This window comes from Neovison vison, chromosome 9 (assembly GCF_020171115.1).
Source record: "Neovison vison isolate M4711 chromosome 9, ASM_NN_V1, whole genome shotgun sequence".
NCBI lineage: Eukaryota > Metazoa > Chordata > Mammalia > Carnivora > Mustelidae > Neogale > Neogale vison.
Genome location: NC_058099.1, coordinates 24,318,362 through 24,390,450, shown reverse-complemented (window position 1 = coordinate 24,390,450; position 72,089 = coordinate 24,318,362). Strand labels below are relative to the sequence as shown.

The 72,089-nt window shown below is 46.1% G+C and overlaps 1 long non-coding RNA gene across 3 annotated transcripts; it reads left to right on the top strand.

Moving 5' to 3' along the window:
- The first annotated feature begins 24,568 nt into the window (after positions 1-24,568).
- Positions 24,569-56,047, top strand: LOC122916873. Of its 3 annotated transcripts, none has more exons than XR_006386317.1 (4): positions 24,569-24,801; positions 40,344-40,464; positions 47,843-48,032; positions 55,682-56,047. It is a non-coding gene; the product is annotated as an uncharacterized LOC122916873 (long non-coding RNA). The 3 variants fall into 3 exon arrangements; XR_006386318.1 differs by lacking the exon at positions 40,344-40,464 and adding an exon at positions 28,801-28,913; XR_006386319.1 differs by lacking the exons at positions 24,569-24,801; positions 40,344-40,464 and adding exons at positions 24,960-25,029; positions 28,801-28,913.
- The last annotated feature ends 16,042 nt before the right edge of the window (positions 56,048-72,089 follow it).

The following is a 72,089-nucleotide window of genomic DNA, read 5'->3' as shown; positions in this document are numbered from 1 at the left end:
TCCAAGCAGGTTCCAGCTCTTCCGTGTTCTTTTAGCGTTTTCCCACTTCAGGGTCTTTGGCCATGTTATTCTCTTTACCTGGAGCATTCATCCTCTGTTCTTTGCAAGTCAGTTTCCTCCATAAATGTCCCCATCTCAGGAAGTCCTTCCTTGGCCACTAAAATGGGTTGAATAGTGACACCCCACCCCCGCCTTCAAAACAATATGTCCATGTGCCAACATCTGGAAACCGTGGAGGGGAAAAAGGGTCTTTGCAGGTGTAGTTAAGTTCAGGGTGTTGAGATGATATCATCATGTATTTAGGGTGGGCCCTAAATCCTATGACAGGTGTCTTTAGTCCTTATGAGAAGAAGAGAGAATATGGAGACACTACAGAGAGGAGAAAGCAGTGTGAGGATGAAGGCAGAGATAAACTGTGCAGGTCCACAGGTCACATGCTGAGAACTACCAGAAGCCGGATGAGGCCAGGAAAGTGTCCCCTCCTCCCCACCCCCGGAGCCTTCAGACCATGAGGCCTGCTGACACCTGCCCGTCAGAAGTCTGGCCTCAGAGCTCGGAGAACACCTTTCTGTTTTTTTTTGAAGCCACCAAGTATGTGGTCATTTGCTCCAGCAGCCCTAACTGAGGGATAAGTAAGTTCTGAGTTTTCTGGCTTCATGTCTCTCCAGACATCCCTTCACACTTAGCCGCTGTCACGTTCCTCTCCCCACTGCCCCCTCCTTCCCCAGTTCCCTTACACACACAGCTCCCCCCAACCCCCAGATGCTGCCAGCCCCTTCTCTACCTGGCAAACCCTAACTAGTTCTTCAAGACCAATGGCGGAGCCTTCCAGGGGAAGCACAGCCGAGTTTCCGTCCAATGGCCCGTCGCTCCCATCTCTGCCGTAGTGTGTAAGGGAGTGCGCGCAGTGTCTCAGTTATGGGGCTAACTTCCCAGCAGGCTCCAGGCTCTTCCGGAGGCCAGGACCAGGTCTCATTCCTGTCATGTCTAGCACCCGGCACAAGGCCTTGCACTGACGGGGTACTCTGCACAAGTGTGTTAAAAACTGACTCTTTGCAGAAAATAGCTATTATAATTCACTTTTTAAAATAGACTTTAATTTTTTAGAACAGTTTAGATTTACAGAACAATTAAGAAGATTGTATAGAGTTTCCATATACTCTGCACCCAGGCTTTCCCATTATTCACGTCTTAACGCTGGTATGGTACGTAGGCTACAATTAATGAGCCAATAATGGCATACTATTATTAACTACAGTCCATGTTTTACTTGATGCCCTTAGTTTTTACCTCGTTTGTGGTTTTCATTGTTCCCAGTTCCTGTCCAGGATACCGCATTACATTTAGTGGTCGTGTCTCCTTAGGCTCCTCCTGGCTGTGACAGTTTCAGACTTTCTTTGTTTTTGATGACCTTGACAGAGTGGAGGGGAACTGGCCAGGTATTTTACAGAACATCCCCCTCTCATAATGTAAAGTCTTTCTCATGAGTAGACTGGGGTGATGCGTTTGTAAGAGTAAGCTCTCACAGATGTAAAATGTCACATCATATCATCACGTCGTTTCAAGCGCGCATCTTTCGCCATGATTTAGAACCGCTGATGCTGGCCTTGATCACCTCACTGAAGTAGTATCTGTCAGCTTTCCCCACTGCAAAGCTATTTCTCCCCCCTTTCCATACTCTGTAGCCTGGAAGGAAATCACTATCAGCGGCTACAATTCGTTCTTAAGCCGTAACTATGCTTTGATTTACTAAGTGGTACACTAGATAATATCCACCATTGATTAATGGTCCTAACACTCTAAATGGGGAACTGAGGGTTGGAGGGGTCACAGAGATAGTAGGAATAGAGACAAATTCAGTTAGATTGGACTCCAAATGTCCTTTCTGTACTTCTTCCCTAGAGTACTAATCAACTAAATCCTTAACATGGCCTTCCAAGTGTCCCAGGTCTTTCTTTGCTGAAAGTGAAATGGAAACCTGGATTGGGAGCTATAATTTACCATCCATACTGTCTTTGGAAGCAGCTTAACATGCAGATTTATTCCAGGTACCAACCTAAATCTCTTATGCGCCCTCAGTACCATGAGCAGGAGCCATCAACTCATGTCAGCTCTGCCTGGAACACTGCAGGCGTGTGGGACAGCGGCTCCGACGATCTGGCTCAGGTACGGCACACTCAGAGCTGAGAGGAGGGGGAGAGCTTTAGGACTTTAGGACTGTTGTCAAGGCTATAGGGAAGATATGCAGGATAACATCCCAGAATATCAGGGTTTACGGGACCTGGAGGTCTAGAGGGTGGTAGTGACCACCACAGGCTCTCTATTCAGGGAGATACTGGCAGAGCTGGAACCAGAAACAATGCTTGTGGTTTGGCTCAGGACTCTTTTTTTGAGACAAGTGGTCTCTAAGATGCGAAGTCATGGTTGATCATTGTTCACACTCAGCAGGTTCCACTGGTAAGAAGAGTGTCTAAGCAATGGGTTTTCCATGACTGGTAAACTAATGTCTTCATAGCACTCATAATGTCTTCATGGCACCATTTGGGGGGGCCATGCTGGGACTTATAACTAATCCCTTATGAACCTCATGTATGTTTCATAAGTAAATCCTTAGCCTCTAGGTTAACCATGATTAAAAGGCGAAGGGCCCATAATAGGGCATATAAAAGGATTGGAAACACTAAAGAAAGAGGGGGAGACTCAATGATCCAAGATCTGTTATATTATCCCTTCCAACCAGGAAAACATCTTTCATTTCCCTGAGGCCATTTCCAGATCTGGGATAAGGACCAGTGACAGGATTGCAGGTCCACTGGTCTGTGTGACTATGAACAGAAAAACCAGGTGACACAGGTTGGATCCTTTTACTTTTATAGGGTTTGTGGGATTACAACATCAAGGGATACTATGATAAATCAGAAACATCTAAAACTATTCAGAATAAATTCCTTTTAAGATAGTTGTATCAAATATCTTTGATATCAGATTTCCTAAGTATCAAATATGTGTAGAGAAATCTCTCTCTTATATCATCTCCTGTGTGTCTTCCAGTGAATTTGACACTACTGACTTCATTTTACAGAGGAATAAATAAAAGCTTTAAGAAGTTAAGTCTCTTATTTAAGGCTATGGAGTTAAAACTGGATTTAAGATGTCAATCCTGATCTTTTGACAATTTGATGGTAATCATCTCGGTCTCTTGTTTCTGCTTGTAGCACACACTTATTGATTCTAAATATCCCAGGATGCATTCTAAATGCAGATTTTCTAATCAGTAACAACCGAAGAGGCAGTTTTAGGAGATGGATAACATATTCTATTTCCACAAATTGAAAAATAAAAGGGGAGTGGGGAGTGGAGGGATTTGGGGGTGGATCTTATGGGATCCTGTTGCCCCAGGGAATGCTAAAGATGCCAAATACACTAGGAAACAGGGTGAGGAGGAAGCACAGAAGAGTATGGGATCAGTCAAACTACCAAAGGAGCTGAAGTGAGTTTTAAGATGGGGGGCAAATTGGGGAGGGGGTTTGATTTATTTATACTGAGCCCTACTAGCCCCGACTAGTGCTGGTTGAAAGAAAGAAAAAAAGAGAGAAAGGAAGAAAATGAAAGAAAGAAAGAAAATAAAAGAAAGAAAGAAAGAAAGAAAAAGGGAAAGAAAGAGAAAGAAAAGAAAGGAAAGGAAAGAAGGAAGGAAGAAAACAAAGGAAAAGACAAAGACAATTGAAGAGAGAGGTTGAAGCAATCATTGGTTTCCCTTCTTGGGACTTTCCTTTCTGGGACATATTTCAAACAAAGTTTTTTTTTTTCAAGTGTAAATACAGGGGCCAATTACGCAGAAGGAATCTCTGGCAGTAACAATGACAGAGAGACACAGAGCGTGGTGGGGCTGAGGATGGGTGGGGAACTTGTTTTGATAATGGATCAGATGGATACAATAGAAAGACAATGACACTGCGACACTCAAGTTTTGGAGACAATGACTGAGCAAGTGGTGTCTTGAAAAGAAAACTCATGAGACTATAGAGATAGATAGAGGTAATACCAAAAAAATTCAAAAAATTGTTTAAAAGTCTGAATTCCAAGCAATGATCTAACTTCAAAGTGAGAAACCAAAGAACTGGGAGGAATGGATAAGGGGTTTGCAGGAAGAGGCCTTCTCCTCACCCTCCTGGGAGGTTGCAGGACAGGCACTGAGTCCAAGAGGGCTACCCTCGGAAAATGCTCCGTGCTCGCACAAAGGAAGTTGTTGAACCTGAGGGAAATGAGGGTGGTTTCAGAGATGACAAGCAAATTCCATCAGCCAGTAAATGAAGCCATTCCCACTCCCTTTTTCAAGATTTGTTTTTGTTTAAAAACAAATAAATGAGCCCTCCTAATATGCTGGTTCTGGTTGTGGACATGACAGCAGAGGCTGCTCACCTGCCCCACTCTGACCCTCCTTCTCTAGGGTCCGGGAGTCAGGGATGAGGGAGTGTGGAGGGGAGGCGCAGGGTTCCTCGGAGAACACTGATGGAGAAACACTGGTGAGGAAAACTGACTTTATGATGTGTTGGACACTGCGTGCCATATTTTCACATGGATCAGTTCATTTCCTCCTGACCACTGCCCTGTGGCATGGGCCACATATATTTTTCCTGTTTTAGTATTGAAGAGACCAATTAAGTAATTCATCCAAGATCATCATACCCTAGTAATGGGGCAAGTGTTCGACTCCAGGCTCTGTGTTCATACCCACTGTGACTGCAACCCTCTAGCCTTCCCTGAGCATCAGCACCATACTGACTGAGGTCAGTGAAGCATGCAACACTTTGGAAATAAAAATCACTCAAACAAAGATACCTGAAAAAAAAAACTGCAGAATAAAATGCCTAGCACATTGCTCTGTGCTCATGGTAGGTTCAAATCAATGCTCCCCTGGGGAGTCTGGGTGGTGCAGTAGGTTGAGCATCTGACTCTTGGTTTCCGCTCAGGTCATGAGCTCAGGGTCATGAGATGGGGCTCCGTGCTCACTGCAGAGTCTGCTCAAAACTCTCTCTCCCTCTGCCCTTCCTCCCATGCCCCCCTCTACGCACACAATCTCTCTCTCTCTCAAAATAAATAAATAAATCTTTAAATCAATGCTTCCCTTTGCTTTGTCTCCATCCCGTACACACGGCCCGAATATTACCACTCCCTTTGACAAATGGAGGGGTGAACTCGATGGATGCTGTTTTGTAAGGTTCCCTTAGTGTGGATAGAGGCCAGCATTCCAGTGTCCATTACACAGACAAACAAGGAGAACTGTTGAAGGCAGGGGTCCTGGCCTGACGGATGTGACCACAGGTCCATGGTGGGATACGAGCACAAGCTACCTGCATGTTTCCATTTTGTTCTGTCAGTTGGTCTTTGTTACCCAAAGAAACTTCCACAGATGTGTGATTTAATAAGTGGACTGGTAATTTTACGTCCCAGATGAATTGAGCTAATAGTCGTACAGAAAGAAGATTGAAAGGGGCTATTACAAGATTATCAGTTTTTCCTTTTCTTTTTTCTCTGTACTTTGCCTCTTCCACGTCTTCTCCAATGAGCAGGTTTAATAGACAGAAACTTTAATTAAAAATGAGCTCACACCTGCTGGACCTCCACTTTGTCCACTCCTCGATTTCCACTCCCCTCCTGCCAATAAACACTCACTCCTGTGTCTAGTTCTCAACCCCTGACCTACACAGAGAGCTTCAGATTGTCAACTACAAGGTCAAGTCAGATGATTCAACCCCCAGACTGATTTTGGTAGGGCTGCCGTATGTCCCAATTTTTACCTGCTGTATAGGTGTAGTTATTAAGAGACGATTAAACAGTGGCACTTCCATCAGTCAGCAGTTCCCTAGCCCTGTGGGCTGTCTGCTAGGGGGTTCTGATATGCTCATGATGTCTGTCTGACACTGTCCTTTTAGGAAAGGCCCAGGGAAAAATCAGAGGGGTCACTGAGAAGCCCCGTGTAAAGCATGCCCCATTGCAAGCCTGTGAGGAGCAGAGAAAAGAGCCCGTGTTGACTCATCCTGGGTCCAGCCTTTGGACCTGAAACCCTGGCATTCATTTCCCTAGGGAAGAATTAAAAAAATTTCTAGCAATAATGCAAAGAGAAGAATAGTATTGTACGCAGCTTCTGACATCTTCCCCGCAGTTGTAGTAAGTCAAGAGTCTTAGAAGCCAGATTTTGTTGAGAAAAGAATCAAAAAGACTTCAAGATCCACGAAGGTCCCTTATTTATCAAGGGCACATCTAGTGTGTTACCCTGAGCAACTTGGAAGATGAGGTGGGATGGGTAACTGGAAACAAAGAGAAAGAAGAAACGATTCCATTGGAGGCTTCATGGAGTTTCGAAGTAAGAGCAAGATCTCCAAGTCAGTGTTCCTACCACCAGCACCAGGGGGGATAGACTATTTCAGTATAAGTGAAGAATCAGAACATTGCCTTGCTTCCTTGTTAATAACAGAAACAGCACTGATAGTAGCATTAACAGCAATGGGCACATCACTATGTGCACATTATCCTTCTGCGTAATTGGCTCCTGTATTTACACTTGGAAAAAACTTTGTTTGAAATATGTCCCACCACGGGCACAACAGTATGGGCACATCGCTAGGCCAGGTGGCAGTCTACATCCTTTCCATACATGATCCACTGACCTCTCACAGCGACCTTCTGGGGCAGGTACGAGGACTAGCCCCGTTTTAGAAATGAGGAAATGAAAACAGAATTTGAGATACATTTTCCAAGGCCATTGGCTAGAAAGTGACTATGCTTGGTTTCAAGCATGGAAAGAAAGATCCAGAGTTCATGTTCTAGACCTCAAGCCAGCACTGCTTCTTGGTCTTGAGATTTTACTCCTTTGAGGTTTATTATGAGCCCAATTCTGGTTTAAGTGTATTACAAATGTCATCCCATTTGATATTCAAAAGCTCTATGACACAGGTGCCGTTGTCATCCCACGTTATGCACGGAGCAGAGGCAGAGGGAAGTTTTAAAACTTTCACAAAATCGTGTAGCCAGCAAGAGCCACAGAAGGATTTGGACCCAGCCTGCCTGGATCTGAATCCCTGCTGAAGTGGCAGAACCACTTACCCACATGTCCCTGCTCCTCTCTATCACCATCAAGGCTCCCTGGACTAACAAAGGATAGAGCTAAGCTTCTGCCATGTCCCCCCACCCCCTCCATCATCATCAAAACTCGGCTGGAGTAACAGAAGGAGAGTTTTCCTGCCCCGTCACCTTCTCTTTTCTAGCCTCATCAAGGTTCAGCAAAAAAGCCGCCCAAATGACCCGTCTGTGGTCTCTCATGTGTCACTTGAAACACGAATCTGACCTGTGTTTCTCAGGTGACAAATCTTCAATGGTCCACATTGTTTATAGCAGCACCATCCAATGGAACTTTCTGTGATGACAGAGATGGGGCTATAGCTGCCCTGCCCAATATAATAGCCACTAGACCGATGTGACCATTGGGCCCTTGGACTATTCCCTGTGCCACCAAGGAACTAAATTTTTAATTTTAATTAATATAAATTTATTTAAAGAGCCTCCTGTGGTTAGTAACAACCATACTAGACAATGCAGGTGAGGGGAGGAAAGCCCATGTCCTTAGACTGACCCTTTCTGACCTGGACACTACCTGCTCACTTAGCCTCTAGGGTTCTGACCCCCCTCGTTTTTCACCTGCTGCTGCGTGCAGTATCTCGATGCCGCGGACCTAATTCGTGCGTTTGCGCTGTTGCCTAGCTCCGGGCCCAGCACAAGATGAGCAAGACACTCACTCCCAGTGCCATGCGGTGCAGAGTCTGGAAGGCCCATCAGTGCTTTCTCTCTGTGTCAGTCCCCACCTGGGCTTTAAGTCCCACCTCAAACGTCTCTGCCACCAGAAAGCCGTTCCCAGCATCCCCCGTCAGAGCTGGGTCTCTTCCCATCCTGTGTCCTCAAAGCTTACACAAGGCTTTGCCCTCTTCCTCCCGACACTGAGCCCCCCTGCCTGTTTCCCTATCGGCCTCTCCCCCGGCTGCTGGTCCTGGAGCACCCGGGACCACGAGTCATTCGCCTCCACGTCAGTGTATCCTAGCCAGAGAAGGGGCTCATGCCGTGAACGTTCATTAAATTATCAAAATGAGTTTTTGGGTCAGTGGAGGTCTTCCATTGCTCAGACCCGATTCACAGGGACAGCGGCCCCTAAAATTCTCAGATGTGTTAGAACTGGGGCTCAAGCCAGGGCATGATGTCAGCAAACAGGAGGGAGGGGACGAGAGGTTATCTCCTTGCGTGCTCTTCTAAATCAAGCTAGACTTCTCCCCTGAAAAGCACCCATCCCCCCGGGTCCCTGGCCTCTCCACCACACATCTGGCCACCTTCTCTCCCCTCCCTGCCACGACATGTCCGTGCTCTGCTGGTTTCTGCCAGACTTTGGACTCTGTCCCACCCCCTTGTACCTCCAGTGGAATTGGATGCCGTTGATCTTGGCAACAACCTGGAGGCTATACTTGTTCCTCTACCAGCACTAATTAGTTACTGAACAAACAGCAAGAGAGCCTCAGGATAGGCCCGCATGCAGGACTTTCAGACTGGGTGGAAAATGTCAAGATGTAATGAAACTTCTGCGCTGAATCACGTCTGGAGAATGAAATGTTAGACGGAGCCAAGTCCTGAAACACATGAGAAAAATAGGAGAATGGGGCACAGTTCTCAGAGTTTCAGCACCTCCGGAACGTGGCTGGGAGGGGGAAGACATCCATGTGGCCGGGCAGGGCCAGGACGCTGCTTTGCGAAGCCTCACTTTGCTCTGGGTTCTGCGGCACGAACCCGGGGTGTTGACTGAAGCTTTGTGTCTGGGGCTGGTTCAAAAAGAGGTAAGAGGGTTGCAGATTCCTTTAAAATGTGGAACACCTAATATGGGGTGAGAAGTTATAGCCATAGGAGCCGCTTGGTGTCAGGGCTCATGTCGGACATGCTCACTTATCATCAGAGCAAGCGCAGCCCAGAGAGGGAAGGTGACTTTTCTCAGTGCACAGAGCATGTCAGCAGCAAGGGGTTCTGGGCCTTGAACCCGGGTTCCTTGGCTCCCAGGCAAGTGCTCTCTCTGCTGGAGCTCAACAGAGGGATGTGGGCTCGGGAAACCCAAGCTGACTTTCTTTTGAAACTGACTCCCCTTCCATCCTCAGAAGGGTCCGCAGCAGAGGAGAGCTGAACCCTTTGCGGGGTTGGATGTTGCCACACCTTCCTGGGGAGGGGGAGGACTGGGACAAGCTCAGAAGCTAGGGGCGAATGACCTTGGGTCAAGTCCAGGTTCTTCCACTTGTTTGCTCCTGCTTGGGTATGTGATTTCCCTTTCGGGACTTGAGCTTTTCATCCGTGAAGTGGGTGGCAAAACCTCATCTCATGGATGGTTCTTGGGGAATAAATGAGATAAGGGACATGAAGGTACCTAGTTGAACAGCTCTGTTTATCCAACACAGCAGCTGCCTGGGTCTCCTCTGGGCATTCAGGGCTGGGGGCTGGATGCCCAGGAGGCGGCAGGCATCCATCCGGCCAGCTGGCAGAGGCAGGGTGGGGGTGGGAATGCCTGTGGAGGTGGCCGCACTGGCCACAGACTCTCAACACCCCCTGCCGCTCCGTGCACTGGGCTGCAGCCCCACTTTCCTGCTGGCTCTCAGCACCCCCTCCCCATCTCCCCAAGCATCTGGAGCAGCTGACTCAAGCACCAATGAGATAATGTTTTTATTTGCTCTGTTTGTTTTTTGTTTATAAAGCTGGGCTCCTGGGAGAAGCCAGATCCAAAGACAGGTCTGAGAAGTGAAGGTCAGCCCTGAGGCCGACCACAGGACCACAGGGCCCCGGCCCAGCTGGGGAAAACACCAGGCCACCACACCTAATGGGCCTGTCCCAACGGCCCTGCCCTTGCTCTGTGACATCACTTCTCCTCTGTGCCCAGCCCCGGCCAGGGGGCTGTGGAGGGGGAAGCAGAGCCAGGAGGACCCCGTCCTGGAGACCCTCAGGGGCTCACGACAGAGGCTGGGAGACTAGTACATAACACGGTACGCTCAAGCTGCGATGACAATAAGAACTCATCGGCTGGCTCACGGGAGGGTTAGATTAGTCGTAGCGAGTCCCTGAAAAAAGTTAACAATTGTTCTTACAACAACTTCAGAGCTTTAGAAGCAAAAGGAGGCCCCAAGTTCCGTCCTGGGGGGTGGGACAGTATGGTGGGACCGGCGATGTCTGATGGAAATCAGGGGCCCTTCTTCTAGGCCAGTGTGGACCCTCATCACATAAACAAATACTTTCCTGTACCTGTTGTGTGCTGGGATTCCCGCTAGGCTCTGCTTTTAGGCAATCCCAGAGACGCATAAGACTCAATCCCCGCCCCCAAAAGCGCTTCAGTCTGGTGCGAAAGAGGACACATGAATAATCACATGGCTATGTGAACCCTGCGGGAACACTCTCCAGCGTCACAAGCTCCTGAACCTCCCAGAGCCTCAGTTTCCCCAGCTGGACCTACATCCTTGATAATCATAACTGCCCTTATCCTACAAGGCTTTTGTGAGGATGAATCGCAAAGTGGTTAGTAGAGCTCCTGGCCCACTGTGGGAGCTCAGGAGATGCGTGGGCATGTGACACAGATGAGGCGGCACTTGGAGGCATCACAGGGAAGGTGACATTGGCTTGGGGCATGAGAGACGAGTAAGAGTCCAGAAGGCCGAGGGATCCGCAGGGAAAGACAACTGGCAAGGAGGCGTGAGGTGGCACGGATTCATGGAAAGCAGTGGCTGCTCAGTATGACGGCCCCATTCCTTCTAGAGCATCTAGATACGGCTGGGAAGTTAATGGGGTTCAAAGACATTGAATGCCACTGTAACAAGTATAGATTTTGTCTTGTAGGCCAGTGGCTTTCAATTCCGGCTCCCTCCTCTCTCACTTCTCTCCCTCCCTCCTTCCTTCCCTCTTTCCTTCCTTCCTTCCTTCCTTCCTTCCTTCCTTCTGGCCTGGCCTGCTGTCTCCTTTCCATCTTTCTCTCCTCTTTCCTTTTGGCAGTGGGGTCTTCCATTTAAAAGCAATCTTAAACAGAAGCCTAGTATAAAGAACAGCCAGAGGTGGAAATGCCTGGGTGGCTCAGTTGGTTGGGCAGCTGCCTTTGGCTCAGGTCATGATCCCAGCGTCTTGGGATCGAGTCCCACGTCGGGCTCCTTGCTTGGCAGGGGGCCTGCTTCTCTCTCTGCCTCAGCCTGCCACTCTGTCTGCCTGTGCTCATTCACTCTCCCTCTCTCTCTCTGACAAATAAATAAATAAAATATTAAAAACAAACAAACAAACAGCCAGAGAGCCATCAGAACCTGGGTCACGCCCTGAGTAAAGCAGAGCTGCACATGTGGGTTTGCGAGCAGGTGGTTGTTTTTAGACATAATCTCAGGGAACACTAGTAGGGGAGCTGGGAAGCAGGGGCATGAGGAGGGAGGCAGGCCGGTACAAGGGTGCTCTATCTAGCCGATCATCACTAGGGGCTGTGGGGGCTGGTATCTGCTGGGGCTCTCCTAGGAGCATAAGGAAGTGCTTCATAATTGTCTGAGAATGAAGATGGGGTCACTAATCCACCCCCTTCCCTCCCACATTGTTAAGGATGCTCCATGGGATGTTAAGTCCCTTGCATTTCCAGATTTGCCCGAGCATAAGCGCTGAGCAGGTCCCCACATATGCTCTACCTCATGACCTTCGAGAAACCCTAGGGCGGCAAGCGAGCGAGGAGGTGGTCCAGCTGGGGGACAGTGGCTCAGACCCCACCAGCAACGGCTGCAGTGCAAGCTGGGTGGCAATGATATGGGGTGGGACGTAAACAGGAGGGTGGAGGAAGACAGCAGGTAATGGGTCTGCACACGATTTTAAGCCCATGTTCCAACTGAGGGAAGAGACAGAAAGAAACCTGGTTTCGGGCTTAGGTCTCTCCTCTGGCATTGCGACTTCAGGCAAACTGCTCTACTCCCATGGACCAGTTTCATCTTGGATGAAGCAAGGAGAGAATTGGGCCTTAAGAGAGGATATTGGATATTCTAAACACAGGCAAAGCTTTTTGTTTGTTGGCTTGTTTCAGTAAGGGATGCTGGCCTGAAGCCTCCAAGCGGCCCTGGGCTCATTCGGGGATGAGAAAGCGGGTGGTAAAACTCTCGTGGTAAAGACAGGAGGTGAATGAGAGCAGAGCACGCAGGAGCTGCTGGATGGAGAGGGACCATTATTCCCACGGGTTTTGCGTGGGTGGCCACGTGGCCTGTGCAGGTGCCATCATCATGGCTGCTTGGATGGCAGGGGTGGAAGAGAACCCTGCAGACTCCCTGTGTTCATTGTTTTGGAAGGAACCGTGTTGTAGTTTCCGGAGCCAGGTAGGCACACAAGCGCGTTCAGAACGTACTCCGATCAATGGGGCAGATTCGAGCCAGAGGGCAGTGCGCGGCTCTCACTTAGTGTGTCTCCCGGACCCGATTCTCTCAACCATAAATGGAGACCATATAAAATAGCAACTGCCTCCCAGAGTGGCAGTGTTAGGGTGACACAGTGTGGACGACGCATGGCTGGAAGGCCCCCGCCTGGTGTCGCACACCCCCCACCCCCTCCCCCACCCCACCCCCGGCCCCGGCAAACACTGAGTGAGCCGCAGCGGTGGTGGTGGGAGAGGATCATGATATTGACCGGGCGGGTGATCGCTCGCTCTCCGAACCCACTGCCCCACCTGGCTTGGAGATCAAGCTGAGCAACGTTTGTTGCAGAACAAATAAAGCCAGCTCCTCCAGGAGAACTGAACTGGGCAAGAGGGATAAACATGTGGAGTGAGTTACTAGGGAAAGCAATGGCAGCCAAGACTCTAAATGAGTTCATGAGAAATCAGGTTTGTTTCTTTCTAAGAGATGGATGAAAAATAAGTTGGGGAAAAAAAAAAAACAAACCAACAACAGGAAACTGGGATCCTGATGAACCAGAAAGAAGGGCAGTAATTGACAAAAGCCAGATGATTTCTTCTTTTTTGTTAGCATTGGGTCCATCCCACAAAAAATAGATAACGGCTTCCTATGAATGATATTGTGGTCATTTTGCAGGGCTGGGCTGCAAGGCATGCTGGGATCTCAGGGATCTTTGGGGATCCTTTGAGATCTGCTGGCTGATCTGGTAACTAAGAGGTAAGAGAAGGTCAGTCCTTGCGGAAGTATGGCAGAGATGAATGCAGGGGATTCTAAGTGCCCATCAGACTACCTTGGGCCTTGGGTATAACTTGTCATAGCACTATGACCATCCTAAACCAGGGACCACTGGTTAGACCAAGATTCACTCTCTGGCTAGAATCTTGATGTCAGGTAATGAGCAGCGGCCTCGAGAACCTGGTTTGACCATCTACCCTCCAGGAATAATCCACATCAAATGCTGATAAAAGGACATGATCAGATTCTCTCTAGGGAAGTTGTGAGTATGGCATATGGAGAAAAATCAGTGAAAAAGGGTAGAAATAGCAGAGTAACGTGAGGACAAAGGCAGAAGCAACTGGACATAGATACCCAGAAAAGAAGCATTGGAAGGTAGAGTACCAGAATGGGAAGCCCAGTGACTGCGTCTAAAGACAGAAGTTCCAGGCTACTTGCTACTGTCTCTAGTGCCACACGCCATCATGGGAGTCCTTCTCCTTCTCCTCCTCCTCCTTCTTCTAGATTTTCTTTATTTATTTGAGAGAGAATGAGTGAGAGAGAGCATGAGGGAAGAGAAGGTCGGAGGGAGAAGCCGACTCCCCAAGAAGCTGGGAGCCCGATGCGGGACTCGATCCTGGAAGTCCAGGATCATGACCTGAGCCCAAGGCAGTCACTCAACCAACTGAGCCACCCAGGTGCCCGGGAGTCATTCTCCTTGAAGCCTGGCAGAGCAGCTGCCTATTTCTGGGAATTCCTTATATCCCCAAGTATCACAAAACCTCTGTATCCAAGGCGACCTGACTTCTTGTGATTTGCAACCTGAAAGAGACACCTGTCTACGTGTTCTGTTTCAGGCTTGCGGGCATCTACACTGAGAATCTACAGGGAGCCCTGGGACACCCGTCCTCATTCCTCCAGTCTGCACGCACCATGGTTCACTCTGGGTCAGCCTGGTTTAGGAAACAGCCCCATCCATTTACAGAAGGCCTGGGGTGATGGGGAGATCCCAAGACTCAGAAAGAAGTCGATCTGAAAGAGATAGGTCCTCAGGACCCCAGCTGATAGGCCTAAGATGTCAGACCAGAAATTTGTCCAAGCAGGAGATGGGATTCATGTCAGGAGAGAGAGGGAGGACTGGGATGTCGGTGGGCATCTCTTTTCTTAGATGGGGGTATGCTCCAAGTGGCCTGTGGGCACAGAGCTACCCAAGGGCTCCAGCCAGGCTCACCAGACACTGGACACTGTTGGCAGGGACCGGTGGCAAGTCGTTGCTCTTGGAGAGGGGTGACAGAACCCCTTTTAGAGTCATCTTGTTGTAGTAACATGCTCCTCAGTTAAGAACGACACTGCTAAGGAGACTCAGGCAGGGTAGGGATGGGCTTGTAAGCTGAAGGCTCCGTGGGTTGTTGGAGAGTTGGTCTGGGAAGGCAGGAGCTGACATGGGCACTTGGGTTTACCCATTTGGTACAGACCCCGGTGAGATAGATTCCCTGCTTGTTCCTAAACTGTGGCGGTGGTAAAGACCATGTCCCAGGCTCCTCTGTATTTCCAGCATCCAGCACGGTGCAAGGCTTGTGGGAGGTCCTCAGTAAGTCACTGCTGAATAAATGAATGAATCATTTAGAGCTGGAGAAACAATACTGTCTTAAGAAAAGCACAAGTCTGAGATTCCCAATGCTATACTCTTCATCGTGAGACCTTCTCGAGTAATCACAGGCAGGATTCATTATTACACCTCAGGCTGGAAGCAGAGGCAGTCGCGACATGGAAAAAACAATTTCTTCTCTGGAGATGCTGGTTCAGATCCTGCTTTTAGCAGTTCCTAGCTGGGGGCCTAACAGAGCTCTACCCGGCATCTGCCTCTTCATCTGTAAAATGAGGAGATAATGCCCATCTATGGGGCATTTGGTGGGACGACATATGGGAAAATAGTCCACAGCACAGCTTAACAAATGTTTGTTGAATGGCAAATGCCATTGTGATGACCAAAGTGCACCACGGCTCAGTTCTGCTCTTTTGCTTTGACTCATCCCCTGTTGTCTGCCAGGGATCATGCTGTGCTCAGCCTGGTTCTTTCTTACACTGAGAGGGACATTCACAAGGCTGGCTGGCATCGGGGAGGAAAGCCACCTTTGATCGTCTACTGCCCATGCTTGGGAGATGGGCATAAGAGACAGACAGACTCCCAAAGCGGGGAGCCCTGGACACTGAACGTGTGAATTTGTCACTGAAGTGAATTTGTCACTTTTTGGGGAAAGTATGGGTCCATGCACATGGAAGGATTCAGCAGAGTCAGTGGACCGGCATCCCATGGACACAGGAGATTCTTCCTTTAGCCATGCCTCTGAGCTTATGCAGGCATCCTTTGGGTTAGAGGAGTTATGGGTTTCGTTGGCTAAACACACGATTAAATAAGGCAAGAGACTGGCAGAGATGAAGTCTAGGTATTCATAAAGTGAGAACAGTGGGAAAAGGCCACGACAACTAACCTTATTATCTTTCCTGAGAAAACTGTGGACAAAGCCACAGATTTGAACTGCTGAGGGCAGGAGGACCACAGAGAGGGCTGCATGAAGGTGGCAGAACCGGGCTCTACCGCGGCGGGCGGCGACCGCACAGTCTGAGCCAGGCTCTTCCCGTACCGTGTCTCTCGTCCACGCACTAGTCTCACATCGTACAGGTTATTATCCCCACTTCAGTGAGCAGAAACTGATGCTCACATTTGCTAAGCGGTTCGCTTAACTGCTGAAGGTCAGAGCTGGGACTCGTGCGTCCAAAGGGTGTTATTCTACCGAATCACACTGCCCAGGGACCATTCTGGTTTATAAATTACATGTCAGTGTAAATGTTATATACTTACTCCGTCAAAAGTTGGAGGAGCAGGACCCTCTTATTTAAAGTATTTATTTAAATACTCTAACCATTAATTTTCTCTTGTACCTCACCGCTCTATGTAGTGGGCATGTCACCACAACAACACGGTTGCCCAATTCATGGTTCTATTGAGTGGGTCTACTATCTTTGATCTCGCGGAAGCATGACATCCCTATTCATTCATGGATATTACAGTGGAAGCCCTGCTAGGCACCAGGCACTATGCAAAGGAGAACCACTGGCCCAAATAGCAGGAAACCAGAGCTGAGTTTCTCTGCATAGACATGTTAATGTTTACAGTCCCTTTTTGTGTTTGTAATTAGCTAACATTTGGAGTGAACCTGATCATCCAAACAGCATCTCCACACTCATGCTCTCATTCAGTCTCCAGCACAATCTGGTAAAGACACACAGGTCAGAGACTGTTACATTTAAGTCAAGGTTTAGAGAGATTTGGCTGACTTGTTTCAGACCATTAAACGTGGTAAGGAAGGAATTGGCTTTCTGTCTCTTAAGTCTCTTAAATTCACATTGTTTATGTTTTCAAATCTCAGTTTCTACAAAGCTTGAGTGTATGTTTTTCTCTTCCTTTTTTTTTTTTTTTTTTTAGATTTTATTTATTTGACAGAGAGAGATCACAAGCAGGCAGAGAGTCAGGCAGAGAGAGAGAGAGAGAGAAGCAGGCTCCCGCCAAGCAAAGAGCCCGATGCGGGACTCGATCCCAGGACTGAGATCATGACCTGAGCCGAAGGCAGCGGCTTAATCCACTGAGCCACCCAGGCGCCCCTTCTCTTCCTTTTTTAAAAATCCATTTTAATTCTTCAACCACAAAATGTATGAGTATGATTTTTTTTTTTAAAAAAAGCAAATACTACTAAAGGTCTTGTAATAAAGATAGGTCATCTCTTCTCTCTCTGTTGCTATTTACCAGTTCTGATGCCATATTCAGATATTTCAACTAGTGTCACTGTTTTTTAATATATATTTCTGGGTAAAATTTGTGGGCCATTTTTTTACTAAATCAGTGTGAGATGTCTGCTGAGCTAACCATGATTCGCTGCCACTATCCCGCTATGGGGACTGAGTAATCCGTTCTCGTACACGATCATCCTGATGGGTATAAAGTGGGATTTCATCCTGGTTTTGGTCTGCATGTTCTGTAAAAGCTAATGATGTCGGGCATCTTTTCATGTGCTTATTGGCTACTTCAGAGAAATGTCTATTCAGGTCATTTGATCATTTTTAAACTGGGCTGTCATTTTGTTATTGAGTTGTAAGAGTTCTTCATATATTCTGGATACAAGTCCCTTGTCAGACCCATGAATTATAAATATGTTCTCCTTAGCTGTGGGGTACTTTTTCACTTTCTTTATAGTGTTCTTTGAAGTACAAAAGTTTTAAATTTTGAGCAAGTCCAATTTATCTGTATTTTCTCTGTTACTTGTGCTTTTGGCATCATAGATAAGACTTTGCGTAACCCATGATAATTGAAATTTATTATCATAATTTCTCCCAAGAGTTACATAGTTATAGTTCTTATGTTTAGGTGTATGCAAATACTGAGGGTTTTTTTTTGTATATGGTGTTATTAACTTTATCTTTAGACTGTTTACATCATTTGATTTATAAAATGATTTTCTTCTATTAACATTTTAATTTCTTTTTTCCTTTTAATATTTCAATGACCTACAGCAGTTATTTAGAGAAGCTGTTGATTCTTATATATTTATTTGCAACCAGTAAGCATTCTAAACTCTATTAATTGTTTATTTTTTTCTTTTGGGGTTAAGAAACAGAAAATTATAACTCATTTTCAAGTATCTTTGTTAATATCTATTTCTCTAACTTTATTTCACAGACCTGAACTTCCAGAACAGTGTTAAATAATAACATATGATAGTGATGTTTGTGCTTTGTTCTTGAATTTAATGATAATGCACCTGGTGTTTAACTACTAATTTCTAAATTGACTTCTCACATCCTTCTTTTAAAAAAATTTTTTTTTCTCACCCAGCATGAACTCAGGGGCTTGAACTCATGCCACTGAAGTCAAGATCCAAGCTGACATCAAGAGTCTGGGACTGAGCCCCAATTTCTCACATTCTTTACTATTCCTTCTGTACTATTTCTAGTTTAATCAGGACAGTTTGGTAAATTTCCTCAAGATGATCATCATTTTTTTCTCCTTTAATCTGATGGAATGATGTAATGCAGTTATCAACATTTTTTTTAAAGATTTTATTTATTTATTTGACAGAGAGAGATCCCAAGTAGGCAGAGAGGCAGGCAGAGAAAGAGGAAGGGAAGCAGGCTCCCTGCTGAGCAGAGAGCCCGATACAGGCCTCAATCCCAGGACCCTGGGATCATGACCTGAGCCGAAGGCAGCGGCTTAACCCACTGAACCACCCAGGTGCCCTCAACATGTTTAGTATTAAACCATCCTTGCATTTCTGGATTGAATCCTCCTTGGCCACATGTCTTATTCTTCGAAGATACTGCTGGTTTGGATCTGCTCAAATGTTAGTTATTACATTTGCACAGATGATATGGCCCAACATTAATCCACGCCAAATTCCCTTTCCTGAGCCAAGCCAAACAACATGAGGAAAGTAAGGGGGGCAGTTAGCAAGAGAAGGCCTAGATAGGATTTCAAGATTTCATTTCTGTTCATTTTGGATGACCTGGTCACTGCCCATTTGACAAAGTGCTTGTTCTATATCACAGTTTTCTCACTCCAAGATCCTGCTCCTATTTCCACAGAGCAGGGAAAGAAAGTGCTGAAGCATCCAGGACAGTCTCAGTAACGTAAAGCTGCAATAGCACAAGAGTTAGACCACCATTTATTGTTCTCAACATGTCATACTGTACTTGACACTGCATTTACCATTTCTTCCTTTCCTCTTCCTCCTCCGTCTCTGCTTCTTCTTCTCCTTCCCCCTCTGCTCCTTTTCCTCCTTCTCCACTTCCTCCGCCTCTTCCTATTCTTATTCTTAGCAGGAAAACAGACTGTCACATTAACTTGCATTTTCTATTTGGCAGGAGACTGGGCAACTGTCTAGAGCACATGTTCCCTCACCTCGGCGAGTTTATCAAAAGCTTTTGTGCTGCAGCCCTACAGAGACCTAAAAGACACCCTCATGGGTACCTGGGTGGCTCAGTCAGTTAAGAGTCTGCTTTCAGCTCGGGTCATGGTCTCAGGGCCCTGGGATCGAGCCCCGCATCAGCCTCCTGCTCGGCAGGGAGCCTGCTTCTCTCTCCCTCTCTGCTTGCCTGCCTGCTGCTGCCCCTGCTTGTGCTCTCTCTCTCTCATTATCCCTCTCTCTGTGTCAACTAAATAAAATCTTTAAAAATACATAAATAAATAAATGAAAAGACACCCTCATACCTATTCCCACCCTCAGGCCTTTGTTTGAGATACTTATTGAGGGAAGTCAGTATTTGGGGTGGAGAAGAAGGCAGAACTGGCCCTACAAGGTAAATAGAGGTTATCATCCCAGAGCATGCTGCGGCAGGTCCCGTAAGTGACAGGGACTCATGCAGCATCCCAAGGAGTGCCAGGATCTCAGACAGAGTGGTGCAGGGACTGCACAGAATTGACCACAGAGACTCAGCAGCTTGAGACTGGGCTCGATCCCAGGACCCTGAGACCATGACCTGAGCCGAAGGCAGAAACTTAACCCACTGAGCCACCCAGGTGCCCCTCATAGTATTATTTTTTAAAAAGAGAGAGAGAGAGAGAGAGAGAGACTACGTGTATGCACAGGATGGGGGAGAGGCAGAAGGAGAAGGAGAGAGAAACAGGGGGCTCCATCCCACAACCCTGAGATCATGACCTGAACTGAAACCAAGAGTTCAATGCTCAACCAGTCGTACTCCCCAAGGTGCCCCAGTCATGATATCATTTTAAGTTGTCCTGAGTTCAGAAACCATGGCTCAGTAATTACACTATGTTGCCTTACATAAAGAGAGAGAGAGAGCAAGAGAGCTATTTCTTACTGGAGGGACTACTTTGTACCAGGCAAAAGGCTAAATGCCACGTATATACATGTACCTACATATATAGATATAAATGGATATATAAACATATGCATTTATTAATTAGATTATATAACCTCCATTCCCTATAAGAAACCTCCAAGGAAGGTCTTCTGATTATACTAATCATGCCATCTTATCACGAAGCAAAAGACGGAGAAACAGGCAGGTAGGGTCCAGCCCCAGCTCTGCCGCTAACTCTGCACTTCATTTCCCTTCATTTGTGACATGAGAATAGCAGAACTTGCCTTTCCATATTAATTATGGGTATCGAGTGAGGTATTGGAAATAGCAGATCTTGCTAACTGTAAAAAGATGTGCACACGTGGACCCCGCCTTCTGTTGAGATGTGCAGGCTGTGTCTGTCATCTCGACTGAGGGCCTCTCTCAGCAGTTACCAGGATACTGAGACATACATTACAATGCAGAGGGGACCAAGACACCAGGAGTTGGACGCCGGCCTTGGAAACTGATTGTTTACATTTGTTTGTAGTCTCCTTGAAGCAGAGGTTAGGTCATAGTTCCTTGGACCTGGCAAAGGCAGCTGGAAACTGCTGGTGGCCACGCACCCCATCTGATTGCTTCTTTCCAGTCCTTCCCTGTGTTCAGGGAAGACAGATAAGATGCGCTCTCATCCTCACACCAAGGACTCTCCCACTGGCGGCTCTTCAAGGCAGCAGAAATGTTGAAGATTTATTTGTGTGTGTGTGGTCTGTCCACAGTGCCCAGAAGGTTCTCTTCTGGGAGAAATGAAGGCATCATGAGGAAGGTCCAAAGAGACTTGCTGGGCAGGTGTCTGCACTCAGGATGCCTTTAAGGCACATGCCTGGGGTCTGGGGTTTGCTGGTTGGTGTTGGTGATGGAGAGTCGCTCAGGACAAATGCTTAATCCGGGCTAGTGAGGAAGAGGGTCTAAAATATTTGTGGAAGAGTTACTACAGTCCGCCTCATTGGGGTCACAGCTCTAAGGCACCCCAAAAAGACAGCCATACGATGCCGCAGGCAATGGGAGGTCCCAGGGGAAAAGCAGGAGGAAACTGCTAAGATTTACAGATAGACTTCTTTTAATCAATACCCGGAAACTGGGCCTGGGAAAGAAGGTGTTCCGGAGACAACCAGAATCGCCATGAGGATAGAGACCCGGCTTTCACTCTGCTCCCGCCGCTTTCCCACGCACCTGCCAATGCCCGGGGCATACCTGATATGCTGTAAGTATCGGCTGGTACTTGCGTGAACGAGTCTTTTGACAGCGAGTGGAGGTGGTCCTACCTGCTGTCAGTCTTTGTGTAACTTAGCAATTTCTTCTCGTGGAGGAATAAAGACTGCGCTAACCCATGGTTTTTTCTCATCAAGAACTACGATGCGAGGAACGAAAGGAGAAACAGTGTGAGGCACAGAATCTGAAGTCCTGGGTCTGAATCTTGACTCCTTCCTCCGACCAGTGGGGCAGCCACAGAGAAGGCACAGAAAGAATCTGGACTTCAATTTCCTTATCTAAGAACTGAGAGTCATCATTCCTAGCTCAGGAGGCTTCGTGTTTTTTGTTTTGTTTTGTTTTGTTTTGAGAATTCAGTGAAAAACAATGTGTGTGATCTGCCAGTCGAGTTTCTGGGAGGCGGCGGTTCAGGATAAGAGCTACGCTCTGACACCAGCATTGTTTCTGTGTTCTGGTTCCCCCGCTTACCAGCCGGGCAGCCTTGGGCTGCCTGCTCCATTCTTCAGTCTCCTCTTCTTCATCTTGGTGGGGGTGGGGGGTAGGATAGTACATCTGTTGCATAGGGGAGATCATTGATGTAAAGTAGTCAATCTGTTGCCTCGAATAGCACAAGCGCTTTATTATGATTATTATTACTATTAGAGAAGCATTTTCTATTTGCATATCAGTTTTTGATAAGATAAAGATTCTTCCTGTTTCTTCAGGATTTTTTTTTTTTTACTATCCTTTGAAGAAACATAGTCACCCCATGCCATCAGTATTCACTACAGAATTTCAATGCAGCATGGCATTTCTCTTTTTTTCTTTTCTCTTTCCTTCTTTTTTCTTCCTTCCTTCCTTTCTTTCTGTCTTTCTTTTTTCCCCCCACTTTTCCTCTTTTGGAATAGAACCATGGAGACTCGGAAGGACTTTATGAAGTGGACATCATCCTTTCCTCTTCCCCAGGTCTTCAGGATATAATCCAAATTCATGATGTGTTTAAGAAAGAAGTGTAAACCAGAGGACGCCTATCACACGGAGATACCACGGGCCATCTTTCCAGTGCGAGCTCACAGAGAATTCCTGGGTCATACAAGGCTGTTATGTTTGAGTGTCCCATCTCTCAACAGGGGATTCCTGATTCTTAGTGTTAGGGGAGGCTCAAGATACATTGTCTGAGGGCGCCTGGGTGGCTCAGTGGGTTAAGGTCTCTGCCTTCGGCTCAGGACAGGAGCCCAGGGTCCTGGGATGGAGCCCCCCATCGGGTTCTCTGCTCAGCGGGGAGCCTGCTTCCTCCTCTCTCTCTCTCTCTGCCTGCCTCTCTGCCTACTTGTGATCTCTGTCTGTCAAATAAATAAATAAAATCTTTAAAAAAAAGATACATGGCCTGTATGCTTTTATTATTATTTTTTTAAGATTTTATTTATGTATTAGAGAGAGAGAGAGAGCACAAGCAGGGAGAGTGGCAAGCAGAGGGAGAGGGAGAAGCAGACTTCCTGCTGAGCAGGGATCCTGATGTGGGGCTTGATCCCAAGCTTGGGATCAAGATCTGAGCCAAAGGCAGATGTTTACTGGACTGAGCCACCCACATGCCCTGGAGAAGCTTTGAAACTGGAAGAAGACTGGTATCAATACTGTGATGTGGTTTTCAGGGCAAATCCCTCATGCTCCCTCCTTCTGGGTCCCTGGTGGTTGAAAATACCCTCTTTCCTGCTCCCCGAATCTTCCACCGCCCTCAGAAAACAGGATTTCTCTCTCTACCTTGGTCTCTGCCCATAGGAAACTGCAGCATTTTCATGATCTGTTGCCTGTTAGCGGACATCTCCCTTCTTATTCTAATGCAAAGAGCTGCTCACAGAAATCCTGAAGGTCAGAATTCTCAATCACATACTGTTGCTGCTTTGCAACCTTAAGGACTTACAAACAGCATTCCCGTAGGAAAGACCGTTCACCAGAGCGGGCTCAAATCCCAGGGCCACCTCCCTTCCCTACCTTTCTCTCCTTTTCCTCTTGCTTCCTGTGAGGCCCAGGGTGTTTGAATCAATCCCTCAGATTAGGGGGATGGGGAGAGGAGCACAACCTAGAGGACCCAGAACTGGAGCAAGTTCCTGTCTCGGCCCCACAGGGCTCAAGACCCAGACAGAGACTTAGACCCAAGCTTGGAGCCAAATACCTGACTATCTGCATTAAAACCTATTGTTTTACCCGAATGCTATTCTCTGGCTCACTTTATTCTCACAACACTGTAAGGCAGGAATAATTCACCAGTTTTCCAGATTAGAGAATGGCGGGACAGAGAGGTTAAGCGACTTGTCTGAAGTCACACAGCTGGTCAGTGACAGAGCTAGAATTCAAATGTGAATCTGCCAGACACTCAACCTTCAGTTCTTCGCTCCATCACAAACGACCTCCGGAAAGTAAGATGAGATAAGTTTGTGAGCCGAATCCCAGAAATACTTTGCCTTGGTAGTGAAGACGTTTTCCACATGAGAGTAGAGTATTGATGATTAATTTCCCAAGGAGATTTGAATGCTGGGAATGCCAGTGAGAGCACTAAATGAAAATTAGCCGCTGCATCAGCTGGGCAAGTCTTCCTCCCAAATCTTCTGGTCTCCAAGACCCAGAGGTTATTTCTGATTACATCAGCAGCTGCAGAGATCCAGCTCAGGAATCCTGAAACCACATACGTGACTCACATGTCGTTGTTATAACAGTAGGAAACACATTAACTTGGCTTTAAAGAGCGTTCATTGAAAAGCTGGGCTTCCAGAAACCAGTTTCTCGGTTTGCGAAGCACACAATCTAAGCCTTTCTCCCGATGACAGTGTCATAGTGGGAGGCTGTACATTATGGGACCTGACAGCTTAACAAGACTCTCTTTGCGTTTGCAGACTCTGTGTTCTAGCACATTCCACTGAACTTATAGCAGGTGACTAATGAGTATTTCGCCACCGTGACATTTTGAGTTGCAAGCCATAGGGATGGTCATTTGATTGAATAACACACTAAAAATGTTTTTTAAAGACTTGTATTACAAAATCATCCTGTGGAAATAATAAACAAAAGTTCTTTCAGTCCGGTTGGGGACCAACGATACTGTTGGTCTGTTACAGACATTTCTGAATGAAGGAAGGTGTCACTTCTCTTTTCCAAGTACATGCTGTTGATTCTTTTTATAGATTTTATGTGCTTTAAATCAGGGTTTTTCCACAGTTGCCTCACCGAGGTGGGTGGGGTCTCAGAAATATTCTGCGGTCTTCACATGGGAGTTGAAGACCCAGAGCATATTGGAGGGGACAGGAACTAGGGCAGGGCAGAAATGATTAGATACAACGAAACATGAGTTCATTTTCAAGTCCTACTCCTGTCCTGACTGTTTGCTCTTTGAAGAGTCACTGAGCTTCCTGGTACCTCAGTTTCCTTGTATCTAAAAGGGGGAGAACAAATTTTCTTCACAGGGAGCCCTGTGAAGATTAAAATAAGATGATGGATGGAAGGTGCCTGGTACATGGTAAGTGCTCAGATACGTGGATGTATTCACTTCTTTGTCTCTGTGGGAATAGAGGACAACAGGAACAAGTTCTCCCATCAAGACTCAGGGACTGCCCCCGAGCCTGGAGGAAGAAATCTGGTGGGGCCAGAGCTCCTGGAGGGGAGGGAGGGAGGAACCAGCAGCGCTCCCTTGCTGAATGCTTGCCACCATGTGCCAGGGATTAGAGTGGGTGTCAGACGAAACAGGGTAAGTTCTGTTAAAAGACATGACAGTCTAACTTGCGTGGACTGGTTTGACTTAAGAGCTTTGCTCTCTGGGGCTTTTGTTCTCCTGCTTTTTTAGGTGATATTGGGAGAAGGAGAAAGAACACATGCTTTTATTTACTTGAGGGAGGAGAAAAAGAAAGCGAGAGAAAACGGAAACTAACGTCGGGCTCTTAAAACTCTGGTAAAAACTGAAATGGCGGCGCCTTGAGATTTTCTTGTCATGTTTACCAGGTTCTTGGGTATAAAATGATGATGCACCAGGGGTCTAGTAGTTATTATCGGAAAATTAACTAAGAATATACCCACAAAGATAAAGACCTGATTTGATAGTTCTCTAGATTTGGGTTTGTTTACTGTAAGGAAAGTAAAAGCAGCTTGATCTGGGTTTGTATTTGGCTTTGTGAGGAGCTTTATGTGAGTGATTTTTTTTGCACACACACACGCACTGCCTTCCGGGAAGTGTCAGCATCTGCACACCTGGGAGACATGCTCTGCTTTGCTCATAAAAGTTCTTTATTGTCTTTTAGAAAGCGATTCAACTGGTCTTGATGGACAGTTGGATAGAAAACTCTAGTGAAAGAGGGGACATGACCAAGTTCATATGCACACAGAGGGTCAGCAAACATGGCTTCACAACAGCCTCTCTAAAGTAGCTTCAAAAGATTCGCTTAAACAGTGTCCATCACAGTGTGGATGCGTGCCAAAGAGCCTGTGTGGACCTACACAGCGTTCTCTCCACTCAGAGGCCCACCCGATCCTGAGAAATCCATGAAAAGCGTGTTGACCATTTCTCACTGTGGAGATAGTACCTTAGAGGTCCAGAAAGCCTAGGGGCCAGTCAGACTCCCTGGGAGGGGCAGGGGTGAATGAGTGGACATGTTGATTCTCTGTGGAGACTCCCTCAGATCCCTTCTACATTTCTAGGCACTCCTTCTCTGGCTTCCAGCGCCTTCATTTCTAACCATTGTCTTCCTTGGGATACTGGAGCCATTATGCTCAACAGCTGTTTACCCATATAGGTTTTTTTTAAATGTTCTTTGTGGCCCTTGGACCATAATGAACTGTAGCAAAGAATCTGAGCCCTCAGCTCCCTTGCCTTGAACCTGCATGAACTCAGGTGTCATTTCTACTTCAGAGCCTCTTGTGCGATCAAGCCGAGGCTGGACTTTCCCTGGAACTGTACCCTTGAGCGCCTTCCTTCCCTTCCTCCTCTCCTTTCTCTTTAGCTTCTTCTGGGGACATTTGCCTAATAAATCACTTGCATTTGAATTATCATCTTAAGGTCTGCTTCTGGGGAAACTGCCTTAAGGCAGTGCATTAATCCGAATGCTTCGTATCGGAATGGTGTATGTACATGTGTCTGTGTGTACAATTTAAACTATTCTAAGCCTCTTCTCCTGGCATAAAAGGGGCCTGTTTGGTAGGGGGATCTTTTAACTCTCCTAGGAAGGAAAAAGTTGATTCTTGCCATCCCTATGTTGGGAGTGAGGCAAGGATCCCTGAACGGGACGACAGACTGTGGGTGGTAAGAGCGATGGCTACGAGGAGATACGAAGAAGGTGGTGCTTTGACTCCTAGTGAATCAGGAGAGAGAAGGGGAGAGAGAGGGAAGAGAGAGAGAGAGAGAGGGAGAGGTAGAGAGAGCAAGAACACTGGCAGCCTGGACTAGCACGGGTGACGTAAAGTGTCCTGAGACCCCCTGAGCAGCTACCGTGTCAAGCATTGGCAGATGGAAGACGTCACAAGTGTCTACCTTTACAGATGGGTGCAGCCTACAAATTTCCTTCAGAATTCCAAGGAAGTAATGGGGACCATGAGATCCTGATATTTTTCAAGAGATAGCTACTAATTTAGGAGGCATTCAGACCATATCGTGACAGGTTTCTAATAATACCATCAGTCCAAAGCAATAGTATGTTTACAGATGGAGCTGCCTCTGGGAGTCAGGGGCTCACCATCCACGGAAACACCCAGAGAGGGGAGGAGCAGCTGCCTGGCACCCGGTAGCTGGGATTCCAGCGTCAACCGGGTGACAGAGGGAATCAGCGACGTGGTCCAGTGCCCTCCCCTTCTTTAACTTCCAGATTTATGACCGAGCCTTTGAAAGAATAAAGCTGATTTGGGCCCAGATCTTATTCATGAGAATTAAACTTCAAATACAGGACACGTTTTCTTTTCAGTGTGAATGCTCCCTCTGGGCTCTGAGCTGAGGTATCCAGGGCCTCCTTATGGCACAGTGACTGGAGCCCATTCTTTCTCTTGGAAATTGTCAAAGGAGCTAAGAACTCTGGGAGATGTGGGAGGTAGGGAAGAGATCTCTCTTTACTTGGCTAGTATTATCGAAGTTGAGAAAAGGAGAACTATGGATGGAGGTTGCCAAAGAGTCCAGAAGAGAAGAAGCAAATAGTTTCATGGAAAATGCCTAGCTCTAAGGGCCTCGGTAACTTTTCACAAAAGAGGGTGGCAGTGGGTCGATATCCTTGACCTTCCCTCATAGACACTGCGGTCTGGATAAGAGAGGGTTACACGGTGCGCGGAGGACTCAATCCTTTCCCTCTCCTTTCACCCAAAATCCCACCGGGATATTCTAATCTCCTTGGAACATGCTGCATTATCTGTACTTCTAGCACAGCTCACGTTTCAAATGGCAGGGAGCGGAGCCGTCTCATTGTTTTATAGGCACAGCCAGGAGAGGAGCTCCGGTTCCTTTCTCTTGGCCAGGTGCCCTCCTTGAGGGAGAAGACCTGTGGTGTATCGAGACCAGCCAAGGGCTTAAAGATTTCAGAGACTTCAAAGGCAGGGGAGGGGCCAGAAACAATAAAATGGAAAATGATAAACATTCAGCTTAAAGACAAGCCGAGTTAAAATCCCTGAGAAATGACTCCGAGCAGAGTGAGGGGCTGATTCTCAGAGGCCCGTGGCAGCATTCCACGGCATTACACAACGTTCCAAGAAGCAATTATTAGCTTTGTTTTAGTTGTGATTAGCACAGTTAATGACCCGTAGAGGCGGAAAGACAATGCAAGTGAGAAGGTGAGCCCACAGAAAGGGGTTTCTGCTCCAGCCCCAAACTCACCAAGGTAGGGGGGAGTGTACCTCACCTTTCAGGGGCCTCCACCCATTTAGAAATTTCAGTTTTGGAACTATGGTATAAGGAGAGACCAGATTATTTTTAAAAGGTAAAGCCATTTCTATGGAATGATGAGATCTGTATTATCAGAGAACTCATCACTTCCCGTGGGTAAAGCTATGCATTGGGACTCTATGTCATTAAGGTGACGTTTGCACAAAGACCAGGAAAGAATCAAAGTCATCAGTTGGAACGTTTAAGTGCAAAATACTGGAAGAGTTCAGCCTGACTGTCCTGAGGGACTTAAATAGCTCAAGCAGCAGGAAAAAAAAGAAAAAAAGTAGACAGATTTAATTCAATTCAACAGCTGTACGTGAGCAGTTACTCTGTGCCTGACACTTTCCGAGGGATGTGGGGGTATACCAGTGACCAGAACATAGAGCCCGTCCCTCACGCAGCTTCTAGTCTAGAGAAGGAGACTGACAAGAAATGAAACTCACAGCCATAGACAGAATGCTCTAAGTTGAGAGCACTGTGGGACAGAAGAGACAGTGAGCATGGGAAGGAGTGTCAGGGGGCTTTGGAAGTGGGCTGGAGAATTAAGCAGGCGGTCCGTCTGGAGTCATTAAGATGGTGAGATCGGCGCAAAGACATGAAGGAAATGATGATGTTGGCCTACAGGTTTCGGCAGGAGCGGCAATGCAGAAAGTGAGAAGAGTTCCTCAATGGGCAAGGAAGCCCGTGGGGGCTACGGTGGAATGAGTGATGTGGAGAGAGGATGGAGACTCAGAGAGGTAAGGGGTAGGGGACGTCCCGTCGGGTCTCTGAGGCCATTGTGAAGATACTGTTAGGGTATAATGTCGCAAACACTAAATCTCAATGCCTATGGGTTTTGAATAGCTCAGACAGGAAAACAACAACAACAACAACACACACACACACACTGAGAGAAAGAAAAAATATCATACAGTCCCTACCTTCAAGAGGTCAAGTAGGAGAGATAGATAAGTGAGCATATAATAATAATAATAATAATATAAGAGGTAAGTACGTAGTATAGTCAACAAAGTCTATGATGTAGGGATAGAGAGCAAGGACCATGGTCCTTTCTGGAAGAGGCAGGGCAGATTTCTTAGAAGAAAAGACAGACTCACTAACTGATTAAAGTCAAGGGTAAGTCTGTCAGGCCTTACTTGACAGAGGTGTCTGTGGGGGTCACTGAGACCCTGAGGGCATAGGTAGCTTGCCCTGAGGTGCTCAGCTAAACTTGGCCTCTGGTCCAGGAAACCTTCTACTGAAGCAGGTGCTTTGCCCATCCATGGAGCCAGTGGGAGTTCTGTTTGAAGTGACTCTCCCCCAGCTTCCTGCTGAGGTCGTGGGACGGAGAGCTTCTGCTCAGTTTGCTGTGGGTGACGTTTCCAGCTGCGCTCTGGAAGACTATCTCTCTCTTCCCTTTCAGTAAACTCTAGATTGGGGACATTGTTAAGATGACCCTGTGCAAATGGATTTTCCCTGCTGGTAAATCCTCGAGCAGAACAAGGAAGAGCTCATCAAACAGAATATATGTGGGTAATTTAATTAAAGATTCACTGGAAACTTAAAGTCTTCAAGGTTGGCAACCAGATTACCTAAATGTATTCTTCTTGGGGGAGTAGAAAGTTAGCAAAAGTAGAGATTAAGAGGACCTGGGGTCACATGCAGGTTCACTCACTTGCTACCTATGTGGCCATGGGACCATTTTCCTTCTCTGTTACATGAAATCGTAATCCTGGCCTTCCCGACCTCCCTGGCCTCCCAGGACTCTTCTGAGGGTCGGGGATGAGAAAGATCCAGTAAACTCAGAAGTGCTGTACTTACGTTGCATGCGTTCATTTCTAGAGAGGATACTTTAAAAAATTTTATTGACTTATTTGCACAATATGACACACTTCTGCAATCTTTTGAAATCATGGTATTTTGTATTAGAAATTTAAAACCGTACAAAGATTCTCTTCCAAAGCCTACATGCCACAGATGAGCAAACAGGGGGCCCATTTAAACTGTATAGCAAATTAGAGGCAAAGGCAGGCCTGGGTCCCCTGACTCATCTTTCAGATAGGTTACAGAATGTAGCTAGTAGAGCATGAGAATGAACATTCTTCCTGCTTCTGGCTGAGTCAGAGAGACAGGAAGTACCATTTCTGCCTGGGGCTCTTCCACTGGAAGCACCTTGCATTTCCTTCCATAACAAGCACTTTCACTGTTTTCAAAACATTTTTTTTTAAAATACAAGACTATTTATCAACCATCTACCGAGTATTAAACCAATGTAGATGCTTGTATGAAAATGGTTCTCTTTAAGCCTCCCAGGAGCCCAGGGAATTATTTGGAACCAACCCCATTTTGCAGATGAGAAAACTGAGTCTCTGAGCTGGAGTGACTTCCCCAAGGCCACATGGTTGACTGACAACAAAGCTGGGGTTGGAGACCACCTCTGAAGGCACCATGTCCCATATCTTTCCACTTTATCAAAACTGCAGATGCCCCTTTCTCTTTGAGCTTCTGGCAGAAGCTAGAAATCTGGAGTAGAAAGAACTTACTTAAAGGAAGCATCTGAAAAAATGGAATCCGACTTCATGAACAGACCTGATGAGTAGAGTTAACCTCACAAATTAGACTTCGGGGATGACCTGAATTTTTTTTTTTCTTTATGAGATTGCAAAAAACAGAGCTAACAATATTTTCCACATACACAGTGACTTTTATCCAAAGTAGTTTCACAAATATGATGTCGATGAATCATAGGTAGGATTTACGAGTGAGTCTAACATGTAGCAATGTGGGAGGGCCTATTAGAGACAGTGTCTATGTAATAACAGAAGCACGGAAATCACAACTGCTTAAATCACAAGACACTTGGCTGAGAGGACAGATTCACTGCTATTGTAAGTATAGCAGAGGATAAAGGAAAGAGTGAAAATTACCCAAATTTAGTTAACTAGAAGCAATCACTTGTGGCACTGTAGTGTATTTTTTCCCTTTCTGTCCCTGAGCGTTGCTTTTTGCAAACATTAGCTGGAATTAGACTGTACGTGAATTTCTGTATTTTGCTTTTTTCACTGGGTGTTATTAGTATTATTTACTATGCCATAAAACATGCTTCAAAGAAGAATATTTCGTGGATAAATCATTTTGTATTACTGGAATGAAAGAAAAAAAAATATTGAAGAAACACCCTAGAGGGGTGAATGAGAATAAAAACCAAATGTGGAAAAAGGAAAGGTGAGATGTGTTCCAGGTTTTTGAAGCAAAAGATAAGGTCTCTACGAGAGGAGACAGAACGGGCTCCCTCATTTCAGTGATAGCCTGGGCTCCCTAATTCCAGTTAATATTCTTATGGCCCCATTTTGGCTGGCTGCGTTAAACTGGCTGGGTATCCTAGTACAGGAGTTGGCAAACGTTTTCTGTAAAGGGCCAGATAGTGAGTAGTTTAGGATTTGAGGGTCATATATTCTGTCTTGCAACTACTCAGTTCTGCCTGTGTAGGAGGAAAGCAGCCATAGATTATACATTAAAAAAAAAAATGAGCATGGCTGCATATCAATAAAACTTTATTTACAAAAACAGTGGACAGGATTTGGCCCTCCCTAGGGACTTTTTTTTTTTTAAAGATCCGTTTTTGGGCTGGACTTTGTGCTAGACTCGATGTAGATACAGAGAAGAATAAACATTTTGTCTTTGCCTTCAAGGAATGGGGAGAGATAAGAAAAGGGATTGTTACAATGCGGTATACTAAGGGAAAAAAACAAGGTACCTAGGAAATGCTATGAGATCAAAGAGGGGCAGCAAAGTGGCCTTTTCTGAGCAGTAAGGAGGGCTTACAAGCAGTATGATAGGTAGCCTAGATTCCAAAAACAGACTGGGAGCTCACCTATGTGTGCCCGTTCAGTTGGTTGGGTTTTAGGTTTCTTCTCCTATAGGGTTTGGGGGTGTCTCTGTGAAAACACCCAAATCCTGGCGTTGGCCCAGATCAGTAAAGTTTCCCAAGAAACTGGTGGGCACTTTCCAGAGAAAACTTTTTTAATACCATGGCCCTGGCTTATTTTCCACCCTTGTTTGATCAACCTACGAAAAAGCAAACACCAGCGCTTCTTTGAAATCCTTCTGTGTTGTGTTTATTTGGTGTGTATACATGTTGTACAAGGTACTAAAGATTAAATCATGGGGAGTTGTTTTAAGATATAAATTCCACCTCCAGGTATGGGGCAACTACGGCCTCCATTCAGTTCCATAATGAGTGCCTACTACGTGCAAAAGGTGGTTTTCCTGGGCTCCTGTCCAAGATAATTATCAGCCCTCCGTTTCCAGCACCCCGTCCATGAGCAGCTGCAGGACAATTGCCAAGGAGACGAAGGGTCCTGCCATGTTTGAAGAGGGAGCCCAAGGAATGAGGAAGTGGAAGGGATGGGTAGCTGTGTTGTGGGGGCGGTGACTGTTTCTTTTTTAGCAGAAATCCAGCTGAGGTGAGTGTTAACGATTCCATTTCTAGTCTTGTTAAGAGTAGTCAGTCTCTTCAGAGATTCTTGAAACAACAGTGCTGTCTAAATACCCAGTGTTTTTCACACACTTGCACATTAATTCTCCCCAGCTCTGCCTAAACCAGCTGCTAAAAAATAAAAAAAAATAAGATAAAATAAAATAAAAATAGAATGATCCTAACAGATTTCTGTGAGAGCACTCATGAGGGGGAAGACATGAAGTTGGAGAACTGTGTTGGAGTGCTGGAAACCTTTCTCCACAGGGGTCAGGAAGATTTGGAAATTTTACATATCACTAAAATGTGAGTAAAATACAAAAAAAGATTTGATGCTCAAGTCTTCTGTTTTGAAAATTATGAATAGGGAGCATAGTGTTAAAAAAAAAGGGTGAATACGAACTATGTAATGAGAAGTTAAGAGAGGGATGCAGAGAGGGAGAGAAGAAGACAATGATACTGAACAGAGGTGAAGGAAAGCAGGGAAGGGAACCCATAATCAAAATGGTACATTTCCTGAAGATGGAGAGAGGAAGAGAGTAAAGGTTGAATGACAGAATCAACTCTTAGCAAAAAAAGAAAAAGGAGGCAGAAGAAAGAGGAAGCAATAGAAAAAGAGTTACGGTCATAAAACTTCACAGGAAATGATCGTCGAGAATCTCCACAGGTAGAATGAAGGCCCGCCATTTTCAGCTCTTTACGCTCTCATCCTTAATATTCCAGGGGCTCTCATCTTGATGGAACTGCCCCAGCAGCCCAACTGGGGTGCGGGTTTATGCTGGGTTGCTGTGGCATTTCTCAGAACGATATTGCTTCAGATGTTGACACGGAGGCAGCTCTCCCAAGTGGACTGGTGATGGGCCCATACCCCTAGGTTATTGGCTATCCCTTAACATTCTTCATATGCCTTGTATAAAACAGGAGTGAGACGCTAAAACCCAGAAGTTAGGTTGAGCTGAAGAGTGGGCATTTTAAAGCATTTTTCAACAAAGATAAAAGTCTCCCTTTGTATGGAGAAAAACTACATTGGAGCGAGGAAGATAACTGCCTCTGAGTCAGCACATCCTTATTGAGCAGCTGTAGCATGCCAAGCACTGCATTTGTCTCTTTGCATACACGTCATCTCATCTGATCTCCAAAACAATGCTGGGAAGTAGGTAGTATTACCTTCATTTTCTTGGCAAGGAGACTGAAACTCGGGGAGCTTGTATGTGATTTGTCCAGGGATCTACAGCTACTAAGCAGCAGGGGTGGGGTGCTGCCCGACACGGAAGTCCAAGTGTTGTCAACCATCTTAGCATCACTAACCTCTTGTGTCTGCCACCAGTTCACCCAGAGAGAACTTGGCTCAGGGGCCCACGGGATGAGGGATTCTCAGGGGACATTTAGTAATACCTGAAGATATTTTTGGCGTCACAACTGGCCAGGGGGCGCTGCTGGCATCTAGGGGATAGAGGACAGGGAGGCTACTGGACATCAGTGCCCAGGACAGCCTCCACAGCAAAGGACTATCTGTCGCCCAGTGTCAGTAGTGCCAAGTCTGAGAACCCTGAACAAGATAGGGGGTGTGGCCAGAGACGAGGTCCTAAAAGATGGTCTGTTTCAAGAACACTCAGACCGCATGAAATGCAGTAACCTTGAAGTAACCTGGAGGCCTTTCAGAGGAGAAAAAAGTGGGAAAGTCACCTCTGTTCTTTGTTTGTTGCATAAATACAAGACTTTTGGTCCTGCAATCCCCAATAAGTTCCCTGTAATAGAGTGTATTAGGAACAAAATAGAAAATGCTGACCAAAATAATGTTGAAATATTTCTTTGGCTACCACTGTTTTAGGCCTGTTGATCTTCTGCAGAAAATCTCAAATCTCCCCAACAGTGACTGGATTACTCTCCCCGTCTCCCTGCCTGGCCTCCCTGGAATTAACTCCCCACCGACCATCTTTCTAAAACCCAGGCAAGGTCATGCCAGCACTAACCTCTTTCAGGGCTCCTTCCTGGGCCCAGAATCAAGATGGGGCATCCTGTCTAGCCTTGGCGCTTCTCTGATGATGCCCCAAAGTGACTCTCTTGGCTTTATTTCCAACATCTCTCCTTTCCAAACATTCCCTATATTCTGACCAAACTACAATACTTACTCTTATGGCTTGGTGATAGATGGGTCATAACCTATAATTTCTTGCCTCTGTCATTGACTAAAGCAATTCCTTTTTCTTGGAATGCATTTTGATTTGTCAGTCAAGATCAGTCCTACCTAGAGTACAGCTCAAAGGCTACCTCCCCATCAATTTGTTCTCTGATTTCCCAAATTACAAATAAATTCTTTTACCTCTGAAATCCCATAGACATATTTCTACCTCCAAATTTGACTCTATGTGCCTATATGCAAATTACATGTGAAAGAAATAATATATAATACATGGGTATTATACAATATGTCATATGTGTTAGAGTAATCAAAATAGTTTTGGTATTGATGCAAAAACATCAATTTAACTCAGTGGAAGAGAACAGACAACCTAGAAATTAACTCAAGGATATAATTTACTCTGAATTTAGTATATCATAAAAGGAACATGTTAAGTCAGCAACTGACTATTCATTAAATACATACAGCACTTTATACCACTTCAAAAATAAACTCAGATGGATTAAAAACCCAAATATTTCAAAAACATTATAATACTATTTAAGAAAACATATTCTTGGGATAGGCAAGTCTTAAGCATAAAAAAAAGGGGGAAAAGGACAAAAAACAATAAATATGACAATTTAAATTAGAATTTTTTTCATTGGAAAAAGAACCTGAACAAGGTTAAAAGATAGAAAACATACTGGGAAAAAATATTTGCTACATAGGACACAAAGGGTTAGTATAAGTAATATGTAAAGAGCTTCAGCTGTTCAATAAATTACAAATGACCCCTCCCAAAAAATAGGTAAATGACAAAAGAAGGTAGTTCACAGACTAGAAAATAGAAACAGCTATTGAACACAGGAAAAGATGGTGATCCTCACTAGTAATCAGCAAAACAGAAAGCCATCTATCATATCTCTCTTTAAGCCCATATAGTTTGTAAAACATGAAGAATAAAGTATGGTAAGGATGGGGAGAAGCAGCAACTCTTATTATGAATATAACTGATAATACTTGTTTTCAATAGACAGTAATTTATTAAGATTTATTAAGATTTAAGATTTACTAAAATGCGAAAGGTGTAGTCTCTTTGGACTAGCAATATCATTTCTAGGAGAGAATCTTTCAGAAGTTTATATACATAAACTTAACTGGAAAAATTATAACTTTCACAGTTTTGTAAATGATAAAATCCATATTTAAAAAGACCATTGTAACAGCTACCATCTACTAATCATCTACTTTCAAAGTATCATGATAATTTTCCTAAATATTATTCTGTAATATTGATAATATTCATAAGTGACCTGCTACCCATAGGCATTGTGTCATATTACAGATCAAGAAACTGAGTTTCAGAAAGCTGAAGCTTTTGCTCTCTGGGAATATGAAGAGGAAGACTTGGAGCCAGATTGGAACATGATCTACCTCATGGCAAAGCCAACACCCTTGATCCAAGAGAGAATGAGAATATTTGGTGTGAGGAGGGTGCTCTGGCACCAGGTGGGCAGAAGTCCACGAACCAGTCAAGGATGGGCAGAGCTAGGGAGAGGTACAGGTATGGACCTTAGAAAGCACCAAGGCCAAAAGTGGAGTAGTGCGCCATACGAGCCCTGCCTAGTGAGAGACATTGTACCTGTAGTGGCCATGTGGGGGCCATATAGTTTTAAAGGCACCAAGTCAAGGCTCAGAGATTGCTCTCTGGAAGAAGTAGCTAATTTGTCCTGGGATGGGGAGAGGGGTTGAAATGGACAGAAGTTTTGGGGAGGCAAAATTAAACTTAATTTAAAAAGTAAAAAAGATATGGATGGGTGGATGGATAGATGGACAGATGGACGGACAGTCAGAGCACTAGACAGCTGGATAGACATTTTTTTCTTAACAGCCATAGAAGTGTGGGATATTCTTGCTCGTGAAAATAAGCTGGTACAAAATGCTGCTTTGTTTTTTCCTGCCTAGTATTCCTCTCCCCATCTCCCTTCTTCATTTGGGGAACTCCTTTCCCTACATTGGATACAGTCCTGGTAAACCCATCAAGATGCCCCCATCTCTCCTAAACCCCATGAAGCCAATCCTGAAATTTGAATCTTAAGCAGAGTCACATGAGGACTGAATAAAATGGTTAAGAGTCACCCAAAAGATAGTGACTTGAAAAGTCTGTTTAGTTATCTAGCCTGTTGCCTGGAGTGTTTCAAGAGCATGTCCGATTGTATATCTGAGCAATTCTCTCATTCCAGTAAATTCCATGTTTGACTTACATTGGCCTCAGTTGGTTTCTATAGCATCTTACGAAAGAACTTAACCAATTCAAGAGGATTTATAAGTTACTAGCGCCCAGAATTGGTCATTCACTCATTCAAAACCTGAGAGATGTTAGGTTCTGTTCTTGTCCCTGGGGATATAGTGCCTAATGATCCTAGGCTTATGAAAAAACAAAATAAAACAACAAAACAACAACAACAACAAAAAACAAACAAAAAACAAGCCCAAGAAGCTGAAGGAGTCAATGAATGAGGTCCATAACCTACCTTGAGGGGGTATGAGGAAATACTTCCTAGAGGAATTGACACTTGAATTGTGTCAAGGAATAAGCCCACTCCATTCCTGCTTCTTTCTCCATCTTGCTACTATTTCTACATTCCCAAGTACATTTCCATCAGCTACTCAGTGACACTGAACTTGTATTCATAAAAGCACTGGTGAGGATAAAGGAGTTAAACAGATTTTCATGGGAAAGTTCAGAAAGCTACATGTTCAGAAAGTTTCTTTGGGAAAATGGTTTGAGTTTCAAAAAAGTAACCAAAAAATGAACTCCTGGCATCAAGCCCAATTCTGATTTAGTGAGGCAGGAGTCACTGTGTAATTGCAAACTCTTTTATAACAAAGATAACTGAATCATAAAGTAGAAAGCACACTGGTAAAAATTACAGCTATGACCCAAATGTGTCCATGAGGAGTAGCTTTGTCTCAATCATGTGGAGAAGGGTGTGGTTCCTCCTTGACTCCGAGGTTGCCCATCCTGCACGTTTCATACATTGTATATCTGTGTCTCATTAATGACGACTTTCCAGTTTCTGAAATTCCATGACACAGTGGGAGATTTATGTGCGTACTTGTATTTATACACACAGTTATTAAAGGGAAGTGGGGTTCAGGGGCAGGCCTTTTGAATGATGATGTTAAACTGTAATACAACTTATTTGAGTGAATATTTATTAAGCACCTTCTTTATGTCATGCCCTATTGCTACCATCAGTGGCTACAAAAATGAAAAGGGCGTTCGGCCTTTGAGAAACTCAGTCTAGTGGGGAAGAGGAGTTACTGATGAATTGAAATGAACTCAGGACTATGAGAACATGGGAGAGAATACAATTCATACAATTCATTTTGCTGAGGATACCAAGAAAGCTTCATGGGGGAAGTGACATTTGAGAAGGATCTTCAAGGGTATGGAGAAGGATAATGAAGGCAAAAGGCAAAGATCAATGGAAGTGAATGAGCTCAGGGGACTAGTCTGAGCCCTGTGTGTGATGCCAAGAGAGAGGGAGTCGGGGCGCTTTCTCTGTACGTGTGATTGGTTCCCTTGCTCTACTCTGTTATGAGATGCTCACCGTCACACTCAGCATGGTCTGAGAAACGGGCTAATGCTTCACTCCTTTCTTACATAAGAGCACATCTTCACTCGCCAATGGAGATCTATTTGATAAGTTGAAAATGTTTATAGCCTTTCAATAAACATCCTCCAGATACACTGCAACAGGAGCTTTCAGAATATTCTACTCCAGGCCCAGTGACAATTTTACGTTAAGCTCACTTAGGTGATGGCTGGACTTCTACCTGTTGGGGAAAGGTAGCTGTCAGACTGTGAAGGCAGTGTTTGTGACGCCTCCTTCATTTGAGGGCCACTGATTTGGAATTTCAGATTACAGAGAGTGGCTGAAGATTCTATTTTGCTTTATCTATGAGAAAAAATATTAATAAGCAAATAAATGATAGCGAGCATAATGATTAGGTTGATCTTTTACCTAATCATTGGTTGGGAGAAGAAGCTTTTTGAACGGCCGAAGGAACTATTTCCAAACAATTACATAAGAGTCAATGTACTTGTTTTCTATTCTTATCCATCCGTTAAGCTGGTGCATGGAGGACTCTTTATAGCATGAACTCTAGTGCCTGTAGCTAACGTGTATACTCATCTCGGTCCCCACAGACCCACCTGGGGACTCTCTGTGGCATGTCACGCTAACTTGTGCTGGGAACATGCAAGTGCATTTCTCTGTTCTCTTACGATTTCTATTAGAGTAGAACTTATGTCAGGTTTGCCCGTGCTAGAACTCTAAGTTATTCTGTAATTTGTTTATATAGCATTGTGAAATAAATATTTTCATGCAACGAGCTCTCTGAAATAGACCCATTTTGTAATCATTGTAAGTTTGTACCTTTCAGTTAATTTTTTTAAATAAAGATTTTATTTATTTATTTAGAAAGCACAAGTAGAAGGGGGACAAGCAGAGGGAGACAGAGAGAGAGAATCTTCAGCAGATTCTGGATGCTTAACTGACTGAGTCATCCAGGTACCCCTTTCGGTTAATGTTTTTTTTCCTACCCCACCATCCCATTGCTCCAAATTAATGGCCCTTCAGCTGTTAAGAGGTTCCAATTTGAAAGTGTCTCCCAGGATGGATCCCTCATCATCACAATACTGCTTTTCTGGCTGAAAATATTTTTTTGAAAAAAATTGATGTGGTTTATGATTTAGATTTGAAAATTCTCCACTTTTCCAACAAGGAGCTGTATGAATGACTTTGGACAAGGTATTTAACCTCTTTGAGTTTCATTCTTCTCCATTGTTAGGTGGCAACTGATTTGCCTTCACTGTAGGATTGTAATAAAGATGAAGATGACAGAGAGGACTGTGAAACATCAGATACAGGAAAGTTATTAGTTACTATCATTAAACATTAAACCAGATCTTGGGCCTCGAGTTTCAGGTAGTGTTCCACTGACAGAGAAGCACTGGGTCTTAAGATGTTGATTTCATTTATTTAACAAGCATAACCGAGGCTCATATCAGGCCCTGGGAACAGAGAAAATGTGAACAAAACCCAGTCACTTAAAACTTTGTGGGATCAGCAATTATCTAAGCCAATTACTCCAAAATATTGTGGTAAAGCATACAAAAGCAGTGTATTTTCAAAGTACTGGGAGCACAAACAAACCCCTTGTTCTGGCGAAGGAACTGGAAAATGCTAGAGAAGTGATGTCTGAGATGAGTCTTGAAAATGCAAGAATTTCCTAGGTGTAGGAGGCAGAATAATGTTCTCCTCATCACCAGATGATGTCTATGTCCTGATCCCTAGCCTCACAGAGAAGAAAAGGGACTTTGTGCATGTGACTAAGATTAAGGACCTCAGGTGGGGAGATTGGTCTGGATTTTGCCCTGTCTTGTCACAGGAGTCCTTAAAAATGGAGAATCTTCCTTTCCTTACTATGGTCCAAGGGAGATGTAGAGACAGAGGTATGGTCAGAGGGATATGGTGGGAGGATCCAAAGTTACTGTTGCTGTCTTTGAAGATGTAGGAAGGGGCCGTGAGCCAAGGGATGCTGATGGCTTCGGAAAGGTGAGGAAAGGGATCAGACCCTAGAGCCCTCATGGAGTCATGCAGCCCTGTGCTGGACTTCTGACCTCCAAAACAGTAAGGTAATAAATGTGTGTGTGTGTGTGTTTTCCACCCTCTAAGCTTGTGGTAATTTGTTGCAACAATAGCAAACTTGCAACATGGGAAAGGTTTACCAAAATGGAAGCCTGAGCAAAGGCCCCGAGGCATAGGAGAGTCTGGAGTTCCTGGTAACTTCCAGTAACTGCAAGTGGGTCCACATGGCTGGAATGCAAATTGTATTCCAGATGGGAGAAGGACTGGAGAGAAGCGGGCGCCGCGTGAGAGCACCCATGGTAATAAAAGGCAGCAACCCCGTAATTACAGTCACGTTGGCTGGGCACCCAGTGTGCGCCCATTCACAGCTCAGCGTTTTACGTGTATTAACTCTAAAACTTGAAACCGTCCTACAAGAGAGTGACTGTTATGATCTCAGAAACCAGGTCCTCTAGACATCTAATAACTCATCAATGCCAATGCGAAAGCTTAGGGGCAAGGTAGCATTCAAACCCACGTCCCCACCGCTGCCCCGAACACCACACCCTGAAGGGCAGGACCGAGGCCCGCTAGAGTGTAGATGGCAGGAGACCATCAGAGCCAGGGCTGGGGGAACGCGGGGGCCAGAAACAGGACTTCACTTCCCTATTATGTGTTCGCACTCTCTTGGCCCACTTACAGTTTATTGTGGAGATTCAGCAACATGGGAGCAGAGCAGAAACTGGAAAAGGCCACAGGGAAAGAAGGGGGTGGAGGAAAAGGAAAGCGGGCCAGAGAGAGGTTTCTCAAGGATGGGCAAATCCCCTGCACCTATGTCCAGTGAAATTTGCTGTCCTTATTTCACAACGCCCGGCACCTCTGTCCTTCCTGCATTTTGACAAGAATCAGGAACTCCTGCTTTTGTCCACTCTTCCTGTCCCTCAGTCAGTTGGCCTGTGCCTCTGGGGAGGGGGGGGCGGGCTGTGCACTTAATTCTTAAAGACCAAAATGTTTGCAGATATATATTGCAACAGGGTTAGATCATTTTGAAAGAAGCAGTATCATTTTGTCTTCCCCTGGACCCCATGAGAGGTCCCATTTGGACGCCCACCACACCACACCACACGCGCAGACGAATTCCCACAGGGCAACGGTCTTCTCCGTGCTCCTCACACCTGTCTGCTCAGTGTTCTCCTCAGCGAGCAAGCGGATACATGAATGAATAAATGAATCCTTCTAGAAGCCCACTTCTGGAGCTGCCGATGAACCCAGAGCTCTATAGGAACACCGAAACCACCTCTCCAAGCCCAGGAGCGCTCTGTCACCTTCGCAAAGAAAAATCGTGCTTCTGGAGTCAGAGAGCCGGGTCAGACTGCTCTCTGTCCTTCAGCAATTTGTGGAAGTTGTTTAGCCTTTCTGAGCTTCAGTCCTCCATCTCCAGCCTGTACCCAGGGATGCTCCCTGGCATTTGCCAGAACCTTTTACTAAATACCATCTCTCCAAGAGCTTGCCAGAGAGCACTGTTTGAATATCTCTGCTACAAGGATGAGTTGGCAAGCTCTCCCTCTTCCAGGCTCCCGTGGGCATCAAGCCTCTGGTATTCTGCCACGTACCCTAGATGCAGAATCTGCTTGAGATGCTCTCCTCCTCCCAGTTCCAGCGTGGGCGTCGCTCTCCGTGCTAAGCGATTCTCCAACACCAGCGGGGAGTCTTGTAATTCAACTCAGTTCTCACACCGTTTACCTGGAAATAGCACCAGACCCCACAGGCGAAGGGCTCGGTCCTACAAGAGTGCTCCTCGCCACTCAAACACCGATCGCAAGTCCAGATTGGTACCTGTCCTTCCTACTGACTGGCTACGGATCAGAGGTCGCAAGAACCCCCTCCCCGCATTCGATTAATTAGCTAGAGCACTGGAAGAACTCAGAGAAAGATGACCACTTTGTTACAGAAGGAAACAGCTCAGGAGCAGCCAGATGAAGAGACGGGTAGGTGTGTGGGAAGGGGCACAAGGCTGCCATGTCCTCTTAGAGCATGACCTTCGCAACACCTTCCTGTGCCCACCAACCAGGAGGTTCTTTGAACCCGCACCGCTGGAGTTTTGCACAGGCATGCTCATTGCAGACGCATACTTGATTAAATCACTGGCCACAGGTGATCGGACCCAGTTTCCAGCCCCTCACTCCGCAGAGGTCCAGGGAGGGTGGGAGTGAAAGTTCCAACTCTCTAATCCCATAGTGGGTTCCTCTGGTGATCAGTTCCCATCCTTAGGGGACAGGGGCGATCTAAAAGTCACTTCATTAACATAATAAAAGGCACCGCTACTGCTTTCAACAATTAGGAAATTGCAAGGGTTTTAGGAGTTCCAAGCCAGGAAAGGGAATGGAGACCAAATATGTATTTATTTTAAACCACAATATTACAGATGCACTCAGAAGTTTGTCCTTTGCAATGTCACAGTCCCTGGACACTACTCACCTCATTCTGAGATTCTCATTTAGACACTACTCACCTCAATGCTCATTTTGGAGAAGGAAAGGCAAAAGCACCCCTTCTTTTCCACTGTCTCACAAATGCCACAGTGGTCCTGAGCGATTCCCAGGCTTGGTGCCCCTTACGTGGACAGCACTTTACAGTTTACAGACGCGTTCACAGTCTTAACTTCCTTTGATCTTCCCCCAGATGCTGTCCAGATAACAGGAAAAACATCATTGTCACATTCCCCATTTCACCAAAGAAAACCCAGTAGGCATTGGACTTCGAGTTGTCTCTTCTCAACAAATCAAGCACAAAATCAGACAAAGATACTCTACCTGCTTCGGGCTCTGTGCTGTGCGTTTCATTTACAGACAGGCCTGTTGGCGGACTTTTACTCCCAAATAATGCAGTTGGGATGGGAACCGTAGCTCAGGGGATGTGTGTCATTATGGTTCTTGAAAAATGAACAGCGCCCAAGTCTAGACTGACGCAACCAGAAGGCAAGTGAAGCAAGACGGTCCATTTTGACTCTCCCCAAATCCGCAGTCATCACCCAAGCTGTTCTAGATCTATTTGTGGACAGAAGTTCCAGAAAACAGAGACACACGGCCGCTATTTGTTTGCACGACAGAAAGAATTTCTCCTGTGGAATAATTCCTGTCCTGGCTGGAATCTGGGACTAAAATCTCCTCCCATTTGGAGCTGCCCAGTGGCTTTTCTGGGATATATGTGTTCGGGGTGGGAGGGCAGATGGGGACTCCTTCCCTAAGCCCCAGTTTTTCATGCCTGAAACCACAGACTTCTTTGCAGGAATTCCTGGGACCCTGGAAAGGACTTCTTTTTCCAGTTCTAACTACTGGAGGATTTGGGCTGCTTCTCTGGGTCATGTCTAAGCCCAAAGGCAGAGAGACAGAGACAGAGAAAATCCATCCCTCTGGGGAGTTCTGAACAGCTGCCTGATTCGTTGTTTGCTGACAGTCAGCAGATCCTTCAGAAGCACCACTCAGGTCTGAGAGACGCTCAGCTTTCCTCTGTCCCGATGCCACAGCCCACCTAGAAAGCCGGGTCTGGGGGATGTAGGGATCAACAACACTCTGGCTGCCCCTGATGTGATCCTCGAGGAGAGATTTGCCACGTGGATGCCAATACGGAAGACAGACCGCCCGAGCGCCTGACCCCACGGTGGCCAATAACAGAGACAGTTAGTGCAGAAGAACCAGGGAGAAAGATCAGCTGTGGGGGCGGGGGGGGGCGTCTGGGGCTCCCTGGGCAGGTGCAGGTCGGCTGCCCACACGTTCCCCGGGTGTCAGTGACGTCACCGTGCCACTTCTCAAACAACAAGAGGGAGGTCAAGACTGAGCACAACAAAACTCACCTCTTATTTTCAGTTCCAAAAGCCTCTGAAGGCTGGAACACTGCAATGCCTCCAGTTTTTACCCCTTGGCGAAAACTATACCAGCAGGCTTAGAAAATCTCTTATTGTCTGTAGAAACTGGGAAAGAATGCCCAGTTGGTGGCTATTTCTAAATGGGGTCCTATACCACGGAGGCAGCCTCCAGAGACCTCGAAGCTGCCACATGCCCATTAGGAACTGACCAGAAGCACATTTCTTAATCGTCTGAAGAAGTAAGAACTGATACAAAGGTTCCAATCAAACCCTCAACAGTTAAGCATCAGTCGGTAAACAGTTAAGCATCAGTCGGTAAAGCCTCCACAATGCAAGGTGCTCCTGTCTCTCTTCTCCGGCTTGAGGTTGCTGTCCCGCCTGTGGGGACCAGGACGGGAGGAAGAAAGTGCGAGTCCTCGCTGACCCTTCCCCCCCAGGCTGCTGTGTGCCTCCAACAAGAGCTGGAGTCCATCAGCTCCACACTGCTCTGCAAAGGCTCGTTATCAGCAGTGCGTGCTTCTGTCCACTTCCACGCCCAGACTGGAATGTCTTCTCTCATCTCCCCAGCCTGGGGGAACCTCCTCTATAACGTCGTGTTCCTCTCCAGCAGAGCGCTGTTCTCATTGCATTATCACTGTTCCCCCATGGAGGGAAGACAGCAACACGTACTGACCCTCTGAGCGACAGCGCCCTGGAAGGGTGGATGCACGAGGTGTTTGACAAAGACAAAGGTGAAGGAAAGAGCAAAAGAAACATGGAAACGCAAAGGGACCCTCCCGTTTCCTAGTCCAGGGGGGTTGAGTGGGTCAGTCTGAGCTTCCCAAGCCCAGGAGCCTTGTTCTCATCAGCCTTGGTCCCTGGAGATCCAGGCACCCTTCACTGGTGAAGGCCCTCGGGCATCAACATCACCGTGGAAAAGGGGCTTGTTCCTGCAAACTCCCTCACACCCACAACACAGAGAAAGATTACTCTCCAGGGGTATCCCTTTCTGTTTTAGTCAATCTGGGGGCTCTGCTGGAAATCCAGCAGGTGAACAGGGCTAGGTAAGGTTGCTGGGATGGATGACAACCTTGGCATTGACTTAAGACAGTGGTGTGCTGGAGTCAGCTCAGAGTGGGGGTAGAGAGAGACGGGGACAGACAGACAGACAGAGATTTGCCAGATTCCCAGGAATTTTGCTAGGCAGTTGATGTCATGGTGATATCTTGACATTGGCTGTGGTAGGCAGTATTGACCCCACAAAAACTGGTCACTGCTCTGAGACCTTTTCTTTCCTTCCAGAGAGCTGGTTGTTCAATATTTGCCAACACGCCCTTGACTTGAGGTTGCATTCAAGGGTGGAACTCACAATTTCACTGGTGCTTTCTAAACTGTACTCTTTTCTCCTCCTCCCAAGGTGCTTTTGAATTCTGCCCCATCTGCTCTTTGTGTGTACTTCTGGAGAAATTCTAGTGTTACGTTCACAGAGGTCAAAGCAATCGATTGTTGATTTGTATAAAGCCTTTGCATTGTTTGAAGTGATTTCACACACAGTTCTTCATTTTGATCTGTCCCACAAACCCTGAGAAAGACAGAGTTCATACTCTTATTTCCAGTCTGCGGATGGGAAACCTATGGTTCTGCGCGGATGCATGGGAACGGTGGGGCAAGGTGAGGGAGAGGACCCGGGGATTTTCCCACCACTTTGGTGGCTCCTGAAGTCGCTAGACAAAGCAGCCACTATTCCTAGGACAGACTGTGGCCAGGGAGAGCCAAACTGCAGTGCGAGCAGAAACAGCTTTTATGTGGTTTGGGGCTGCATTCTGTGATTCTTTATGTAGAAGCAAATTGTCCTTTTAATTATTGTGTGGGATGTACTAAAGTAGAGGCACATTCCTTGAGCCACGGGCAGCAGCCAGAATGGCCCAGGTGTTCTGCCTGAAGATCGGCCAAGTTTCAAACTTGATGCTTATAATTGGGAGTGGTATGGGTTTCTACGCAGAAAGTTTTGTTTTTTTCTACTAAGCCTTTGGAATATTGTAAGTGGGGAGCACAATGGACTCCCCACGCCATTCACGGCAGATGTGATTCTGAGAAAGAGTTGGGGATAAGGTAGTGGGCAACAGGGAGCAGCGACTGAGACATTAAGGGACCCAATCCTGCCCCCCCTGGATCCATCTCAGCTCTGGAAACATTGTCACTGTTGCCAAAGGGTAAGCTCACTGGGTTGAATGGCTGGGGCTTATTTTTTTTAAAACACCCTCCCATATTCTCATGTAAGTTTGATGCACGGAAGTGTGATGGTCTACACAGCATGGGGGTTTCCAGACAAGCAAAGCAAAGAAAAAGCCAGCCCCCTATCATGTATTCCTCTTTGTCCTTCCACCTTGGGGCCCCAGTGGTCCTGGCGCACTTGCTGCTGCGCATGAATGACTCTCCTGGAGGACAGGCGAGCCCCACAAGTCCTGGAGCAGGTGCAGCTGTCTCCTCAGGGTCCCTTCCCTTCCTTTTTTCAACGTCACTCAAATTGTTCATTAGGAAACTTCTGTCCCTTCTTGTCATGCTGTATTGGTGGGACTGAGAACCAGTCTTGGTGGAATTTTTAAGCAACATTTTCTCTCGTCTCCTGGCCAAAAGGAGAGATGGGTCAGGAGACCCCCTGACCCATTTCCATCACTCAGACTCATGCAGAAATTCTGAATGTCATTCCACAGCGGGGGATCGATGGGCACTCGCTTGTCCCGGGGGCTGAGGTGGGAAGTGCCCACCCACAGGTTCTTGAAACCTTGGTCCACTGGGCTGCCATGGATCCTGGCTTATTTGTGGACTGACTCTCCTTCCTGTGAACTCACTTGTACTTTTCCAATAAATTCTTCTTTAGTTTGTTTTTTTTCTCAAGCTGGCCAGTTGGTCTGTTGTTCTAGTCTAATTGGTAGAGTCCCAAATAAATGAAAATCTTATCTGCTGAGGCGGGGGGCTCTGGGCATAGACCCCTGGCATCTCCAGGCACGTCTGAGCAATGGCACCTCCCCACTGAGCTACAACAAAGCAAAGGCAGTGGTATGGGGAGTTGACCAAAACCCTGAAAACAGTGTAAACCTGTGGGTTATAAAGGACCAAGACTTTTTCTGAGATTGAATGAGCACAAACTGGGAACTTGTATCTCTCACCCCAATTTGCTTCTAAGCTCATTCAGCTCTAATACGATGGAACTGGGGCAGACCTACAGATCCTGAAACTAATCTGTGATGTCATCACGCTGCTCTTTTCTCTTATTTATTAACTATAAACTGAGCACCTCCTCTGTGCCGGGAACTGGGTAGGATACACTCTTGCCCTCAGGTGACACGGTTAGAGTTGTGTCTGAGAAAAACAGCGCAGGCTGGGGGCACAGAGACTCTTGGGTGTGTTGTCTTGTCCCCGAACAATCAGGGCTCCAGCAGAAGGGGGAGAAGCTCACGTGACCCAGTTTCCTGACTTAGGTGACTGCAGGTCCCTGAGATAATCATGGGCCACCATTCTCCCCCCCCTGCGGTGGGTGGTTTGAAGGGAATTGGGCTCTGAAGGCTCAGAAGTCAATGCCTCTTTATTTTGTTTTTCAGGAGAGCTGCATTTCTCCTGGAACCCCGGGAAGAATGCCCCCCTGCCCCGAGCACTCAGAGACCACACAGCAGATCTCCCTGACACCTGCTTTTCTCATAGCCCTTGTACTTCTCGAGACCACAAGAAGGGCACACAGCAGGAAACTGCTTAGCAACTGCACGTAGGAAATGAGGATTCCAAAATATTACTGTGAGTTTCTTCCTCCCTACTCTGTTCTCCTGGGCTGTTTTCAGTTCTTCACGACTCAGTCACTGGTCCGTCCCACAACACGCTAACCGGTTCTGCAGGACCCGGGACGTGAACTGTGCCGACACCTGGCGTGCCTTCCTGGGGGGCTGCAGGTGGAGGTCCTAGGGGACTGCCTCACAGAGCCAGCTGGCCCCCAAGGGGGGTTCTGGGAGGTTGTGACTCTCAGGCCCCTGGGGTTCTCTGGGGCTGAGCTGACCTGGCCCGAGTTCCCTTTACTCTTACCCCCTCACCTGGGCACTCTGGCTGCCTCCCCGTGCTTCCATGCTTCCTCTCTTGGCGGGGTGAAACCCTTATCCCTCACCCTTGGTCTCCGACCCTGTGAATATGCGTCACCATCTCCACATCCCTCTTGTTCCGCTGTCCTCTGTGTCTCTCCCTGTGTCTCCCTCAGCTTCTTTTTATTTCGGACTCTCTCTCTCTCTCTCTCTGTGTCTCTGACTTTGTCTCTTTCTGTCTCTAAGTGTCTCCATCTCTCACTATCTCTGTATCTCTTGGTGTTTCATTTCCCTCTCTTTCTCCTTTTCATGTTCTTTCTGGATCCCTCTCTGCCTCTGTCCTCTTTCTCTCTCTACCCACCCCCTTCCCACTGCTGATCCCCCTCTCCCTCTCTGGAGCTCAGCGACCTGGTCCCCGCTCCCCAAGCATGAAGGGGGCTCAGTTTCCAGGATAGCTAATAATGCACATTGAGGGTTCATTTCTCTCCCTCCCCGTCAACTCTCCTTCCATGTCAGAATCCCCGAGTCTGGCCAAAAGTGCTTCCTAGGAAAGCGCCCACGTGCCGTAGCAGAAGCCACCCAGCCACGCTGTACCCTGGGGGGCCCCAGAGAAGGGGGGCTCGTGGACTGCGGCATGCAACGTGCCGGGATTTCTCTGGCGGGGCTCCAGCCAGTCAGGGCCAATTAATATGAAATCAATAGGCCAAACCGACGTTTCCAGAAGTTAGCTCAAAAAAAAAATCCCCGAAGATGAACCAGCCTGTGGCCTTTGCTATGAAATTGTTACCACACCACTTTCTTTTCTTTTGAAAGTCCAGATGGGCAGATAAATCCGAAGTGGATCACCCACATCTGTCATTCCCCACCCCCCCCAACACACAAATTACACCCCCGCCCACCACTTCCCTCTTTCCTCTCCAACATTCAACGACACTCGGAGTCTGGGCTGGATTGATATTTTAGGCCGCACTGTATGTTTTGAATTCCCCATTGTATTAAGAGGAACCGCATCATGACCCCTCCGAGGCGAAGAGCTGGCACATTCTGGAAAGCTGCCTTTTCCCGAGGAGAGGGCTGCAGGGGTGCAGGGGACCGCTTCCTCCCGGGTTCAGAATGGGCCAACAGGAAAACCCAGCCCCATCGGCTCCTTGCTGTACTGTTCAGCACCAGCATACTCAGACCCAGAAAGCTTAGGTGGCTCGTCTCCGTTTACAAAGCCCTTCTTTTCTACATTTGCTAGGCAATGTAGTGCCCTGCCCAACCAACATGAGCCCTTCCCGGAGAGGGGAGTATGGAGGCGGGAAGGGGAGACGCCAGAGGGGTTCCTTGGATGAGTAGCTCTAATGTAGAATGTTCTGGGCTGCTGCAATTGGGCGGGGGGACGCTGGGGAGGGTAGGGGTTGAGCCAAGCTTGAAAAGTTCAGACTGGCATCCCAGAATGCCTGTCCAACTGGGTCCTTGGGACAAGGAGGGCTTGTAGCAGGTATCAGAAAAGCTTGGGAAGCCCCAAATCGAGCCAGTGTTGGGAGCACAGTGTTCGGAAATGCTCTGGAGACTGATGTCCACACTGGCTTTTGAGTGTTTCACGGGTGGGAGACACAGGGGTGTGAAAGGGTTTGGGACAGGTAGAATCTTGAGCAAAGTCAGGAGACTTCTCAAGCCTCAGCCCTTGGATTCCAGAACATGTGTTCCTCAGGTAAAACAGTGTTTTCCTGTTTTCTTATGAACAAAGCAGCCAAGTGAATGTCCATTATTTCAGGTCAGGGTCACCTACTAAGAGCTGAATTTCCCATTTGAATTATTAAGAAAACTATAGGAAAATGTTCTATTTTGTGTGAGCTGGGACTCTTGGCATAAAAAACAAAAATCATAGAGTCAGTCCCCATGCTGGAAGATATTTAGCAACTGACTGGTCCATCCTCCTGGTTCAAGAGACGAGGACACAGAAACCAGGAGATGAAATGACCCCCCATTCTTCATCCCTAACATTTCAAGTTTGGCAGTGTGGTTGTGACTCTTCTTTGCGCTCCAAGGACCCAGGGAATGAAAAGGGTGTTCCCTGCCTAGACTGGCGCTCTTGGGGTTTGAGGCGACAGTGATGGTTGCTTGAAAGGCTGAGAGAGCCAAGACCTACAAAAAATGTTAGGTTTGTAGGGCTGTGTCAGCAGCAGCCCTGGTGTGTTCTGAGCTTCTGACGCTGGCGCCCTTCCTGGGTTTCCCTGACCCCCGCTTTGCTCCTGATAAGATCATGGCTCGGATAGCATCCCCACTCCCTGTTCTCTTGCCGTCTTCCACAAGGGACCCTGAGAAGCCCTGGGTGTGTCAGGAGCTTGCTTGACTCTGCAGACTGAACAGATCTGTCCCCTTCCTTGCCTGGCCTGATTCTAGAGCCCGCTGCTTCGTCCCTGTCTTACTGTTAATTTGAACTGGACAGTCTGTGCGGTTGTCCCTGATACATATTCAAGGCATATTGGCATCAGGCATCGTCTGCTGAGCGGTCTAACCTCAGTATCTCCCCACCCCCTCCTGTCACCCACCAATTCATGCACACATGTGCGCGCACGCACACACACACACACACACACCTAGGTGCACCTTTTACAAATAAGCAAACAGAGTCTCACAAAGAGAGGAGAATTGCCCAAGAGCACACAGTCTGTTGTGTCAGCGTTTTGGCTCAAGGTAAAGACTTCGCTATACCAAGCTACCTGTCCAGTTTCCATCGAACTTTCCTGAAGACAACCTCACTGGGTTATCATTTCCAACCTACAATTTATGGAATCGCAATTATATGCCAGTCTGAATGTTAAGTGACATCCGCAGAAGAACAGCAACGTCAAGCCTGGGTCATTTCCCGTAACTGCCAAGTAACAGGAATCCCAAAAAATATTTTTGAGAAATGTGAAATGCTCAAAAGCCAATCTTCACAAAGGAGTCCCTAGTACCAGGTCCTGTGATACGCGCTTCTCGCGCAACTCACTCCCTCCTCCTGATAGCCCTGTGAGGTACGTACAGAGGGTTCCTGACTAACGACGGTTCGACTTATGGTTTTTGGACGAAACAATGGTGCAAAAATGGATGCACGTTCAGTAGAAGCCATACTGTGAATTTTTCATTTCCCCCAGGCTAATGATATGTGGTGTGCTCCGTCTGCTGGGAGCCTGGGCGGCGGCAGCCACGGCTCCCAGCAAAAGCCCGGTAAACTCACAACCATTCTGCACCACACGGCCATTCCATTTATCGCTTTCAAGACAGTATTCCACGCATTACATGAGACAGTCCACACCTGATTACAGAACGGGCTGGGTGCGGGATGACTACCCACCTGTAGCTACCGCGCTTTCAGCACATGTAAAGTGGGCTAGGATGAGCTCTGATGTTTCGGACATTAGATGTATTCAGTGCAGTTTGACTTACACTCTTTTCAACTCACAATGGGTCTATCGGGACGTAACCCCATCGTAAGCCAGGAAAGATCCATACTAGCATTTTTCAGCTTTATGGATGAGGAAACTAAGGAACGCGGAGACGAGGTTCCTTGCCCGAGACCACGCTGCTGGTAAATAGTAGGGCTGGAATTCAACCCAGGAGGTCTGGCTCCAGAGCCACACTTGTAAGTGCTAGGCTGGGCTGTCAAAAATGTTGTGGCAGCTGAAGAAATTGTGCAAATCAAATACACACAATTTGATTTGTTGAGAATGGCCACTAACCTCCGCATGGTTCTCTGCGTGTGGCTTTCATCTGCTCTGTCTGTGAACAGTTCGGACCCCCCGCAGGATGTGGGAGACTCAGAGATGGAAAGTGACTTCGGTGGTCAGTGGCAGAAGCAAAATTTGAGCCCCGTCCACATTAAGCACTGTTTTTTCATCCCCGTTTCTTACAAGAGGAAATCAAGGACGGGAGAGGCTGAGGTGGAGCCCTCGCTCTGCAGAAAGCCTGGCACGCCTCTTTATTTGCATGCGGCTGAAGTGTGAAGTCCTAAGTCAAAGCCAGTCTCTGGGCTGAATGACGCCAGGTTATTGGACCCCTCAGGCTCTTGTAGGGGTCTCCACTGCCCTCCTGCTGGGGAGAGGAGGTTTGCAGACACCCAGGCAAATGCTATAGGAGAAGAGAGTTCGGGAAAGGAGCGAGGTACAGCATGAGGAGGACTGAGGACCTCTGAGAATTCAGGGTTCAGGCTTCCATGCACGCTTGATTTGCACACCTTGGAGAAGTGTCCAAAGAAAAAAAGCTCAGTCCTGCAGGACACAGTGTTTGCTATTGGTCAACACAGCTCTACGCCCAGATCATCTACTTCGGAGACTTGCTCAATTCATTTATAACAAAGGGTTGAAATGCTACGGGTCACGCTAGATGGTTCAGTGATTAAGTACGACGATACAGTATTTTCTCACTGGCGGCACACAGTGGACCATCCACACGTATTTTCCCCATCTTCTCTGTTAAACACTTTCCTCCTTGATAGTGATCTAGAAAGGGCCCTGAGGGGATTTTATTTCCTTGCAAGATTGAAATGGAAGGAAAAGGAATTCTTTGTAGTTTGCAGGGCTCAGGGGGTTTCATCTGCCATGTACGGCTGACAGCAATGGTGACTGAGAGACCGTGCCAGTTCTGTGGGGCCGCTGTGCAAAACCATCACAACCTAGGTGTCCTAAAACAATGGACGTATATTCTTGCACAGCTCAGGAGGCCGGGAATCCGAAATCAGGATGTTGTCAGGGTCTGGTTCTTTCTGGAGGCACAGAGAGAGGGAAGGCACTGTGTGCCCGTCCTCCTTTCTGGGGCCTGCAGGCAGAGCTCGGTGCTCTTGGCCTGCCCACTCACCCCTCCCGTCTCTGCCTCCACCTTAACAGCGGGTCTTTTCCTTTTTTCTGTCTCTGATAAGGACACCTGTCATTGGATTTAAGGCCCACCTTAATCCAGCATAATCTCATTTTGAGATCCTTATCTTAATTGCACCTGTAACGAACGTTATACCAAAGGGGGGAGAACAAGGTACATTCTGAGATTCAGGGTAGAATGAACTTTCAGGAGGTGATCACTCCCCCTCCCCCCCTCCTCCCCTCCCCCCTCCCCCGCCCACGGACCAATTCAACAGAAGAGGCTATCAATACACAGACAGGACCAGCTATGGACCCTAGCCTTGCTACTCACTCCCCATTTCCTGGGTAACTCTGGCCACATTGCTTCTCACATCACCTATAATGGGACCAGGTGTGGCAGGAGAGCTTGGTAAAGTGTTGCCTGAGTCCGAGTGGGGTTTATGACCAGATGGAACAGGAACCCAAGGGAAAAAGGAACCCCTGACAAAGTGGGGTTTGCCTGGCACCCCATCAGGAGCCACTGCAATTATTTTCCCCGTGTCCTACACAGTTAAACGGCCCTTCACTAAGTGGGCCATCTTGACCTCCTCTTGCGTCAGCAGCTTTAAGTTTCTGGAACTGGCATCCCTGAGGCTCCTGCCAGGAGAAAGAGATGCACGAGCCGGCCCGCTTGTCCGTGCTCCCTCAGACGGGCAGGCGGCTATCCCATAACTGCATTGACAAACAGCCCCGTGACCTGAAACCCATTCTCTGTTACTGTCGGCGGCTCTCCGTGTAGACTCAAACTGCTGAAATGCATGTGCTCCAGATGCTTATCTCCTAATTACAAGTCTCTGATGTGCCACTTACAGTAATGGACTTGTCCATGCTAATATTTTCTCTGCCCCCGGAGGATCTTTCAGAGCAGATTTGAGGGAGGGAGAGACAGAGTGTCTCTAGCGCATTTTAATTAGGCAACTGCACCCCAGCTATGGCCAACAGCAGGTGCCAGACATATTGCAAAGCAGTTCAGATCAACAACCATCCACTGACGTCTGAAATGAACAAGACAGTCTTCACTCTCGGGGGCATGCAGCCTCCAGGGAGGGGGTACGATGGGCACGGGCCACTAATTAGCATGTAAGGTGGTTAGGGCTCCAGACCAGTCCTGGGGAGCAGGCTGTGGGCTGACTCCCCACAGGAGTGGGTGGGTGAGGATGGGACATTTCGCCAGGCTTTTCAAATGGGGCAAGAAGGAAATGATCGGGGAGGTGTGGAATGGGGCTGCATTCCCAGCAGAGGATGCTGCTTGGACTAAGACATGGAGGTGTAAAAGGCTCAGATATTTGACCTATGGCTGATGCTTGAGCTCTGTGGAGAGAGCTGAAAGGGACGAGAACCGAGAGGTAGGCTGGGGACAGATCACACGGTGCCTTCAAAGTCAGACCAAAGAGTTATTGCTGTAAACACCGAAGGAGGCGTGGCCAGATTTAGTTGAGAAGAAATATGGTCAGGACAGTCTGTGAGTAAGTCACTCACTGTGGCCCGGGAGACTGAGGAAGAGAGGCCAAGGGAAGGACAGAGGGAGTGAAGCTGCTATAATACTCTAAATTCAAGATGATGGCAGCCTGAATAGAGCAGTGCCTGGGGAATGGGCAGATAGAACCAAGAAGAGGGAACTGTCCATGGGAGGGTGAGCAGGTCAAAGTGAAGGATAAGCCTGATCTTTCTGGCTCAGATGACTTAGATGTGGTCCCTCAATTGAGATGAGCGCTCCAGGAGCAGGTGCAAGTCTGGGGAAGCAGTAGAAAGGGTGCAGTGGAGATGAGGAGGGTCAAGTTTGGAGCCACAGGGTCATAAGTGTATAAGTTTATACAGGCTGGGTGGGCAGTTTCAGGTGCCTATGGAGAAACTCAGTTTGCATGTTCCAGAAAGCCAGGTTTGATCTTCCATTGCAAGGACTTCCGTAGGTGTTCCAGCCCCCAGCTCCAGCCTTGCCTCCCAGCCGTCTCCACGGCTTCCTAACTGTCCAGGGGGAGTTGCTCCCCAGTCTTCACTCCTCTGCCATCAACCACAGGTCATTTGTCTAAACCCTTGAGAGCCCATGTCCCCCTCTGTTCCTTCAGCTTTCTCTCCTCACACTGTTTCTCTCTCTCTCTCTCTCTCTCATGCTACTGCCTTGTCCAAGGATGCCCTGAGCCCCCCAATCTGTTGGGCCCAGGGTTGGGGTCTGGGGGATGGTGGGGAGGCAAGGGGCAGGAAGCGGGTGGCATCTCCATGGTCCCCCCTTTCACTACCTCTCCCAACCTTGTTCACCCGTCCTTCTATCTTACTCCTTTTACACCTCTCTGAGGAAGACCCTGTGGTTGGTTGAGGCTACAGGTGAGACTTGTGGAGAGACAGGGAGGACGCTAGATGAGCCTGAGTGATGGAAGGCGCTGGCCTCACTGTAAGAGGCAAGGCCACAGGGAACCAACTGTCAAGAGACTCAGCGCACAGCACATCTTCCCTCTCTGCAGTCGCTCAGTTTCCTTTCTCTTTCTCCCCTCTCCTTCATTCTTTCTTTCCTTAGGTGGGAAGAAAGCACTTCCCCTGCTCCAGAATGGGGCCAGTCCCTGGAGGTCGGTATGGCATGGAGGGTCTCCATCAGGAGCACTTGATCTAGCAGCAGAAAAGAAAGCAGATGCCCACCGCTGCCCATCCTGAGGTCCCTGACAGAGAAAAGCCCAGAGGAAGGAAAAAGCAGTTTCAGAAGAAAGCAACTTCCCTGTGGAAATGACCCTGGAGCTGGAACCTAGATGATGAGCCTTCCCAGGGAGAAGGCAAGAAGGAGAGAAGAGTGTTCTGTGCCCTTTCTGCATCCCCTCCATGCCTTCCTCAACTTCCTCAAACTCCTCTCCCATAGTTTCTTCCCCATAAACTACCAGGTGTGCTAAAACCTGTACAGGCATTATTTTTATCTAATGCTGCCTGTGATGGTGAAGATGACCCCACTCTCTTATTCCCACTCTAGGGAAGAGGACAACGTGGCTCAGGGCTAGGGGGTGGCCTGGCCTGGAACTGGATGATGAACATCATTCTCCCCCGACCATGTATATCCCCTCTTTTTAGACACTTGGGAAAGGAACGTGTGTTCCATCTCCCTTGTCCAAGGATGCGTCAGTAAATGCCTTCTTGCCTTTAAATGAGGAAATACTATAAATGGGATAAGAAATGCGCTAAAGAGAGAGTCAGGAGACCTGGTCCCGTTAGCTTTCCATAGGCGGCATGAAGAAATGTCTTTCTCGGCACCACCTGCCTGCAGCGCTTGGGGTTCCCTGAGCAGAACAGAAGGGACCCCGGCCATACAGGCCAGGGGTCTGGTGTGGCTCCCAGAGTTGCCCAGGGCCCGCACACGACATAACGCTCTGCTGGCACCGTCTTTAAATTCTTAATAATTTTAACAAGCGGCTCACATTTTTCTTTAGCACCAGGCCCTGCAAATTACAGAGACAGTCGTTCTTGGGAAGCCCGCTTTCCTGCCCATTCCCTGTCACTCTCTGGCCGCCGCCCTTCGGGTGATTCCCCACCAGCTCCCCTGCGGGCCCGCACTGCTCCTTTGATCTGAGACACAGGCTGGTTCCTGGGTCCACGCACAACAGCAGAATGATGGTGTCCAGCACCAGACGTGATTATCCAAATCATTTCCTCCTGTGACCAGGACCTGGTTTAATACTTCCCAGGTACCAGGTGTTCCCCAAATATCTGCATGTGAAAGGGTTTGGGTGGCTCCATTCCTTTCTCTTTCGATAAAACAATTAGGTCATTTAGAATATGGAAAGCTTTGAAATCATGAAAGTACTTTATTTGAAGTTTGGGGGGGGGAGAAAAGGACTTTGATGGTGAAAGGAAAGACAGCTATTTCCATTTTAAACAAGGGAACAGCAGGAGAGATTTCTGGAAGAAGGTAATAGCTCAGACTCTATTGTCCAGGATACTAGTTAGGGATCCTATAGAACCATTCTTTTAGTAACTTGGGAGTAGGCCTAATAGGTAGAAAGCACGGGAAGATATCTTTGGACTCAAGAGTGATGAAGACCTTCTTTAGCATTCAGGAATTTCTGGATTGGGATTTGACCAACACCTAAGGGAGTGAAGGGCTTATCTTTGGAGGCGTCAAGCACATTGCATGTTCATGGCCGTTTTACAGAGGGGTGGAGGAGCTCTAAGCTCCCAAACAGGAATACTAATTGCTTCAAATTCTGCCCAGATTCCCTGAAGCTGGGAACCTTCTCTGGAATGAATGAATGAATGAATGAACAGAGGGAATGGGAGCCAATGCAGAGACAGGCAATGTGGATCCTTTGAAGATAAACAAAGTCAGAAAGATACATTCCAGGCAGTGGTTCTCCCAGAACATGGTGTCCCACAACCTCAGCCAATCCTCCTAATCCAGCTGCCGCAGAGCCAACCTGACTCCGGGGTATCTCGCTCCCCCTTGGGTGGGGCAAACAACAGCAGCACCACACCAGGCTGAGGGCCCAGGGAGAAGATGCTCCTGAAGCCTTAATACGATATCATTGTGTTCTTAGTATTTCCTCATGCACCAGCCACATCCTGGAAACAAGCCGTGTACGGGCGCATGAAGCTGCAGCTAGAACATGCCTGTGTTTATTCTGTTGAAAACATGGAGGAAACCCGTCTGTGAGTCAGTGGCCCTGGGTGCTCATCCTGGCCCTCCACCTTTGAAAACTTGGGTGGCTTTGGCCATATTCCTTCCCTCCTTGGGGCCCTCCTACCCTCCACAATGGCTTATAAGGATTGAGTTATTAACATTTGCGAAAGTGTCTGCAGCATTGTAAACACCACATACGTAATGAAACCAAAAGAATCATTCATCTTTACAGCAACCTGTCAAAATGGGCTTAGTCCCTTCACCACTTTACCTGAGGAATTTGTGGCTCAGGTAGCAAGTGATGGACCAAGGTCATATACCTGGACCCACTTTTCCACTGACATCGGGGCTAGAACAGTCTATAAGATGACTTCCGATTCTGATATTCAGTGATCTCTCTGTATAAACTGACAAATTTGCCTGGATTTCATTTCTCTTTTGGTTCTGATGGATACCAGCTAGATGCAGAAAAAGTTCCCCTTTAAGCTCATCTCAAACCCCATTGATGTAGAAGGACATTTTCAGCATCAACATTTTGCTCATTGTTAAATTTGCCCTGGAGAGGTGGGCTCTGATAGGCCCTTGGCTCTGAAGCACTGAACTGCTGGGTCCACTTCCCATCAGTGATATGGAGCCCGGTTCTTCCAGCCCAGCAGCAAATCTGAGTATCTTCCAGGGTTGCCAAAAAAAGGTCAAGTCTCGTTTCTCCCCTTGTAGTGTCTATGTAGGTCAGTGGCACTGACACACCACAGCCTACCAAGATACTAGACTGTCCCTGCCATCCTCTTCCCTCAGCTCTCGGGGTAATGGGTCACCAATCCAGTCTGAAAGGGAAGTCCCAACATGCTGCTTGAAATCCCTAGACGAATATCCATTATACACAAGATATGGCCCAAATGCATCATTCCAGGCCCTTTGAGTGTGAGCATCCCCCCACCCCCCACGTTCCCTACTCTCCCATTCTCCTCCCTCAGTTTTCTCCTGTTAGCCTCCAGCAGCCCATCCGCCTGCCATGAGGACCTGCTGCTATAACCTGAGCATACCCAGTCTCAGCCAGCCTTCCTGTTCTACAGCACACACTCCCGGGAGAAATGCCCGCCCTTTCCTCCTCTGCTGTTGCTATGGCAGAAGCACTCCTCCTTCTCTCCAACATTGAATCCCATCCCCTGCTGTCTTTCTTAGATACCTCTTCTTATCTTTGGTTTCTTCCTTTTTCACTTCTTCCTTTCTGTATGTCTAAAAATGCTTATTCTCTGTCCTTTAACGAAACCTCCCAATACCCATGCTCCCCTGTAGCTACCACTCTTCTCAGCCAATACTTTCTGCCTCTAATTCTCTACCTCCTAGCTATGCCTCCATCCATTATAATCTGCTTCTGGCCCTTCCATTCTACTGAAGTGACTCCTCCCCATAGTTTCCCTGAACCATCTTTCCCCTAAACCTAAAAACATAATTGCTACCACAATGTGACCTCTCAAAGGCATTTTTCACTACTGATTACTCTCTGTGTCTTAGAAGACTCTCTTCCTTAATCATGGTTTGTTGGTTTTCCTTCTGTCTTCCTGACTACTTAGTTTCCATTGCAGGCTTCTCTGTCTTCCCTTTAAATTCCTTTCCCCTATCTGTTAACTTTACGAGTCAGGTAGGGCTAGGTTACACTGCACCAAAAAGCAACCAACCTTTAAAATCCAGTGACATGCATTCATTTTTTGTCTGGGTTACATGCAGTGTATGAGAGGCAGCAGGGCAGATCCAAGAGCCACGGAGAGTCAAGAACCATTCCTTGGCAGGAGTAAGACTGAGTACTAATACAAGAAATTCAAACACTTAACTGGCTAGATTTCTCTGGTGACTTTTTTGAACAGAATGTGTATAGCAGTTACCCTATGCCTATCCCACCATTGCGTGGGGTGGGGGCAGATAATTTGTCTCCTTAGTTCAAAGGGGTTCAGATCAAGGGGACCTATACTCAAGGAGCTATCTTTTAAGGAAATAAACCCCAAATTTTTATCTGCACCTAAACCAGATTTGGATGATTAGATTCGGACTTCAATCTGATGTTGTCATAGAAGGAGATTTGGGGGAGCCTTAGGGAGGGGTGAATATGTTTTTCATGTGTGAAAAATGTGAACTATTGGGAGCTGTGGCCAGACTGCCATTCCTAGCCTCCAAGATAGCCTTCAAGGATCCCAGCCTTGGTATTTACATTCTTGTATAGTCTAACCTTCCCCTGCATTGGATAGGACTAACGCATGACCAATAGGATAGTTCAGAAATGATGGAATGTGACTTTTGAGGCTAGGTTATAAAATATATAGTATCTTGTACCCTATTCTCTCTTGGATCACTCACTCTAGAGGAAAGCCAGACGCCATATCATAACCACATCAACAGCCCATGGAGAGGTCCACATGGCAGGAAACTGAGACCTCCTGCCAAGAGCTCTGTGAAGGAGCCATGTTGGAAGACAAACATCCGGCCCCAGTCAAACCTTCAGATGACAGTAGTCCTTGTCAACTTTCTGTGAAAGCCTCATTAGAAACCCTGAGCCAGAACCTTCAGATACATTGTTCCTGAATTCCTGACCCACAAGAACTATGTGAGATGTGCATGTTCATTATTAAGGCTTCATTCTCTCTACTTTTGCCCTGTCCATGTCAACTCTTGTCTAAACTAGAGTAGCTGCTTTTCAAATGTGCCTCTTTGCTTTCAACTATCTTTCTTTCCCCAAATTCACTTTCCTTACAGGGACCTGAGTAAAATCTCAAACATGAATCTTGTGAAAATCCTTTAAGGATTTCCCATTGCTCTCAGGAAAAAGCCCAAACTCCTTAGTATGTCCAAAGACTTGACATAGTCTGACCCTTTCAGACTTACCTCTCAATACTCTTACCTTTCAATTCAAAATTCAGACAACCAGATTCCTTCCTTCCTCCCTCCCTCCCTCTCTCCTTCCTTCCTTTTTTCTTAAAAAAAAAAAATAAGCCTTCCTTTATTTGACCTTTTGTTGTACCTCTCACACAGACTCCTCTCTGCCTGGATTACTCATCCTTTTTTCCCCCAAAAAACCTTTATTCATCTCCCATCAGCCCCTACATTTCTGATAATCTGTCCTAACTTTATTGTCCAAATGTGTTCCAAGACAAGTGATACCATATCCTTATCACAGTATTAATCATTAATCATTAATGTAATATTAATTCATTATTAATAGCAATAATAACTACTTATAACAGCTGTCTTGACCTACCTCTGAGTCATTTGCAGACACTTCTCTTATTCCAGAGCTCCTTTTGCCTCTATTTGAAAATATTCTTTGGTCACAGAACATGTTTGACCCATGACCAGGGCTGCTGGAAGCTCTGCAAGGCTGACGTCAGTCAATGGGGCATAAGAGTTGGTAGATCAATCCTTAGAGCTCTGTTAGGAAAATCCTGAGGTGTGCCCTATAGTGTGTCTCAGTCTCTGGTGTGAACGAGCACCAGTATCATACAGAGAGGAACCTGCTCATTTATGAACTTTATTAGCTTCCATTTTCACTCCACTACTGTCTCATAGCTTCTTGCATCCTTTCCCAAATCAACTACTTGCACTTGTAATCTTGTCTCAGGGCCTGGTTTTGGAGGAACCCAGACTAAGTCACAACCATTTAGTCACCACTTACCATGAGCTGGACGCTGGGTCAAGCTCTTAGGTGGATTATACATTTTAATTCTTTTCGCAATCTAATGAGTTAGGTGCTAATCCATAAAATTGGGGTAATTCTACTTACTCAAAGGATTGTTCTGAGGATTAAATGGGATGATGCATGTAAAGAGCTTGGTACTGAAAGAGAAGATGAATTTGAAGGGTTTAGCACAGTCCTTTGCCTAGGAAGCAATCGGTCATTTGCCTGAGATTGTGTGCCTGGTACACAGTAGATCTGTACCAAATTCAGTCAGATTCCAGAGTCCTCAATTTTTATTCTAGACTGCCTTGTTAGTTGTAATCTCTCTCTCTTTCAAATAGTTTATTTATTTATTTACTTATTTATGAGAGAGAGAGAGAGCACTAAAGAGAGAGAACAAGCACAAGAGCCAGGGCAGAGAGAGAGGGAGAAGTAGACTCCTCACTGAGCAGAGAGCCCAATTTGGGACTCAATCCCAGGACTCTGGGATCATGACCTGAGTCGAAGGCAGATGCTTACCTGACAGAGCCACACAGGCACCCCTAGTTGTAATCTCTTATTGAACTACCTTCCACAGAAGATTGCAAGCACAATGGGAACAGGAACAAGTTTTAGCCATGGAACCTGGCACTCAGTAGATTGGAAGTCATTTGTGAACTGATTCTTCCCTTCCTCCCAACTAAGTCTGTTTTGTACACAGTTTACGGTACTCATTACTTGAAATAGTTCTTTGAGCCATCAGAGTAATCCTACAAATCATATATGAAAAAAAGTGGGTCTTTCTTGAAAAGTTTATTTATTTATTTATTTGACACACACTCACAGAGAGAGAGAGAGAAAGAGAGAATAGCAGGCAGAGGGAGAGGGAGAAGCAGGATCCCCACTGAGCAGGGAGCCCAAGGCAGCACTCGATCCCAGGAACCTGTGATCACGACCCAATCTGAAGGCAGCCACTTAATCGATTGAGTTACTCAGGCATCCCGAAAAGTCTAATTTTTATGTTTATCTTTTCCTCTTCAAGAAAATCGTTCATTTCCATCATGGGAAGGTGGTATATTTACTGTGAGATCATGCTAGTTTTAAAGTCAAAAAGACCAAGTTTGAATCCATTATTTTCAACTATGTGACCTTGGGCACCGGGGGGCTGGGGTGGGGTCAGGGATGTAGCTTCTGGAATTTGTAGTTTCCTCCTATACTTGTTACCTACTGTTGCATAACACATTATTTCAAAACTTAGTAGCTAAAGACAACCAATATGTGTTATCTCACCGAGTTTCTGAGGGTCAGGACTCTAGGAGTGACTCTGCTAAGTGGTTCTAGTTCAAGGTCTCTTACCAGGTTATAATCAGGTCATCTCCTGGGGTTGTAGTCATCTAAAGGCTTGACTGGGGCTGGGAGATTCACTTCCAAGTTCACTTATAGGGTTGTTGGAAGGCGTGTCACTTCCTCTATGTGAGCCTCTCATAGCACGGCAGCTAGCTCCTCCCAAAGCACAAGCTCTGAGAGGGAGAAAGAGAGACCACCAAAGATGGAAACCACAGGGTCTTTTATAATCTAATCTGGAAGCAACATACCTTCACTTCCTTCATATTCTGTTGGTTTCACAGACCAATGCTGGCACAGTGTGGGAGGGGGAAATGAAAGGATGGGAGTAGTAGGAGACAGGATCCCTGGGGGCCATCTTGGAGGCCGAGTACAACATTTCCTATATATAGTCATAGTGGAGGGTTTCATGTGACTGGTTTGTAATTGTCTCTAAGAAAGCATTAGTTCTGGGGCACCTGGGTGGTTCAGTGGGTTAAGCCTCTGCCTTCAGCTCAGGTTATGATTTCAGGGTCCTGGGATTGAGCCCAACATTGGGCAATTTGCTCAACAGGGAGCCTATTTCCTCCCCCACCCACCCGCCTGCCTCTCTGCCTGCTTGTGATCTTTCTCTCTCTCTCTCTGTCATATAAATAAATAAAATCTTTTTTAAAAAGGGTATTAGTTCTATTTTGTGTATTCAAAAAAAGATATATAAGTTCTGGAACCTGAAGCATAAAGTCAACAACCCAGAGTTTATCACCCCAGAACAATAAGCACCAAACAAACTTAGTTACTAAAGCTCACATCCTGCTGAGGACTAAGCCCGTGATATTGGTGACAGCCAACATCTATCTGCAAAGCTCCTTATAGTTTCTAATGCTTATTTACCTTTATCATCCAGTTTTCACTTTATGTCATCATATATTTCATTTATCTCAATAACTCTCTGGCATGTTCATTATTGTTGTCACACTTTCCAAGTAAGGACATGGTTTTTCTAAGGACACACAGCTACTCAGTGATAAAGTCAGGATTCAAACTCAGGACTTCTGAACACAAAGACTATTTTCTAGGAGCAAGTAACTCATACTGCTGACGATAATGACGATAATGACGATGATGATGATGAAGGAGAAGGGGAAGGAGAAGAAGAAGGGGAAGGAGGAGGAGGGTAGGAGGAGGAGGTAGAGGAGAAGAAGAAGAAGGGACAATATTGTTATTTTTACCCTTTAGAGTAACTTCTATAGAAGCACACAGAAATTTCCTTAGGGGTCTCTTGCATGTGTCTGTCAGTTGTTAAGTGGCCCAGCATCTCCCAGAGCACAGCCAGGTTAGCACAGAGATCCCTGAAGTCCTGATGTGATTGCCTCAGCGGGGGTGTTTTCAACCTACAGGACAACAGCTGGTGGCTGGTGCGTTTTGCTTGAACCTTCTCCCCACTTCTTCCCTCACTATCTATCACACACACAAACCCCGGGAGAAGAGGGCATGTGGATAAAATCTCTGGGCCTGCAGATTCCCCGTAATTAATAATAGGCAAATGCTTTCTGTCAAGGGCCTGCTGAGACGTGGTGTGGTGAATGAGGGCTGTGTGTGTAAGCAGCATGGGCCTCCAGCCAGCAAACAACCCAGACAGAGCCTCGGAGTCCTGACAGCAGGTAAGGATAAGACACAGACCTGTGGGTGTGGCCCCTAGTCCAGGGACTTGGACTTGCTGCATTCATAGGTCATGATGACAGCTTTGGTGGTGCTATAGTGGTGGACTCACCATTCAGTCTCCCAAGTGATGCATGAGAGAAGGAAGGGCAGGAAAGTATGGGAGCAGACGGGGCCAAAGGACTGGAAGTCCTGCCTGTGCTGTGCTGGCTGCTTCCTAAACACCTTCCTGCCCAGGTTTACTGCAGCCTCACCTGTAAACCCATGGGGTGGCCTGGGAGGGGCTGTTCTTGGGCCCATCCGACAGTTGAGGAGACTGTGATTCAGAGACACAAATGACTTGACCAAAGTCTAACAACCAATAATAACCACAGAGTAATGAGATCTTAGCTATTAATTAACTTTCTAGCCATTCACACAAAAGAAGCTGGCCTCTTGATTAGAACTCATTCCTGAGTCTCTGTACTCCATTTATCAAGGATTATTATGCAAAGAGCCCTGAGTTAGATGCTCTGAGGCTTTCCCTCCTCTCACCAGTTAGAGTATCATCTGAGGGTCACAACTCACCCACAGCAGCTGGAAGAGGCCTGCCACTTCTTAAAGGAACAGGCCAGAGCCACGGTGAAGACATGGAGGAGCAGTATTGGTGGGGGAGGGGAGAGGGAGGTTGAAATAGACCCTTGTTAAGCAGCTGTCTTTGGGCATCACTCGTCCCCTATCTCCTCTTTCTGCAGGGCCTATGTACAACAACTTAAAGAATTGGTCTCCTCCCACTGCTCCTTTTTTCATAGAGGAGTCCTTAATCGAAGGAGGTGCTTTGAGCAGATAGCGGCAACCTGCTCTAGAGATCAACCACTCTCTTCTTAAACTCACCAGGAGGGACGCCCATTTGGATGTAGGTTTCAACCATCCCCTCAAACCACCATGTCAGACTGGGTAGTGATTATCTAGGGCAACATGAACTCACGGCCAAAATAACTAGGTGGATATAAGCAGTATGAAAGAAAGACAAGATTCATTGTACCTTAAGCAGAACTGCAGAAAGGACAAGAATGAAAAATATGTGTTAAAATATCCTAAAAGAAAAAAGAATACCGAGGACACAAAATATGAATAAGTTACAAAATTCCAAGTAGTAGTTTTAGGAATAAAAAGTAAATAGTTAAAATAAAGGAAATGAGATACAGGACAAATCATACTGGGGGAAAATATCAGAACAAATACAGAAGAATGATTTTGAAGGTGCAAGGATTAGATTCTTTCTAAAACAAGTCATTGAATATATACAATGGAATATTAGTCAGCATCAAAAAGAATGAAATCTTGCCATTTGCAGCAACATGGATGGAGCTAGAGTGTATTATGTTAAGCAAAATAAGCCAGTCATAGAAAGACAAATGCCATAAGATTTCACTCATATGTAGAATTCAGGAAACGAAACAGATGAGCATGTGGTAAGGAGGAAAAATGAGATGGAGAGAGGGGAAGCAAACCATAAGATATTTTCAATGACAGAAAACAAACTGAGGGTTGATGGAGGAAGGTGGAGGTGGGGGGATGGGCTAGATGGGGGACAGGCATTAAGGAGGGTCCTTATTATGAGGAAGACGAAGAAGAGGTAAATGGACAGGTTACTATTATGATGAGCACTAGGTGTTATATGTAAGTGAATAATCACTAAACTCTATTCTTTTTAAAAAATAATTATTTTTATTAACATATAATGTATTATTTGCCCCAGGGGTACAGGTCTGTGAATCGTCAGGTTTACACATTTCACAGTACTCGCCATAGCACATACCCTCCCCAATGTCACTAAATTCTATTCTTTTTTTTTAAATTTTTTAAAGATTTTATTTATTTATTTGACAAAGAGAGATCACAAGTAGGCAGAGAGGCAGTCAGAGAGAGAGAGAGAGGAAAGCAGGCTCCCCGCTGAGCAGAGAGCCTGATGCAGGACTCGATCCCAGGACCCTGAGATCATGACCTGAGCGGAAGGCAGCGGCTTAACCCACTGAGCCACCCAGGCGCCCACTAAATTCTATTCTTGAAGCCAGTATTACACTATATATTGACTAAGTCACTTTAAATAAAAATTTGGAAAAAATAATAATAAATAAAATAAATCACCAAGGGGTGATTGAGAACCATAAACGATAAGCTAAGGGGTATGGAAATTGAAAATGGACTTGCCAGTATTTGAATAATAGCAGTTTGAGAAATAGGGAAGTAGAAAAAAAAAACATGAAGGGGAAAAAAATATTTTCTGAAAATCAGCAGACCACGGCCAAGAAGGCCCCACTTCTAAAGTTCTTTTCTGTCTGAAACAGTAACAACAAAGAATAAAGATCTATAGGTCATCTTTGAGACAATGTATCCAAAGTTTCTCTGCTGAGTGTGACCTTTGCAGTAGATTTCCGGTACAAATCCGGTACAAACACCCAGGCCCTGGTTTGCTAAGAGTTGGTTTTTTTTTTTTTTTTCCTCCTGTTTTGTTATCATAAGTAGACACTGAACTTCACTGAATGATTTTTGAAGACATAATTGTAATTCTTCATCCATTAGGTAATCATATCAAATTTTCCTTTGGTCTACTATCGGGATAAATTACATCGATCATCTGATAGTGAAACAGGCTTCCACACCCCCCCAAAACCTGTATTAATTGCAAGATACATATGTTAACCCCACTATTTGATTTGTATCATTCAGATCATTTATTATCTGTATCCTTTTGGCTGTGCAATCTGTTGTGTTTTGAGAAGATGTGTTTAAAAGTCTATAACCATACTTGCTGATTTATCTATTTTTCACTACAGTTTTCTAAGTTGCCGTGGTAAATATTTGGAGGCTGGCTATATTGTTAGGGGCATATGTGCTTATGATGACTATTTCCTCTTGCTCCGTTTTCTAGAATATGACATTCCTCTATTTTCTTTTGAGAAGCTGTTTCCTGCAGTCTTAAAATTTTTATTTGATTTTTATTATGGTAAAATATTCCACGACATGAAACTTATCATGTTAACTGTTTTCAAGTGTACGATTCAGTGCATTAAGCCCATTCATAATGTTGAACAACCATCACCACTATCCATCTTCAGAACTTTGTCATCATCTCAGAAAGAATCCATTAGTTTTTAAGACTGCTTTTTCAGATTTCATTTGGTTTATATCTTTTTCCATCGTGAGGTTCTGAAACTTTCTTGTGTCTTTTTATATTGACAACACAATTTGTATTTTTTTTTTTTAATCTAAACCGAGACTCTTCTACTTGGTGAGTTTAACCACTTATGCCTATTATACTTTTATGCTTGTACTTTCTTGACCTTTTATTGTGCTTTCTATTATGAAAATTGCTTTTAGAGTAATATGTAACTAAAACTCATGAATCAGTCTATCCAACAGAAAAATTTTGATTTATCCAACAGAAAAATAACTTGGTTCCTTTTTTTCTTTTCTGTTTTCCAGTTCACACGAAGTTACTATCAGTGCTTTATTGCACTGTTAGTATCTTCAGTGAATTAGTATTTATGTCTTCAATGAATGAGATTGTCCAGCATATTCTTATGTTAGTTTAGTCCCTGCCCCCTACCCTCATCCTCATCTCAGTTGTAATTGTCTAAAACTGTCATTCTAAATTCTTTCTTTCTTTTTCAACGACAACTTTATTGGGTAACTTGATTACTCTTCCATTCCATATCTCTTGAATTTTCCTCCTGAATTTATTTTCTCTTTATGTGATAATTTATACCAGAAGTGCTTCAAAGATGAGGTTTTGTGTCACAGAACTCCTGAGGCTGCTGCAGAAATTCTGTTCCTTTATTTTTGTTCTCTACCCTAGTTTTAAGACGTGCTGGTGGGACGATCATCTTCTGCCCAGGCATGAAAGGCCCAGCAGGTCCTCACTGTTCACTTTTGAGCTGTTTGGGTCTGAAGCCTGCAGTGGGATGAAGGACACATGGGCTTCTTCACTTCTTTGCCTTATGCTTCTCCAACTGTCCCCCACTGACAACCTTGCCATCCTTCGGTCCCCTTACTGGTTTCTCTTTGGTTTCTACCAAGATCTCAGGTTGAGGAGGAAGACGAAGAAGAGGTAAATGGACAGGTAAGTTGTTACTCACAGATTTCATTCTAACCTGTCTCTGGGCTCTCTGGACCAGGTAAATGTCTAAATTTTCATAGTCCTTCTGGAGGGTCCTTTTTGGGCCTCTCTCTTTTGCTGTTTCTAGACAGGAGTGAACATAGAGCTCTTCTAGCTGGTCCCTTTCAGTTCTTCCCACACTCCTAGGATTCTAGTGATCCCAGTCTCCCAACTTCCATCACCAGTTTCCTCCACTCCCTCAAAATGACACCAAGGAACAGATGGAAAGATGCATGGTACTGCTCTCCCCCCACCATACCTATATACACTCACAGAATTTTTCTCTCCTATGTGGATCACAACAATCCATGGAAAATACCCACAGATCCCTTGCTCCAACAACCAGGGAAAGCAAATGGACGTCAAAGCAAAGATGCTCTCCTGACTTTGGTCTGAAAGTTCTTTGTTGCTCTTCTCCCTAGATTTCCCAGGCAGAAGGGACACTGATTTCTGCATCAACCTATCACAGGCTACACACTTCAAGGTTCTCCAAGTGGTCCTACTGAAGTCCTGTCACTCGTCTTGAGTGAAAAGTCCCTTCTTTCATCTAGCCCTAGGGTATCTGATGTCTGCCTGGCTACGTGATCCCCTTGGATGAAAGCCTTTATCCTATCTTAGCGTTATACAGTTCTCGCCAAGAATTCTCTTAACAAAATTTATCCACTCGTATTCAGAGGTGGGTGAGGGGATTAAACTGAGACAAACAATAGCTTGGGCTCTTAGTGTCAATTTGCTTCATTTCAAATGCTTGTGCCAGACGATCTTGGGTGAGTTATGTATTTGCTCCATCTATATACCTCAGTTTCATGATCTGTAAAATATGGGTAATAGTGGGATTTCGCTTGAGATTTTATATGAAGATTAACTAAGATAATGCAAAGGGAACACTTACTAAATACATTGGAAGTGCCAGCTTTCTTATATTCTCCTAACAAACTAAACCTCTGTATAAATAGTAGATGCTATCATTATAATAGAATGACCCAATAGGTTCCTCATTATGATTTTGGAATCAGAGTTTATAAATTTCCCTGAATCTATGAGCTTAAGTATGCATGAATATGAATCAGCTTGAAGAAAAGCCCTAGATAATGTTATCATTATTTCCATACAATTTCCTGACAAATTGCAAAAGACTATCAAAATTTCAAATTGCAGTGATAACATTTCTATAGAAAATGAAGGAGGTTATTATTCCCTCACTCTCTGGTGTGATCATTTATCTCCCTGCCTGCTGGACAATGATGACAAGGGCTTGAGGATACCCTGCTTTCCTTTGAAGACCAACAAGAACACATTAATCAAAATTCAGTTCAGTGAAAGCTGACCTTGACCAACCCCTACAAATAGAATCATTTCCTTCCCACCTAGATTCCCATCTGGTTCCAGGGTATCTGAAGTTTCTGCCTGTCTCTGTGGCCTCCTTGGATTGAACCTCTTACCCTTACCTTAAAGAGGACTTTGAGTCTGGGTACTGTCCTTCACATCTCTGTTTCATCCATATTCAGAGGCCGGTGTGACCACACATTTTGGTGTGTTTCCTCTGCCTATCCTGATAACTTAATTTTGGCTTTCAGATCCCCTACTTGTATCGGATACTCCAGGATCTCCTTGTTACAAGCAGAAATTTAGAAACTAAAGAGAGGTGGAATCAGAAGCTAAGAGAACACAGAAAAGGAATTCTTACATCTGGGAGTGCAGAGGGTGGGGAAGAGAGGAAGGCAGAAGAAAATATTCTGGTGGAGATGTATGAGAGTAAGTTTACCCAGGCTGGGTAGAACAGCACTGGTAAAGCATGGAGAGGTGTAGAAAAGCTTGCTATCACAGGCACCATGAAGACAACTGATGTGTGGGGGTATAGGATGGAAGGTGGGTCAGAGAGAATGGCAGAAGGGGACACTGGGAAGGAAGGATGAAGGTGAGTGAAGGTTGGCTTCAAGAGTTTAGGTTTTGGTCTGCATACATTGTGGTGACTTCTAAAGTTGTTAAAAGGGAAGGGGTGGGGGAAAAAGTAGGAGCTGTATTTCAGAGGGATCACTCTGAGTATCACGAGGTTGGTTGGGAGGGAACATTCTATAGCACGGGCTCGGAAGGGCCAATCCTTCAATGTGTTATGGCACCGCAGATGTCTCTCAACCTTTGAACATCCATCTGTTTTGGCTGAGGAATGTCTTTTTTTTTTTTTTTTTTTAAGATTTTATTTACTTATTTGAGAGAGAGAGAGTACAAGCAGGGGGAGTGGCAGGCAGAGGGAGAAGCAGACTCCGTGCTGATCAGGGAGCCCCAAATGGGGCTTGATCCTGGGACTCCAGGATCATGAACTAAGATGAAAACAGATGCTTAGCCAACTGAGCCACCCAGGTGCCCCGAGGAATGTCTTAAGAAATCAAATACAGTAAGGAGGATTCTTTGCCTGGAGTGTGCATATGGGGGATGGGGGAGGCAACAGGGTGCAGTGAAGAATATGCAGGATATTTGATCCTCGTGAATATTGGAGAATGTATACAGCCAAGTCTGTGGGCTCTCATCAGGGAGAAGACCAGATATCCAGGAGGATACTGCTGTGAGGCAACAGATAGGAGGTGACCGGGGGCAGCAGATGGTCAGGAGAGATACAGAAGATGCTCCCCTGGGTCTCTGTGGCATGAAGAGAGGCTGTGCTTCACTGGTCTGCTTATCTGATCTGCACTGGGCATTTCCCTGGGCCCTCTTCCTGATGCTTTGCAGACAGGAGGGGAGTCACTGGGTAATGGACCCTCCTTCTGACCAGAATCTTCTGTTCTTGTTGAAGTCCACAGCTCCAGTCCAGCCTCTTCTGCTCCTTGCAGAACAGGATGGTCAATAATCAGAGTTTGCTCATCAGCCTGAGTGAGAGCTGGACCCTGGCTTCCTAAATTCTTTACTTCTTCCTCTGGCCCAGGACCTTCAGGGGACTGTACAGAGAGGTGGACCCTGCATATGGAGATTACCGGCTGCTCATTTTTTGGCTGATACTGCATTTTGCTTTCAACTTTGGAAATATGTATGACCAAGACCTGGTCTTAATAACTGTAAATTCATTCTCTGGTCTCCAGAGAAAAGGAGTTACCAGAAACCATTTCATCAGTATGGAATCCTAATTGTGGCCTCAGGTCATTAGATTTTAATAAATCAGTGTGGCTGAATGATGGCCTAAGAGACTTTCTATTTTCAGGAGAACCGACAGGATTATGAGAAAAGCTACTAATGACTAGTATCTCATGGAAGAATCTTAATTACCACAAAATTCATAGGAAGCACCTGACAGCTCCACAGATGACTGGATTAGAAATCACATTTTTAAATCTCTCCTGGATGAGTCAGTGATAGCATCCTTTGGGAGCCAAGTCTGTGTGTAAGGTCTCATGCATGCAATAAATCTCAACGTGGAAGAAAAACAAAATTCCCCCCAAACCTCCATTTTCAATTTCTAGCCATATATATATATATGTATGTATGTATATATATATATATATATATATATATATATATATATACACTTTTTTTTTTTTTGACCAGACCTTTCTAGGCTAAATACA